Source organism: Mesoplodon densirostris, chromosome 9, assembly GCF_025265405.1.
Source record: "Mesoplodon densirostris isolate mMesDen1 chromosome 9, mMesDen1 primary haplotype, whole genome shotgun sequence".
NCBI lineage: Eukaryota > Metazoa > Chordata > Mammalia > Artiodactyla > Ziphiidae > Mesoplodon > Mesoplodon densirostris.
In genome coordinates this window covers 79378147-79450235 of record NC_082669.1, presented here as the reverse complement: position 1 = coordinate 79450235, position 72089 = coordinate 79378147, and positions in this window count along the sequence as shown.

The following is a 72089-nucleotide window of genomic DNA, read 5'->3' as shown; positions in this document are numbered from 1 at the left end:
AGAGAAATGGAAATAAAAACAAAAATATACAAATGGGGGCCTCCCTGGTGGCGCAGTGGTTAAGAGTCCGCCTGCCGATGCAGGGGATACGGGTTCGTGCCCCGGTCTGGGAGGATCCCATATGCTGTGGAGCGGCTGGGCCCGTGAGCCATGGCCGCTGGGCCTGCGCATCCGGAGCCTGTGCTCCGCAACGGGAGAGGCCACAACAGTGAGAGGCCCGCATACCGCAAAAAGAAAAAAAAAAAAAATATATATATATATATACAAATGGGACCTAATGAAACTTGAAAGCTTTTGCACAGCAAAGGAAACCATAAACAAGACAAAAAGAGAACATTCACAGTGGGAGAAAATCTTTGTAAATGAAGCAACTGACAAAGGATTAATCTCCAAAATATACAAGTGGCTCATGCACCTCAATATCAAAAAAACAAAGAGCCCAATCCAAAAATGGGCAGAAAACCTAAATAAACATTTCTCCAAAGAAGACATACAGACTGCCAACAAACACATAAAAGGATGATCAACATCACTAATCATTAGAGAAATGCAAATCAAAACTACAATGAGGTATCACCTCACACCAGTCAGAATGGCCATCATCAAAAAATCTACCAACAATAAATGCTGGAGAGGGTGTGGAGAAAGAGGAACCTTCTTGCACTGTTGGTGGGAATGTAAATTGATACAGCCACTATGGAGAACAGTATGGAGGTTCCTTAAAAAACTAAAAATAGAACTACCATATGACCCAGCAATCCCACTACTGGGCATATACCCTGAGAAAACCATAATTCAAAAAGAGTCGTGTACCACAATTTTCATTGCAGCACTGCTTACAATAGCCAGCACATGGAAGCCAGCTAATTGTCCATTGACAGATGAATGGATAAAGAAGATGTGGCACATATATACAATGGAATATTACTCAGCCATAAAAAGAAATGAAATTGAGTTATTTGTAGTGAGGTGGATGGACCTAGAGACTGTCATACAGAGTGAAGTAAGTCAGAAAGAGAAAAACAAATACCGTATGCTAACACGTATATATGGAATCTAAAAAAAAAAAAAGTGGTTCTGAAGAACCTAGGGGCAGGACAGGAATAAAGATGCAGGCGTAGAGAATGGACTTGACACAGGGAGGGGGAAGGGTAAGCTGGGACGAAGTTAGAGAGTGGCATTGACATATATACACTACCAAATGTAAAATAGCTAGTTAGTGGGAAGCAGCCACATAGCACAGGGAGATCTGCTAGGTGCTTTGTGACCACCTAGAGGGGTGGGATAGGGAGGGTGGGAGGGAGGTGGAAGAGGGAGGTGATATGGGGATATAGGTATACGTATAGCTGATTCACTTTGTTATGCAGCAGCAACTAACACAACAGTGTAAAGCAATTATACTCCAATAAAGATGTTAAAAAATAAAATAAAATACTGTGATTCTAGAAGATAATTATTAAAACTTTTAAACTATACTATTTATTAAATGAAAAAGCAGAATATGAAATTATTTATGAAGTCTGATTGCAGCTGTATAAGAAATATATAAAAAATAATGTTCCAAGTTTTGGCAGTAATTATCTTTAATATAACTATTAATATAATTATGGCTATTAAGGGCAATACCTTTTCCTTGTTTTCCTTTTTCTACTCTCTACAATGTCTGATATATTTCTGAAACTTTAAAATTTATTTTTAATGAGTGAAGGACCATAACAAGGTAGATGATTTTAATATATTTTTATTAATACAATATAGAACATGAAATAAACTATATGTTTTAATTACTCAAGAAAATATCACATTCTGAAAATCTGTAACAATGTTTGCCTCATTCTGTGTTGATGCACATTAGTAAAATGCCTCTGGGTTCCATAATCAACTGTATGTTTCTATAATTTTTCCCAGAGATGATAACAACCATACCTAAAAAAAACAGACAGAACCACATGAACTTTGATGCTAATCCCAGTTAGCATATACTCTGTACTTATTCATGAAGTATGAGTCATAAAGGAAACACATATATCACATATATACATATTTTCATATAAAAATGTGCTATTAAAATAGAAATCCACTAATGAAAATTCAGTGAAGCTGTTCTAGTACAGGAAGTAGTCATTGTAGTGGTAATATAAATTGGTTTGATCTTTTTGGAAAAAAATTGGATGGTTTATAACAATAACTATAAGAACGTACTTCTGAACTTTTGCTTCCAGCCCTGAGAAAGTAACAGAATTCTGACTTATCTTCTCATCATAAAAAAAAAAACTAGAACACTGGAAAAATATGTGAGACAACTATTTCAGACAATAAGCAGGCAGTGCAGGACTAAGATTTCTGGAAAAGGGTATCCATGAGGTAAGCTCTGTGATCATCCTAGTTTTCTGCCTAGCGGCAGTGTTCAGATTCAATCACAGGGGAGAGAAAATCAAAGTCCGGTGGTCCCTCTGAATTGAGAAGACAGAGTGGATTTCAGGAAGGATAAGGTAGCTACAAATGGTGAAACCGAGTATCCTAGAGAATAGAGGTAAGGAGAGAAAGAGTTACAGGAATAGGAAAATGGGTCCCTTTGAGTCTTTGTCTGTATACTGATCTGTACATGCATTGGGAGAAATTTTAAAAGGCTAAGCAAAAGAACAAAATCTGGGAGAAGAACAATTTCTGGGGATCTAGAAGCCAAACAGTTCCTAGAGGTTACACAAAGGAATCATTTGAGTTCCAATCCAACAAAGTGAATGTATGGGACATTAAGTAGAGATTTAAGAAGAATATAAACTAAATATAGAGAAAAGTTACTGTAAAGCTGTCTTCAGAAGGCTTCAAACAAAGCTTAGAAAGAATCAAATTAATCTTCAAGCATGTTAGTGTCCAGCCAGAACAATGACATTACTCTTTAAAATCTAGTACCTTCAACATAAAATTTACAACATCCAGCATACAATTAAAAATTACTTCACATGCAAAGAAGCAGGAAAATATTGCCCAAATTCGGAGTAAACGCAATCATTAGAAACAAATCGAGAAAAGACTGAGAGGACTAAATTAAAGAGATGTTGAAAGATCTATGATAAATATACCCATTATGCCCAAGAATTGAGGCAAACAGGAACATAATGAGAAGAGAAATATGAAGCATAAAAGAGAAACAAGTGGAAGTTCTATGAATGAAAAATGAAATATCTGAAATGAAAAATTTGTTTAGAGTAGAACAGATCTTGCAGCAGTAATGACCACTGAACTTGAAAGTATAGCAAGACAACTAACAAACCAGAAACAGAAAGCAGACTGAAAACAAAAAAATGTGTAATGGATTAGTGATCCCTGAGATAACACCAAGTGGTCTAACATGTACTGGGAGTCCCACGAAGGGGACAGAATAAAGAATAAATATTTGAAGGATTAATGGCTGAAATTTTTCCAAATTTGATTAAAATAATAAACATATAGATCCAGGAAGCTCAGTGAACTCCAAGCAGAGTTAGAGACAAAGAAAATTACATCACAATCAAAGTGCTTTTAAAACAGTGAAGAGAAATTATTTAAATTATCCAGGTGAAAGGCACATACATACAATGGAACCCAGATAGCATTATAGCAGACTTCTTGGCTGAAACTATACAATACGTAATGCAATGATATAACATCTTTAAAATGACAATAAATCTGTCAACCTAGGATTTTAATCCCATCAAAAATATTTCAAAAGTAAAGGCAAAATGAAGACTTTTAGACTTTTTCAGACAAAAAAAGGAAAGAAATTTCAACACCATCACTTCTGTACTACAAAAAAATATTAAAGAAAATTTTTCAAGCAGAAAGAATGTTATACCAGATGGAAATTAGTATTTGGATTTACACAAAAGAATGAAGAGCAACAGACATAGTAAGAATATGGATAAATTGTACAGCAGATCTTTAGAATTTACCATTCTTGCATACTTGAGACTTCATACCTGTTGATTAGCAACCCTCCATTTCCCCTTTCCCTCAGCCCCTGGCATCCTTCACTCTCTCTGATTCTGAGTTACTGTTTAAGATACCTAATATAAGTGGAATCTTGCAGTGTGTGTTCTTTTATGGCTGGCTCATTTAACTTAACATAGTGTCCTTAAGGTTCATCCATGCTGTCACATATGTGGCAGGAGTATAGGAAAACATGTCCATGTTGCTGAATATGGCAGGAAATTATAGGATTTCCTTATATATTTGGATATTAATGCCTTATCTGATATATAGTTTTTAAATATTTTCTCCAATTCCATAAGATGTTTTTTTTTAACTCTGTTGATTGTTAACTTTGCTGTGCAGAAGCTTTTTAGTTTGATGTATTCCCACTTGTCTATTTTGCTTTTCTTGCCCATGTCATGTTTAAGAAATCAGTTCCAAGACCAATATGATGAAGTTTTTCCCTATGTTTTCATCTAGGAATTTTACAGTTGCAAATTTGCGTTTAAATCTTTTTGACTTTTTGAGTTGATTTTTGTGTATGGTATAAAATAAGGGTCCAATTTTATTCTTTTGCGTGTGGGCATACAGTTTTCCCAATATCATTTGTTGAAGAGACTGTCCTTTCCTCATTGTGTATTCTTGACACCCTTGTTGAAGATCAGTTGACCATATATTCATGGATTGATTTCTGGGCTCTTTTATCTATTCCATTGGTTTATATGTGGGTCTTTATGACAGTACCATACTGTTGCAATTACTGTATCTTTGTAATATATTTTGAAATCAGAAAGTGTGATGCCTCCAGCTTTGTTCTTCTTTTTCAAAATCATTTTTGGTATCTGGGGTCTTTTTTGGTTCCATATTAAATGTATAATTGTTTGTTCTATTTCTGTAAAAAATGTCAATAGGATTTTGATAGGGATTGCACTGAATCTGTAGATCACCTTGACTAGTATGGACATTTTAACAGTATTAAGTCTGCTAATTCACGAACATGGGATATCTTTCCATTTGTTTCTATCTTCTTTAATTTATTTCATCAACATTTTGTAGTTTTCAGTGTGCAAATCTTTCACCTCTTCAGTTGTTTTCTTTATAAATATTTTACTCTTTTTGGTGCTATTGTAAGTTTGTTTTCCTAATTTCCTTTTCAGGTAGTTCATTATTTCAGGTAGTTCAAAAATCAAACAAAATTGATTTTTCATATGTTGATTTTTTATCCTGCAACTTCACTGAATTCATTTATTAGTTCCAACAGTTTTTTTGTGAAGTCTTCAGTTTTCTGTGTATAAGATCATGTGATCTACAAACAGTAACAATTTTATTTCTTCCTTTCCAATTTGGATACCTTGTATTTCTTTTCTTTTCTTTTTCTGCCTAATAGCTCTGGCTAGGACTTGCAGTAAATATGTTGAATAGAAGTAGCAAGAGTGAGCCTCCTCACCTTTTTCTTGATCTTAGAGGAAAAGCTTTCTGTTTTTAGCCATTGAATATACTAGCTGTGGACTTTTACAGATGGCATTCATTATGTTGAGGAAGTTTCTTCTATTCCTAGTTTGTTGGAGCTTTTATCATGAAAAGGTGTTGAATTTTGTCAAATGTTTTTTCTGCATCTATTGAGATGATCATTTGGTTTTTCTATCCTTCATTCTGATATATACATTAATAGATTTTCATATGTTGAGCCATATTTGCACCCCAGGTAAATCCCACTTGGTCATGCTGCATGATCCTTTTCATGTGTTATTGAATTTGGATTGTCAGCATTTTGTTGAGAGTTTTTGCATCTATATTCATCAAACATATTGGCCTATAATTTTCCCTTCTTGTGGTGTCTTTGTCTGAGTTATGCTGGCCTCATAAAAAAAAAAAAGCTAAGTGTTTCCTCCTCTTTTATTTTTTGGCAGAGTTTAAGAAAGATTGGCATTAATTTTTCCTTAAATGTTTGGTAAAATTCACAAGTGAAGCTATCTGGTCCTGAGATTTTTTGTTGTTGTTGGGAGCTTTTTATTATTGATTAAATCTTTTTACCATATGTAGATCTGTTCAGACTTCCTATTTCTTTGGGATTCAGTCTTGGTGGGCTGTAAGTTTCTAGGAATTTATCAAATTTTTTCTAGATCATCCATAAGAGACAAAGGATATTATATAGTAACAAAAGGGTCAATTTAACAGGAAGATATAACAATTCTAAATATATATGTGTCCAACTTTATAATAACTATGTATATAAAACATTGATAGAACTGAAGGGAAATATAGGTATAGCTCATTTTATTGTGCTTCACTTTATTGCACTTCATTGATATTTCATATTTTAAAAATTGCTGGTTTATTACATCAGGCAAGTCTATCAAGCTAGTCTGCCATTTTCCCAACATTTGCTCACTTTGTGCCTCTGTCACATTTTGGTAAATGTCACAGGTGACAGGTGACATTTGAACTACATGGGTTTGAACAGCACAGGTCCACTCATACCTGGATTTTTTCCAATAGTAAATACTATAGTACCACACAATTTGCAATTGGTTGAATCCAAAGATATAGAACCAGGGATAAGGTGGAACCACGTATATGGAAGTTTGCTAGTGACAATGTCTCTATTTTGTTTCTCAGAGTGTTTCTTATTTTTGTATCAGATAGGTTTAATGTAAGAAAAATGCCTGCATTTTATTGTGTGAATTTAGATCATCTTGTAAACATATCTATGTCTAGTATCCAAAAAGTCATTTTATATGATGGATTTGGAGCTTTCTAGCTCAAAAGTTTTCAATTCCTAATTGTATAAGACCCAGTGTAAGTGTAAAAGAAAATAATTGACCATGGAATGATAAATCAGTATTAGAGGATTGTGAAGTAATCACTATTATTAAGATATTAACCCTGAAGTTAGGGTTAGGGTTAATGCTGATTAGTGACATAATATTAAAAGATTTTTAGATCCAATATAAAATTCAACAATATTTGGCCAGTCTAGTAGAGCAATGACCTATCTCCATGCTTGTGGATAAAAATTAGACTTCTCACTAAACAGTTTGCCATCTGAAATTTGGTTTCTGAGTTCTGTGCAAGATAATCCTGGAAGAGAATAAAACAGCAAGAGTCTACAGTAGCACTATCATATGTGTCATATGAAATCATAGAAGTCATCACTCCAAAGGCTTCTAAGTCAAAGACAGATGCTAATGGGCTTAATATTGAGATCACAAGCCTGTCATGATTTCCTCAATACAAACTGATTAAAGCAAACATTATGAATATATCAATTAATACATAATTAACATATTTTCTGTCTTCATCTTCTACCTTTATTCCTGAAAAAATATAGTATTTATGTATTTGGCATTTTATATCATTTAGACATCTTTATGAAAAGCATGAACCACTCATTACCCTGGGACCCTTGAAATGTCTTTTGCCATTCTCTATACTGAATGAAATATATAAAGCATAGAAACATCATATAGATAAGAGTTATACATTAAATTAACCTAACCAAGTATTTCTTGGTAAATGCTTGAACTCACTTCCTTGCACTAAAGCAGTTTTCTTCCTTTAGCATTTTAGTAGTCAGAAAGAGTACCCATAAAAATATGACACCTTACAAAGGAGAAAAATAATAGGCCGAAAACTGAGGAAAATATTAAGGTAAAGGGTGCCCAAAAAAATAGTACCTGAAATTTAAGTTAGAAGTGAATGTCTACCATGATCTGACAAGATTGGAAGATTGACAGCATATATCTGGGGGAGATTCATGTGAAAAACCTTGCACAGTAAGCAGAGTGAAGAATTTTGACTGACCAAATATTCAGCAGAAGCCATCCACGGTAGAGGAGGCTCTTAATAATCAGATATAGACTTACATGACCCAACCTTTGCATGTAAGTCAACTCTTTTCCCATCCACCCTGAAGCTTCATCAGTGGGCCATATGCTGTCCATCTCAGCGGGGATGGGAACTAGGTATCATACCAACGACATAGGCTTTTCCTCACAAAGGCTGATCTAGCACACCTGGAATCCACCCAAAACAAAGGGCAGCACTAATTAAATCCCTGATTGAACAGATTTATACCATTCTTGGGCATAAGGAGGACAGTTTGGCCACCCAGTGGCTGGTTGAATTGAACCTCTTCTTTCAGATGCGGATGGTAATTTGTCGTGTTTTATGTGCAATTATACATTCCCTGATTGCAGTATGTCCACCGACACAACCTCCAGCTCTCTCTAGGCCTCAGTATCATTATTCTTTCTCTTGCACCTGCAGGCCTAAGGATGGTAATATTTTCTGATTGCAACCTGTTCACTGTCTTTCATTGGTTCCTTTAACTCTTGATGAAGCTCTGGAAATCGTCCCTTTATTTAACTCTGTCTGGTTAAAGCCTTTTGAATATGCCTATTGTTTCTCAATCATGCTCTGATCATGTGCATGAATGCACTTGTTTAGGCAGAGGATGTATCATAAAATGAGAAACAAGCTGAGAAAAAAATCCAGGAAGCAGGAAGAAGATATATTCACACATGGATGGAGAAAAGTCAAATTGGTAGAAAGAAAAATGGCGATAGAACAAAATATAACAATATCACAGTCAGGATACTGACATTGATACAGTCAAGATACAGAACAATTCCATCACCACAAGGATATCTCACGTTGCCCTTTTATAAATACAAACACTTCCATCCCATCCCCATGCCCTCCTTAACTCATGATAACCATATATTCTCTATTTCTAGAAATTTGTCATTTCAAGGTTATATAAGTGGAATAATATAGGATGTATAACATTTATATAAATATAAGCCTTTCAGGATTGGCTTTTATCACTCATATAATTCTCTCAAGATTTATCCAAGTTGTTGCATGTACAAATAATTTGTTCCTTTTTATTGTTGAGTAGTACTCCATGGTATGAGTGTACTACAGTTTTGTTTTTTTTGTTTTTTTTAACCATTCACCCTAGAAGGATATCTGGGTTGATTTTAGTTTAGGGCTATTAAAAATACACCTTTTATAAACATAGATTTTTGTGTGAACATAAGTATTTGTTTTTCTGGGATTAATGCCTAGGAGAGTATTTTATGGGACTGGGTCATTTGGTTGTAGCATTCTTCATTCTTTAAGAAGCTGCCAAACTGTTTTCAAAATGCCTGTGTCATTTTACATTCCAGCCAGGACCATATGAATAATTAACCTTCTCTACATTTCTCATATTTTGTGTTATTACTATTTTATATTTTATCTATTCTGATAGGTATGTAGTATATCTCATTATGGTTTTAATTTGAATTTCCTTAATGGCGAATGATGTTGAATATTTTCTCAGGTGCTTATTTCCCATCTGCATACCTGCTTCAGTGAAATGTCTGTCAATGCCTTTTGGTCATTGGTTGTCTTTTACTGTTGAGTTTAGAGTGTTCTTTATATATTCTACATACTAGCCCTTAACTGGATAAGTAGTTTGCCAATATTTTCTTTGTCTATAGCTTGTTTTTTCATCCTCTTAAAAGGGTCTTTCACAGAGCAAAGGCTTTAAGTGTTAATGAAATCTAATTTATCAGTTTTTCCTTTTATGGATTGTGCTTTTGGTGTCAAGTCTAAGAACTCTTTGCCTGGCCCTAGATATTAAAGATTTTCCCCAATTTTTTCTAAAAGTTTTATAATTTACGTTTAAGCCTGTGATATATTTTCAGTTAATTTTTTTAAAATAAATTTATTTGTTTTATTTATTTATTTTTGGCTGTGTTGGGTCTTTGTTGCTGTTGCTGTGTGCAGGCTTTCTCTAGTTGTGGTGAGCAGGGGCTACTCTTCATTGTGGTGCATGGGCTTCTCATCGCAGTGGCTTCTCTTGTTGTGGAGCACGGGCTCTAGGAGCACCGGCTTCAGTAGTTGTGGCACAGAGGCTCAGTAGTGGCTCACGGGCTCTAGAACACAGTGGCACACAGGCTTAGTTACTCCATGGCATGTGGGATCTTCCCAGACCAGGGGTCGAACCCGTGTCCCCTGCATTGGCAGGTGGATTCTCAACCACTGCGCCACCAGGGAAGCACTATTTTCAGTTAATTTTTGCAGGAGGTGTGAGGTTTAGGTCAAGGTTCATTTTGTTTTGCCTAGGATGTCCAATTGCTCCATCACCATCTGTTGAAAGACTGTCCTTCCTACATTGATTTGTTTTTGTACTTTTGTCAAAAAATCAGTTGGCCAAATGTGTGTAGGTCTACTTCTGAGATTTTTATTCTGTCCCATTGATCTATGTGTCTATCCCTCCACCAATACCACATAGTGCTGATTACTGTAGATATATGTCTTAAAAATTGGGTAATTGGATTCCTCCCAACCTCTTCTTATTTTGGCTATTCTAGTTCCTTTGTTTTTCCCCATAAATATTAGAATAACTTTTTCTATATCTACAAAAAGTCTTGCTTGGATGTTGATAGGAATAATGTTAAATGTGCCCATTGGCTTAGGAAGATTTGGCATCTTTACTATGTTTAAAAACCTACCCGGTGTATAATACTCTGGAATATCCTGTGAGGCTGCATAATCATTCACAATGTGACGTTATTTTATCATAAGGTAAACTCAAAGTCTAATCAAGTCAGTGACACATCCAAATAAAAAGGCAACAAGAGTTCAGTAGTAGCATGCCAGAATATTTCAAGAGTTCAGGGTAAGTTCCAGACACCTGACACAGAAAATTAAGAGTTCTCTGAAGTTCAGTTCATTCCTCTTGGGTTTCACTGCTTTCTCTTCTTTCCATGCACATTCCAGATTATTCTCTGTTTTAGGACATTTGTCATTCCCTGAAAAACTCTGCTTCCAGGCTCTGTGTGGCTGGCTGTTCTTGCAATCAGTTCTCAGTTCAAATGTCACTTCTTCAGTAAGGATCTCCCTGATCACCCAGTCTAAGTAACTCTACTGGTCACCATACATGAATCTGTCTTATTTCTTTCACAGCACTTGTCACAATCACTTTTTGAAGAGTAGCAGGGTATCTTCTGCCCCTTTAAATTACTCACGAGAACGTGATTCTTTGAGACTAGGCACTGTGTTGGTCTTGTTCACTACTGTCTCCTCTCTGCTTCACGAAGGGCTTGACACACAGTGTGTGTATTGTTCTTCGTTGAAAGAATGAATAAGTACTGTTTGTTTAGGCAGAGAAGACGGAAGGCAGTTTGAAGAGACTATGGCTAAATCAAAAACTAGAAAGCAAGAAAAATGCTTTAAGCTCCAGTGATCAAAGCAGTATCAGGAGGAAAAGAGATTTTGTGATGGGAACTTTACGCTTGATTGTGGAGGGCTTTGACCTTTAGACGAGGTGATTTTACTTTTGCCTGGAGGTAATAGGAATGTTTTTAACAAGGTTGATGTAATAATACACTCTTTTAAGAAAATTAAGAGGGAAGAATACAACATAATGGGGTAAGAGTTGGTGAGCTCAAATAAAGCAGGATACTATTTGGGATTAAAGACTGATAATACTGCCATGAGATGAGAAGACCCACAAGATGGTCGAGTCAGTAATCATAGAAAGACTCAGTTTAAGGAAAACCTGAGAAGTTTTCTTCAGCTGAGCCTGTTTAACTGCCTCATCAGTTAAAAACAATAGTCCTGAGGGATTCGGGAGATACTGTGCTAAGTCTTCAGTGTCATCTTTCTTTCATTTTTGTTTGCAAATATGTTCCTTCTGTGTCAAGATATTTTTACAGGTAAAATCATTCTACCTAACTGTTAATGAACCTGGTTCCTTCCAGCTTAGTTATATACAAAGTTATTTTCATGACTTTTAGTAAAACTGTTTCCCCACTTTAAAACTAGGGCGATTAGTGGCTGAATCAATCTAGAAAAGGCAATTTATTTGAAATAGAAACAAACCATGTGAATTTTATTTACTTTTAAGCACTCCACTGTGTCATATTGAGGATGTTTTGTACATTTAGCCCTTACTCTATTTTAGTACATCATTTGATTTTAAATGGGGAATAATGCTCACTGGGGCCCTTGATCTTCTTTCCCTGGAGGTTTTGTGGTTCATTGATCATTTTGCTCAATTCGTGTTCCCGCAGTTGTCTATGGCGGTCTTACAAAGTGGGGTCAGCCTAGGATAGCAACAAAGAAATTTTCTTGTGAAGAGCTGCTCCTAGCTCATCCGTTTTACTCACGCCCCAAACAAAAATTCCAAAACCATCTACTGGCAACAGGATTTCTAGGCCAGAGTCTTTTTGCTCAGAATAATTGCCATGATTTTCAAGGACTGTTCTGTATTCTTTTCTGTCAATTCTTAAACCTGGAAGAATACTGCTCTTTGATACTGAGTACCGAGAAGCAGTTGCTGTAGGAAAACCAAATAGTGCTGACATTTCTACTTACCAGGTTTCACTTACAGTTCATTTCAGAGTGTGACAATTAGAAGAAACAAGGAAGGGCTTTGTTTTGTTTTTCCAGACTCATTTCAAGGAACACTACACACAGACTGCCTACACAGTTGTTTGGTTAAAGAAAATGTTTCCGCTCATATTATAGCTGCATTGTAATGGAAAATTGCTCCGGGTGCCAAACCCACCAAGAATGTTAACAGCACCAGAGAAGACCTCTAGACTTGACTACTGTACATTTTTTCTTCCAATATTTCAGCCACAAGTTATAGAGTATAACAAGCTTCTGGAAGTAGAGCTGAAGCAGTCAAAATCAATTTATCCTCACTCTATGCTGATAGGCAACAAGATACTTTCTGAAATGTAAGGTAAATAGTCTCACATGGGAATGAAGCAAGGAAATTCTTTTAGAATTTGGCTCACTGGACTCAGATTCACACCTTTGCTCTAAGGTTTACTCTATAGAGTGTTTGTGCTGGTTATTAAAGTTGACTTGGAAGGTTAAAAAGACCAACAGAGACACTGTGTCTTCTAGGGCTGTTGTGAGGTCTCTTTCTAGAGTTTCTTATAAGGTAGTATTAGAGATATTATTACTTATACATATTATTGTTAAATTACAGTATACCTCTCATTCAATTTCACATCAGAGAAAACTGAAAACTTCTAACAGGAAAGGAAATTATTATGTAAGGACTTGCATGGTACAAACTAATCCAAGAAATGAATGATTCATCTTCAGTATGCATGAAAGACACCATATTATTAGTCTAATACATAAATAACAGAAATGAATTATATCTATATGTGGCTTTATCTGCATAGATCAGCCTCTGGGATCGTATTTATGAATTCACAGACATAATGTAATTATAAAATATTCATTATTGTTTCATTGTACAAAAGTATAGAAATTACCTTCATAGTCAAAGTTTAAGGGAAAAGCCCCAGTTCAATAAAAGGGTTTGGGCTTCTCCTTTTAGAGGGATTTACAGTACTCATCAGTGGTATAGTTCACATTAGCATCCAGTGACATTGGTTTGTCTGTATATATTTCTAGCTGTCAACAGAATGTCCTCAGGCAATTGCATCCTGATTCTATAGCTATCTTCTATTCTTTTATAATACACAAGGGTCTAATTTTCTATCAGCAAAGCATGAAATCATGTAAGAATGCCACATAACCAGCATGTGCAAACAAGTAGCACGTTTTCTACACATAAAAATGCTTCATAAAATAACAGATAAATTAAATCTTCTTGTTAAAGTAAAGAGCTTGGAAATCAAGACCTTTTACACAAAATTAGAATTTTCTGTACAGAGCTGACAGTGTCATGTAATTCAACTAAATTTGTTCACCACCTTACATGTTAATATGTGTGACCGTATCATTTTTCTTTGATTTACAGTGGAACTGTTTTATATCAGGAACGTTTTATGGTTACAGATAACAGGCGCATTAACTTCATTAAGATCAGTATTTAGCAATTATCAAATTAACAAAGTGATGACTGGAGGATATGACTTGTATCGAACTATATTAGCTTTAACACTCATTCAATGCTGTGCAAGAAAAGGACGTAGAAATCAAGTGTTTCTCTTTACTTATTCATATTTTGGGTACAGTGGGACAGGCAGTCAAAGTAAACATGAATCCTCAAAAATGACATTATAAAATATACTAAATGATGAATTCAAGATTTCTCTTCCCTCTCTGGAACATATCTAAGTTTGACAAACTGTTTGAAATTATCAATTCAATGATGCCCTTAAAAGGGTTAGCTTTGGCATATATTTAAAATACATTTAAGACATATGTCTCTTCTGCTGCAAGAACTACAGAAAGCTTGGTTTAACATCAGTGATATGACTGAAACTGCTCAAATTATCATTCTCTATATGCATCTCATATTTCCACAACTTCAGGGTATTTTTAAACACTTTCTACATAATGTACAATTTACTTAGCACGTGGCATTCATATGTCTAGCTGTGAAATAACTTGTTGTAATTTAAGCAAACATGTTTTAAATAAAAGGTAGCTAAGGCTTCTAATCTCTGATGTATTGAGTGCAATGAAACCTTCCATAAAAATGGATTTCCCAGGCAGCCAAAGACCATAGAGGCTCCCCTTAAGAAATATATTCATCTCTGATTTACCCTCCTGCATTTCAATAAATCTAACCGACCAATGTCACCAATGATGTGATTCCATTGACATATTAGACTGAAAACAGAGGCCAGGAAAGAAAACTCCATCAATTTTTTTCCTACAAAATCCTTTTTGTTTATTTCTGATTTTCAAACATTAGCAGTCAATATACAGCAAGGCTCCAACTGCTCTTTTTTAAAAAAATAGATTTAGTGAGTTATAATTGACATAGAATATACTGCATATACTTAAAGGGCACAACTTGATAAGTTTTTGCATATGTAGAGTTTGGTGAATCCATTATCACAATCAAGATGATGAATGTGCTGATCAGCCCCTAAAGTCTCCCTGTGCCCCTTAGAGTTCCTCTCTCTCTCCCACCACTCACTGCAGATGCCACCCTGTTCTCAGGGGTCTAAGGAGCAAAATATTCCTGAAGTGTGTCTCTTAGATGCCACAAATAAAATGCTTTGCACAAACATCTGTCACTACATATTAGTTTGCATTTCTTAGGATTTTATATAAATTTTATATAAATTATATACTATGTGTTCCTTTTTTGTCTGGTTTCTTTCACTTTGTGTAATAATTTGAGACTCATTCATGATGTAGCATATATCACCAATGTATTCTTTTTATTGCTGCGTAGTATTCCATTTTCTGGGTGTACCACATTATCCACTCTCCTGTTGTTAGACATTTGGGTTGTTTCCAGTTTGGGGCAGCTAAATCAAGCTGCCATGTGCATTCATGTATAAGTCTTTGTATAGCCATATGCTTTCATATTCCTTCTGAAAATTGCCTAAACATAGAATAGCTGGACCATACGGTATGTACATGTTTAACTATTTAAGAAATTGCTGAGCTATTTTCCAAAGTGGTTGAGAAAGTTTGTGTTCTCCCCAGAAGCATGTGAAAGATTCAGTTCCTCTACATTCTCACCGATACTCGGTATGGTCAGATTTTTAATTTTAGGTACTCTAATAGGTTGTATAGTGGTATCCCAGTGTGGTGTTAATTTACATTTCCCTAATGACTGTGTTGAGCATTTTTCATCTGCTTTTTTGCTGTCTATATATCTTCTTTGATGAAATGTCTGTTCCAATCTTTTGCCCATTTTTTTAATTGAGTTGTTTGTTTTCTTCTTACTGAGTTTGAAGATTTTTATATATTCTGGAGACTAGTATTTTTATCAGAGGTATGAGTTGTAAATATTTTCACCCAGTATGTTGTAATAAAGACAACTTTAGCCTAAAAAAGTCACTGATGTGACTCGGGAATGCTTTTGACACTTAGTCCTTGGCAGGAGAGTAAACTCAACTTTCAACTCAAGGGACACTATAAGTGAGCCAACAGGCACTTCCTGCCACCTACATATACTGGAAAGAGACCTGAAATGGCAGATAATTATTTCTTCATCTTTAATTTATCAGTTTGTCAGTAGATGGAATAAGTCATAAGATTACCTCTTTTATTTTCCCACCAAATTTTGTATACCTCTCTGTTGAAAGCTTCCAAGTGATTGTAATTGCCTGTTTCCACATCTATATCCCCATTAGACTTATGTTTCTTGAAGAGGGTGTCATACCTTTTGAAAACCCCAAATCTCCATGATCTAACAATGTTTGGCATTGCCATGTACTCAACAAGTATGTAGTGAAAGAATTAAAAGGCCCTCTTCCTGTATTGTCAGTGCACATGGCAAAAATCAAGTGACACTTTCAACTTACAATTTCTCCCTCCAAGCAATAGTTAAGTGGCATCAGTCCCAGCTGCCAAGTGGTAACACAAGAGAAAGTAGTCTCAAAAGTCCAGAAGTGTCTGCTGCCATGATCTTCATCAAATAAAGAACATTCATGTCCAACTCTTAAATAATTACTGAACCAGAATATAAAGTGCTACAAGTTCTTTTGTATTCTGAATACCAGAATTGGACTGGTTTAAGGGAAAAAGAAATAATGAGATTTTTCCCTGTGGAGAAAAGCAAACCTCTGAAGATTGTGAAAATCATCTTCCATAATGTCTAGAAATTCTGGCTACCATCTTCTCCTATAGCCAGATTTTCTCCAAGCCATTGCTTTTAATTTTTTTTTTCTGTGGATTTGTCCAATCAAATGGGCACTAAGAAACTGCCCAGTGGCCTATTCTCTTGACTGAGGTAGGATGGGATGAGTTAACTGCTCTGGTGCTTCCTGAACCTGCAGTGTCCATCCTGCAAGCTACAATCCTCTTGGAGTGAGGGAAAGCTGTGAAATGATCACAAGGGATCCCTTTAGCCAAAAGTCTTCCAAGCATGACCCATGGATAGCATAATAAAGTAATCGTGTGTGTGTGTGTGTGTGTGTGTGTGTGTGTGTGTGTGTATGTGTATGCACAGTTGACCCTTGAACAATGTGGGAGTTAGGGATGCCCACCCATTGTGCAAGCAAAAATCCACCTCTAACTTTACAGTTCATCCTCCATACCCACTGTTCCGCATCCACCAATTCAACCAACTGAAGAGGGTGTAACACTGCAGCATTTATTGAAAAAAAATCCACTTATAAGTGGACCCACGTAGTTCAAACCCATGTTGTTTAAGGATCCACTATGTGTGTGTGTATGTATATATGTATATACATATATATGTGCATGTACATATATATATGTACATATACATATATACATACATGCATACATAAATACATGTATATAAATATTGTTACATACTAACATTTTACAAATATATGTAAATGCTGTTGTGATAATAAAGTTAGAAGTATCATTGAATTAAAGTCACTTTGTCAGCATGTGTTTTTTTTCAAATAATTCACATGGAAGTTACAACTACTGTCTAATATAAACCTTTGATTTTTTTCCCTTTAAGAGTAGTCCTTGTCCTGAAAAGCATTGGTAATGTATATGGAAACATTTAAGAACACATTTTTCAGTTCTTATCACAAGGAAACTTGTCTCAAGAGTTTAGATAATGCCAAATAAATAGCAGTGTAGTAAAGCAACTGTTGGTTGGATATATATACTGAGCATTGTTAACTGAGTCCTGACTAATTTGGTATAAACACTATGAGATACAGACATTTTATCTCTAGGAAAAGAACATGACATTTAAAGGAGTAGATTAGGGAAAAGGGTTTAGGCATTTTAAAGAGGTAATTGATTCATCAACTGATGAAATAATCAAAAGATGCATTGGTTAAAAATGTTAGTTTAGAAAATATAATAAGCCCCAGACACTAATAAATAAAATAAATAAAATAAATAAATATAACCTTGCATGTTTGCAGTTAAGCTTTCTCATCATTTATTACCGCCCTATTTTCCCTCCATATGGAGAAAAGTGTCAAGGAGAAAATATACTCAGGAATGATTGTGAAGCCATGGATTTTAAAGTTGTCAAGAATTTTAAGTTATTCTAAAAAGGGCAGAACCTTTCATGAATAGGAAAAAGCTGAAACCCTTGATAATATCCAAGAAAATTTTCCTCATGAATTTTGAGACAATTCCATCAAAAAGTTAGAGGAAGAACATAAATAATAAACCCATAGAATAAAAATAAAAGCTTAAACAATGGTGGAAACTATGGAAGTATCAGGAAAAGAATCAAAGCCAGGTAGTGTCTTTCAAATGTAGACATCTCAGATATGTCAAATCCAATTTCAAAAGAATATACTCAAAGATGTTTATAGTATATAAAGGCAACATTTCAGCAGAATAAGTTGTTTACATCTCACTAGGTTTTTCATGGAATTCTATTAGTCAAGATAAATGTAAAATAATATTTTAAGAAGATTAAATCATATGAAAAAATTACTTCAACCTGGATAACAGTAGAAATGGGATGAGAAAGAGAGGAAGACAGAAAGGATTGAAAGTGATAATGAAGCAGGGAGAAAAGCATAAACTCGAAGTTAGATTTATTAAAAAGGGCTTAAAATAAATGAGTTTGTTAATTTTTGGTCTCTATGTAATAGCACTTTCATGAATTCCAAACTTTTTCTTCATGTCAAGATGCATAGAACAAGAGACTGCCTACTTGTAGCCTCAGGGAGAAGGAAGGTCATCAAGATGCTAGATAACCACATCCTGATGGGAAGCCAGTACTGTCAGCAGGTACACTCCACCATTTCATTTGGAGAAAGGAGAAAAAGGTGATCAGTCCCTTCTGAACGCCCCTTCCTCTCTATATCAGCAGTACAATACCTGCCAGTGTTCCAGGATGAAAGGAAGAAGGCAACCACAGAAAAACCATCTGGCTTCTGACCACCTGAGAGGACTTTCCATCCAGGAGATTGGATGGCTGTAGGATCATGAGAAGAAGTCCTTAAATCCATGTGTACACCAAGTTCTTTCTGTAGCTTAATAAACAAAAATACAACTTCTATCCTTGAAAGAGGGCACTCAGCCTCCAAAAGATCAGGAACCCTGACCAACTGATGTTTACTTTGTTCATTCATCCACAAGTGTTGATGAAAGGACAGATATACTACAGGCCCTGTGCAGGCTTTGGGAGCAAAAAGTTGAGTTGGACATCATCTCTACCCAATAGGGACTCTAGTCTGCTCTGGTGGACCATCAGGCCCCAGAGCATAAGTCTTTGCCAGCCAATCCTATAATTTAAGAATTAAAATCTCCCAGCATATTTCACTCCTTTCTCTCTCTACTTTCTCTCTATGTTACAGTCAAAAACAGTGGCTTCATTCCCCAGATCCGTGCATTCTTTTTCTTTTGACTAAAGAAGAGTGATCAAATGATGGCATTCAATGAAAATAGTCCAACCGTCCTTATAAACTTGCTATTGGGTGAGAGACAAATCTTTCTTCTTCTTGTCATAATTGTTATTTTTGCTTTCACACAACATCTTGGTCTACATAATTATTACTTTACAGAAGATATAACTTGAGCTCCAGAACACTGAGTTCCTGTAACATGAAATTTCTTGCTTGAAAGTCCCCTGACACACTGTTAAATATTAGTCCGTTCTTCTCCCTCCAGATAGGGTGTCATTGGCAAAGGAGAACCAATTGTACTTTCAAAAATTTCAGTTTAAGAAATTCCAAAATGACCCTGAGTAACTTCGCTAATTCTAAGCTAGACAGGAAATTTCCGGCTAACCTCAACTCCTTGTGTTTCAGTTAAGCCTTCTTCCTTCTGACCATATGGCTTCGAACAGCAAATCATTCTCTGTAATGTATTGTGTCCTTAAAAACAATAATACTTATGTGACTGCATAAAATCAAATAATATTTACTGTGCCCATGCCAAATGCGATGATAATTAATATCTCTAAAATACTGAATAACGAGATTACCTCAGAATTCGAGTATATTCCTTTACTAGTTGAATATTTCAGTTTCATAGAAAGGGGGTTTAGCTTTTTCATAATGTAAAAAAATATAGAGAGAGAACAGAGTATTTCAAATGTCTAGGTAGCTTCTACAGTTTCTAGAAGAGATTTTCCAAAATTCTGTGTATAATGTCAGGATTAGGGAACAGAATTTAATACTTCTTATTTGTGAATTTGATGTTAACTGTAATGAAAAAAAGGTTCAGTTTCACTCTGTAAATTCAAAAAGAATATTGCAAAATGAGTTTTTTTTAAACCACCTGATACATTTACAGAAATTATCAAAATAACCAGGGTCCTAAAGTTCAAAGAATTTACTCCAAAAATAATTTATATGCCTGAAAAATACATTCTTTAAAATAATCTGGGGAGGAGATGAGTATGGTGAGAAAATCCTGTATTTATATGTGAATTCTTCTTTTTGAAAAACAAAAGTACTATTATAATGTAAGTGCAAGTAATTCCCAGGAAAACCATTTGCTCCTATAGCTATCTTTTAAAGCTGCCTTAATGATTGCTTTGCAAAGTTGATTGTTATCATCATTCCCAAGAAAGAGTCTGACATTTTATCAATATCGCAGTATTTTCAAGGAACACAAGAATTAGCAGTGAGCCACTTCCAAGGATCTTTATTAGGCAGAGATTTAAACTGACAATTAACCCATCATCAACGTAAGTAGATGCTCATATCAGATTCAGTCCAGTCAAACTATTCTGAGTATTTATAAACTGTAGATTCAGAGCAGATGTATACATATCTTCCTAATTTACCATCTTAGAGACGTTATGCACTTTTTCTCAGAACATTCTAAAATCTCGTGGCAAGGTTTTTATTATATGCAAATTAACAACATTTGATTAGGTCCTGAGGCAGCTTCACCTGTTCAGAGGAATAGCAATGGGAAGTAAGGAAGAATATTTCATCACTGAAGTGTGTGTTCCCTTGGGGGACACCACCATTTGATTTTGACATTTATTTGTCCTGTGCTTTAAAGGACGAAACTACAGTTACACTTTTTTTTTCCTACTGTGCAGTGGGCATGGTGTCAGAAAAAATTAAATCAAAGATAGTATGTTTGTACACAAAACAAGCTCTAAAACCAAAATTATTAAACAAATCCCCAGTTAAAATCATAGTGCATTAAAAACAATACTGTTTGACTAATACACAACATTGAGTGTGTATAGAAGACATCCATGAGAACCCAACCCTAAAAAACAGGATGGCATCCATTGCAGTGTTGCCTTGGCTCTTTGTAGCCAAAACAGTGTGTTCAATACTTGATTACTAAGTTCCTGTTTGCCTTATTCCATTTTTAGAATCCTGAAACAAGTGTGTTCCCTGATAGTTAATTTGGTTACTACAACAATAAATAAATGTTTGCCAAAATATGTTTGGTTGCATTTAAAATTTTTGCAATCTATTTAACATTTGAAACCTGTAGCACTTTATTGTTCTCTATCATAAAATCATTTACAACCACGTGAATAGTTATATTCACCTTTTTCACAATTGACTTGGTCATGTTAAAAGGAAAATATTGGAAAATATATTTCATTTGTCCATTTATCAAAATACAAATACCTTTGCAAATGATTATCCTGAGCAAGAAATACAAGGGAAGAGACTGATAGCCAATGACAGCTATAATTTTTCTTAAGGATGGAGTTAGTACTTATTGCCTAATTAGCCTTATGTCTAACAATTGTAAACAATTCACTAAAGAGCTACAAATTTAAAATTTCCTGGAAATATTCTGAAATATATCTCTTCCCAAATCAATGATTTTGTGTGTCTCTTAAAGAGAATAGTTGCAAAGCACATTCTTCTTCTTTAGATAGCCAAATAAAAACCTAAATTACAACCCCCCCAATATTCTAGAATTGATGCATTTCTGTGGATTTCAGGAAAAAATACCATTTTTATATTTTATTTTATTTTTTTATTGAAGTGTAGTTGATTTACAATGTTGTGTTAGTTTCTGCTGTATAGCAGTGACTCAGTTTTACACATATATACACTTTTTAATATTCTTTTATATTATGGTTTATCCCAGGATATTGAATATAATTCCCTGTGCTATACAGTAGGACCTTGTTGTTTATCCATTCTGTATATAATAGTTTGCATCTACTAACCCCAAACTTGCTGTCTATCTCTCCCCCACCCTCCCTTCCCCTTGGCAACCACCAGTCTTCTCTATGTCTGTGAGTCTGTTTCTGTTTTGTAGTAAGTTCTTTTGTGCCCTATTTTAAATTCCACATATACGTGATATCATGCTGTATTTGTCTTTCTCTTTCTGACTTACTTCACGTAGTATGATAATCTCTAGTTGCAACATGTTGCTGCAAATGGCATTATTTTGTTCTTTTTATGGCTGAGTAGTATTCCATTGTAAACATGTACCACATCTTCTTTATCCATTCATCTGTCTATGGACATTTAGGTTGCTTCCATGTCTTAGCTATTGTAAATAGTGCTGCAATGAACATTGGGATGCATGTATCTTTTCTAATTATGGTTTCCTCCAGATATATGCCCAGAAGTGGGATTGCTAGATCATATGGTAGTTCTATTTTTAGTTTTTTAAGGAACCTCCATACTGTTCTCCATAGTGGCTGCACCAATTTACATTCCCACCAATAGTGTAGGAGGGTTTTCTTTTCTTCACACCCTCTCCAGCATTTGTTATTTGTAGACTTTTTAATGATGTCCATTCTGACCATTGTGAGGTGGTATCTCATTGTAGTTTTGATTTGGATTTCTCTAATAATTAGGAATGTGGAGCATCTTTTCCTGTGTCTGTGGGCCACCTGTATGTCTTCTTTGGAGAAATGTCTGTTTAGGTCTTCTGCCTATTTTTCAATTGGGTTGTTTGTTTTTTTTGTTGTTGAGTTGCATGAGCTATTTGTATATTTTGGAAATTAAGCCCTTGTTGGTTGCATTGTTTGCATATATTTTCTGCCATTCGATATGTTGTCTTTTCATTTTGTTTATGGTTTCCTTTAATGTGCAAAAGCTTGTAAGTTTGATTAGGTCCCATTTGTTTATTTTTGTTTTCATTTCTATTGCCTTCTTTTAGATTTTATATGTTTGCATTGTGTGTTTTTTCTAAACCTCATAAATCTAAATATAAATGAGTTATGTATCTGACACATGAAAAGCTGGTTATGATGTCAATAGTGTCAAAGAGAAAACTGTGACCCAGTAGTATGTGCTCAAACTAAAAAGTAAGATAGATAAAATCCTCTCTAACTAAGACAATCTTAAATCATGAATGATGTAGCTGTTATGAATTATTAAGGATGGTCCCAGTAATTTAACCAAAAATAATCTTCTTACTATATTCCCAAAAGCCAAGTATTCTAATAATTTAAAGCTTTGAAATCTTTCCTGTAAAGGGAAACAAATTACCTTTTTAAAAGACCAAATGTTTGGCTTCCCTGGTGGTGCAGTGGTTGAGAGTCTGCCTGCTGATGCAGGGCACACGGGTTCATGCCCCATTCCGGGAGGATCCCACATGCCATGGAGTGGCTGGGCCCATGAGCCATGGCCGCTGAGGCTGCGCATCCGGAGCCTGTGCTCCGCAACGGTAGAGGCCACAGCAGTGAGAGGCCCGTGTACCGCAAAAATAAAAGGCCAATGTTGAACCATAAGCTTCTTTTTCTATCCCTAAAATGATCCCTTGTTTAGTTTTAATTAGAAATATTTGTAGCAAAATTTGAAATCATTAATATGGAAGGAATGTTTTAAGGAATGAATTAAGCAGTAAGCCTGGCAAATCTTTATTTTATTCATTTGATATTTTTTCCCCTTCAGAGGGAGTAAGCCACTCCATGATGCATTTTCTAGAATGGCCCTGAAAAGTGAAATCCAAAGAAGTAAGAATTAAAATAAAGGGTCTAGTTCTTTACAAATCAACTTATGAATGGACGATCAAAACTTTCTTAGATCAACTCACATAGTCAAAATGCAATAATCACACAACTGCCACTCCAGGACAGCAGCAGTCCTCTTTTTGTCTACAAAAGCATGGCGTTTTTGTTGTTTTTAGTATGAGCTTGGTTCATCTTACTTCTAGGGGGATGTATTTAATGGGTTTAGAAATTAGCTTCTGCTAATGAGGCAAAAGAAAAAGTAGCCAGTGAGATAGCTGTGCTACAAAAGGATCAAGTGAGATTATGAGCATGACAAAGCTTTATGAACAGGCAAATACAATACCAATGCAGGATGTTGTTTTTATGAAAATTTGAAATCTAAAAGATGTTGAGGAGAGGTTGGAAGAGGAAACTAAATACATGCCACACAAGCTGGTAAATATGAATCATTTGAACTTGATCTCCCCGGTGAGGCTGTAAACTTCCTGTGAGCTGAGAAACATCTCACACCCTCTGTAGTGCTTTAGAGTGGGCATGGCAGTGATAACCCTTGCAAGGCCTGGGGCCACTCAGAGCTCTTCAGAACATCGTACTTATGAGACCCTTGAAACAAGCTTAAAGAAACAAACTAATTGCCATTAAAATTTGTATTGATATTATGATTAGAATCCTGGTAATATCCCTTGGAAAGTGGAGAAACATTATGATGTAGGGAAACACATGCCTGCATTGTAGCAAACCAGTGTGATGGGCAAAAAGGAAGTGAATCTGGCTTTCACATCTTAAAGAAAACATGATTGTGGCCTTTCCTCAATGCTGCCTTTCCTCACTTGGACATTTTACCTTGGATCAGATTCACCTCCGTTGACATGGGAAGCACTCACTAAATTCTGGCTGAAGAGAATTGATCAAGCATACAAATACCCTTTATTCCTGACCAGGTGCTATTTTAATGTGTTTACATAAGAGTCAGACAATTTCCTTAAGGAAATCATGCACATTCTATACTAATCCTGATTCTAGCCCAGGTGAAGCCTGGTGACGTGGCCCAGACTTGCAGAGGGAAAAGCCACAGCAGCAGTGGCCCTGTGTGAATGTAAGCAGATACCTGCTCCAGCGAGACACATGCCACTGCATCAACCACAGGAGCATCCAGTCAGGTGTGAGTTAGGGAAAGATCTGTACCCAGGTTAGATGTCATTTCTATAGCTCTAACTATCCAGTATGCAATCTGCAAACACAACTGAAGATTTGAAGAAAGAATTAGAAGCACATTCCACTGAAAGTGCAGGACCCACTGAGAGCCAAGTAAATGTCTTTAAAAGCTTTAAATGATTTGCCTTTTCCCCGCAAATCAAAAAAACCTATTCAGTTTTCAAGAAAATCATTCTCTGGTGAATTTCCGAATAGTTTCTCAATTTCACTCATTCTATTCATTAGTTCCAACTGTGTCTTAAGAAAACATAATCCACCAATTATAGCAAAAAATACATTATCCAAGTCGCTGAGAGTTTTTGTAATGATAGAAGGTTTTCTCTTCAGATTAAAAATAAGCAGAGAAATTTAAAAGGTCTTTTCCTCCATATTTTCCTTGAGACATTATATAGCACAGGCATGTATAGAAAAATGAAGAGGATTGGTTAATCAGTTTAAAACATCAAATGTGAATTGTTCTTCCTTCTTTTTTAAGTCTTCAGTAATAAGAACAGACTAAAGATATGTATTGGCTTGCTCTGAGAGGCATTATCATTATAAGAGTGAAACAGTGTTAGATATTGCAAACGAGGATTTTATAAAATAGAACAGAAAAATTTGGTGCAAGTTTATTCAGTGTTGAGCTCCAATAATTTGACAGGCATTGTGAGGCATTTAAATGTGGTTCCTGCCCTTGTTTCCTTATTAACTGCTTTGGTTTTTTGTTAATAGATCTGATTAGCTCCTGCGGCTTTGAAAAAGAATTTAAAGCCCGGAACTTTCACAAATCCTAAGCAAGAAGCATATATTAGCTCTTCAAAGCATATTGATATATTTTTTAACTGTGGATTTTAGCTTTCATGTGATAAAACTTTTAGTGATTTCCTTACCATGTCTGGTTAAGGCTTAACTTCCTCATTTACATATTTGATGTCTCTCAGGAGACAGACAAGCTTCAAGTTAATTATCTATGTAGTTGTAAGAACTCTTGTTTCCTGGTTAAGAACTCTTCAAAAGAAAACTAATAGTTATTAAATGTTACACTGAGTCACCAAAAGTAATCAGGATACACAATGAGAGGCACTAAACAGACACTTAAATCTAATAAAAACCTCATATTTTTGCAAGATAAATGAATATAAATCAATTAAATCTCTTACAGTAATTTTCAGGGAAAACAGCCACCAGAAACCAAACAGCTAAAAGCTCTGCTCTAGAGAGTGATTAGGCTCTGCTGGAAGCTTGCGGAAATCACTGTAACATTCTGGATGTAGACCCATTGAACTCAGATTCGTAATAGAGCTGTAACTAAAGAAATGCCATAACAGAATAAAGTCCAGCGTCTTCTCCAGCTAACGTGTATTTGCATGCATGTGTATGTGTGAGTGCGCTCATATATACATACATGTACACACATACATATACACATATACTAAGTGTTATTCATAGATAAACATAGGCTTTATTTTATATAACAAAAAAAAAGCTGTGGAGAGAAATGATAAATAATCTCTGAATCTGAAAGTCTATTACGAGCAGTTTTATGGAATAACAAGAAAGAGAAGAAAGAAGGGCAAACGTTAGACTAGAGTTGCAATTGGGAAATTGGAACCACAGCTATCAGGTGAGTTAATTAATCTGGGTATCATTCAGTAAATGAAAATGTGCCATCTATTTCACAAGGGCCCATTGTGTCTTGCATGTGAAACAAATTTACCCTGTTTGATTAAGGATTACTGATTGCCTCCAATTTATTATATGTATCCTATAATTAAGTCACAATGAATTCGAATGAAATGGGGATGGTCTCCTCCACAAAGAAGACAACAAGCTCATTCTAGGAAGACCTTGGGGGTCATTCAAGAAGCAATTATATGTTCTCCAGGGTGCATTAAAAGGAAAAGAGCCTGGTGGGCTGAACGGCCCCTTCTTATGTTCCAGCCTTCTCAATATTCTCCTGCTTTTATGGAGACAAATGAAACCATGTCATAAAATAACTCAAGGCATTATCGGCCAGGAAAACAATGCTGTCTGCTCTTATACTAAGGAAAACGTCACCAAGACAATAATCTATGCTCGGCAGAAGGTAAAGAGGTGCATGAACAAAGTGACGTGCTATGTCAGAATCCATTTATAGGAGGGGTTCTAAACAAATCAATGTGCTTTGAAATATTGTATATGATCTTTGAGAATTACTCATTAATTTTGTTTCTGTGTGTAAGTAGGATAAAAGCGTATTGGCACATGAACATAAATGAAATGGTCCAAGATCAGTATCTGTGTTGTATTTGCAGATATATTTTTCCATATTTTTATAAGTGCTGTTAAAAGTGAACACTATAAAAGAAAAACTATATGGAACACTTGTTAAAAGTGGTGAGAAAGACTTTATTCAAGATTATTATATTTGGGGAGAAGATTGACATCTCAAAGGGGCAGAGAAAAGAATTTACAATTGCAATTTTTTTAAGTAAAAGAAAAGAGCAGTCAGGGGCCATTATCAGAAGAAACACGGCAAAAGTTCAGGCAAGCTTTAGACTGTCTTGGTCAGTACAGTGTTCTGAAATTAGGGTGGCCTCACACAGAACTGAAAGCATCCCGGCTGAACAATCCCCTTTATAAATGCATCTCTTTGGGAAACACATGCCCTAAAATATGCCAGCCTGCAAAGACTTAATATGAAAATTTAGATTACTGTAGTAACGAAAATATAATAATTAGAAGATTAGTTTTTCACATTCAACAATAAATTTTGTTTACATATAACTCAAATTGTGAAAATCTTATCAACTAATATGTGACCCCAAAATTATAAAGACTTCACTGTTTTTAGCCGAGTCCCAGAATGAGCACATCTGTACATGTTATAACGGAAAAATAAATTGCAGATGGAATCTTAAGAACTCAGCCCAAATCTCAGCGACATATGTCATTTGTTCCATAGACTTGGGAAGATTGTTTATCCTCTCTGAGTTTTATTTTCCTCATCTTTAAACAAAGACAGAACTTGCCCTGCTTACCTCACTGTAGATGTAAAAATGCCCCCAAAACGTGTAAAATGTGTCATGAAAGGTGTCACCAGAGAGAAAAGCAGAGGTCAGGTCACAATGGACCTGAAAGCTATTTTTAGGAAATTTTCCCTGAAACCTAAAAGCAATAGGAAACTGTTGAAGGGTTTTTAAGCAAGAGGATGGCATGATATGATTTTCATTTGCAAAAAAATCACACTATCGGCAGTGTGGACAATGGGTTCATCCAGAGCAATACCAGAGATGACAAAGCATGTAGGGCCTGGGGGTCAGATCCAAGTGTGGTAAGCACTGAAGCTGAGGCCTTTTGTAGCTTCTCTATAAGACAAAGACTACAGCATTCTAAGATGAGACCATTTGCAAAGACCTGTGGAAGTATAGAACCCTAAAGCTAAAGCTTCAGTTAGCTCAGCAATAAATTGGCCTCTGAGGAGGGTGCTAGAATAGCAATATGGATGTGATAATGGTAAACTGATGCAGAGCATTCACAGTGGGGATGAGGACCATCAAGAGGTGGGGGACAGAATCAGTGGGACATGATGCCTCACAATGTCAGGCGTAAGAGAGGAGTAGTCAAGGAAGATGCCTGGGTTTCTGGCTGAGTGGATTCAGACCTGTAGAAGGCAGGATTAGCCTCCAGCAGGAAGGAAACACCTCTTCTTTTACAACAGGAGGGAGGAAGGAAGCTTGAGCGTGGATGTATGGGTGAGGATTTTGTTGATGAATTGAAGGGTTCCCACATCCAATGGTGAATCTCTTATGAGGGGAATCGCCATACAGGAGGGCACTATGTCAGAAAAGTGGGAGAAGGCAGAAATGTCAGTGTTGCAGAGAAGACCAGGAAGGTGAGGGCTCAGGAATTTTTCCCCAAATTTCTCTGCTAAAAACCCTCTGGATGGACAAACAGTGGGCTAACCCCAAAGGCATTCAGACAGACCATCTCCAGCGGAAGAGTCAGCAGATAGAGACATAAATTGGGTTCCTAGGAAAAGAGGGTAGCCGGGAATCAAGGAGAGATTGATGTGTTCACAGTTTTGCTTGGAGCAGCCCTGGTTGTCATCCATACACAGCTTTGTTAATTCTTTCTGTGGCTCAAATAATAAATAGAATGATTCTCTTTGATTTACATGTATTTTAAAAAAGTGAGGCTTTCATAGGTTAGAGCTAAAATAGATGATGAGAAATGTCCACTTATTTGACCCTGTTACACAGTCTTCAGCAGCATGCTCTCCCTGTCGGGAACCTCTTAGGTGAACTCATCCGTTCCAGTCACCCTGGTCTGTCCTCTGTTTCCAGGGCACATTATTAACTTTTGTACCTCTTCCTTTGTTCCTTGCCTAGAATATCCTTTATCTTCTCTCTCTTTATCCAAGCCCTACCTTCCATCAAGGTCAGGCTCCAGCGCCTAGGCATTCAAAAACCCTTCTCTGAGGACCAGCCCTGGGAGATTTTTCTAAACTCCTATAAATGTGATGATTTACACAGCTGCAATGATTTACACAAATAGATGCAATGATCTACAGAGATGCTCCCTTCCCTTGTTATTTTATCTTCAGTATATGTGCCTTCCTTTCCAGACAGTAAGCATCTCAAGGGCAGGAACCTTACTTAACCCATGGCTCCTTCCCCCTTAGCTCACAGCACGATGCTCTCCCATTACAGGGTTGAGATAAGATAACTAAGTGGTAAGAAAATCCATGCATGTGAATTTTGTTAAGCACACCTTAACTAAAAGAGTGCCTCTGGAAGGAATTTCAGGTTTCATAACAAGCTGGTGAAATATTTATGAACAGAATGGACTTTCTACACCCCTTAACTAATACAAGTTAGTTATAGGACCAGCCCTGGCAGGAGGAAGATGATTAAAACTGAATATTTAAACATAAGAATAGTTTTAAGATATTAATTTTTTTAAGTCTTGTTCACAGTAAGCTTATTGAGAAAATACCCAGGTTAGTAACAAAGGATTTTTTTGAGTGATGCCATAAATATTTACTAGACTAATGAAATCTGAGGAACTGACCCCAATGACTGAAAAAAAGTTGCTTTTCATTCGGAGATGTCCTTTGAGCAGCTGTCTCACATCTGAGCACACATCTGTGCTTACAAAAGGAAAAAGAAAAAAATCAAAGAGCAGACAAGTAAAGAGGCCACCTGCCCGAGCCAGTCTGGACACAGCACTCAGTGCCAAGCAGCTGCTACAGAGCTTCTTCCTCACAGCTGGAAGATAAGGGGTGACTGCACAGCTGGCTTGGAAGGTCGCTGTGTCAGTACCCCTATGCCTCTTCTGGGCTCTGCTCCCTGGGTTCCGGCTCTATCACGAGTGGCAGGTGCATGAAAGAATCAAACTCCCCAGAAGACAAAGGTCAGATGAGCTGTGAAAGTTTTCCATGTATGTATATATTTTCTTTAGTGCGTAGGCTAATACTCCCGAGAAACACTCTTCCCAGACCTCACTTCCAAGGTGAGTTGTAGGATCCAGAAAATAAAATAAATAAATAAGAATCCAAGAAATTTCGTAGTGCATTAACATCTAAAATTGGGAAATAGGTTGTTTCCTCTGGGGCCATATCCTCTGAGTTTTTTGACACAAATTTCAGGCAATAAAAAATAAGTAGAGACAAATAGGACTCAATTTATAAATTAGGTTAATTTAAGAACCAAAAGAGACAACAAATGCACAGAAAATCAAAATGTAGGGCAAAAATATATGCTCAGAGTTTCTGTGAAGCCACAACTTGAATACTGCAACAGCTCTGAAATATTTGCTTGTTTTACTGTTTGAAAGGCACAAAATGAAAAGGGGCTGGGAAAGAATGGAAAGTGTTTGCAAACTATAATGCTCTTCACACAACAGGGAATCTACTTAAACTCGTGCTCCATAATGGGGTTCCTCTGACCCGAGCAAATACAAACATTTACCTTAAGAACTTCTCTCTGAGGCTACCTGTTTGATTGCACTAAAGACCGTCTTCTCTCTACTGGCTCCTGGCACAAAATCAGATCAGGAATTATGAACTTTTTTCACAATTGCTTTCTTGCCTATGTTAAGAAAGAGCAGATATTTTAAAAAATCGCCCTCACATTTCCGTTTCTTAAAGTCTAAATTCAAGTTAAATAAGCAAAATTGGTTCACTCCGGGATGGGCTTTTTACCCAAGGACAGAACTTGGTTTACCTCATCATGGAGGTGCTCACTCTGAGGAAAGATTGTCGCGTCTGCTCAAGTTCAATAAAATAATGTTTTCACATGAAAAATTAGTGGAAATGTAAAGAGAATAAAAGAAATTGTAGGTGGAAATCTTTGTAACTTTGGAATGAGAAAGGACTTTTTAATCAAGATCCAAAAAGCTCAGCAAGGAGAAAACTAAACTAAAATTTGGGATTTCTTTTCATCAGTTACCATAGACTTATGATGGACAGACCAAGAAGGTTGAAGACCTTTTAAAAACAAAAATTAATTAGGGATGAATATCCCCACTCCAAAAGAGACTCCTACAAAAGCGCAAGAAAAGACAGGAAACCTGATAGAAAAAAATTGAGCAAAAGACAGGAAGAGGAATTCACAGATGGGAACATTAATAGCTAAGAAGTGTTTGTAAAGGCTCAACCTAATTACTAGAAAAAATGCAAATTAAAGTGCCACTTCAGATTTATTAGATGTGTAAAAATTAGAAAGTGGAGTAATACCAAGAGTTAGCCAAAATATGGAAATAAAACTAGTACAGTCATTCTGAAGAGCAATCTGGCAGTACTTAGTGAAAATCTGAGTGGTGTAACCAATAGCCCAGCAGTCCCTCTGTGGGATATATCCCTGGAGGATCTCTTACACAATTGCTTAAGGGGACATTTAGAAGAACATATCACATTAGTGGTGGTGGAAGAGTTGGCATCAAATAAGATGTTCATGAGTAACAGAGTAGATAAGTAAAATATGGTGAATGCAAACTGGAAAAAAATTTGCCTTGCTTAGAAGCAATGAACTAGAAATGCAAAGAGCAAACATGGATAGATCTTAAAAATGCAGTGTTAAGAAAGAAAAAAGGAAACAATATAAGATCTAAAGTAACATAGTGTTTATGCAAGTTAAAAATGCATAAATACATAAAATACAGTGTATAAAAGAGAAAAAGTGATACCTATGGGGATGATCAAGTACCTTAAAAATATCAGAACTTAAAAATCATAATTATATTGAGGTTAAGTCCACCTTTAATCTGAAAACAACTTAGTAATATTTACAATGAATGACATCCTTACTTCATAGCTGAATGTAGAAAAGTAAGTTACATCGGTTCATAGAGCACATTCTACCTCAAGGAAGGAGCCTTCGCTCTGCAGACCAGGATTTCCTGGGTCCCACTCTTCTTAATCATGCTGCAGGAAAACAAAGGCTAGACACGATCTGAATCAGGAACAGGATGCTAAGAGTTGGACTGAAGCTTCCACCCAACTTCCTCCCAAAATTTATCACTAAATTATTTTGAATAAAATTAGTAAAACTTACTAAATACTCATCCTAAATAAATCTCTAATATGTCACATCACTTTATTAAAAATAAGTCTTACAGAAAAGCTCTTCACATTGATAGCTAATGCTATAACGAAATTTTTTAAAATTTATTAAACTTGTATAAAAATAAGCCAAAATAATCTATATTGTAAACCAAGCAAGTAGAAAGAGGTTCTGCTCTTGAGAATTTCAATATGCAATAGGAAAATTAAATGTGTAAGAGCATAAGAAGGCACATGGAGAGAAAGCATTTAAATAAGTACAATATAATCCTGAAATGAAAATGATGTTGATTACAATGCAATGAAACTCCTTCTGTAAATCAATCAATTACGTAGAAGTAAAGCTGCTTTTATGATTCTGTCCCATACTTTATGTACTTTATGTAGTCTAAAAAGATTACTTGAGTTTAAGAAAGAAGTCTGAAGCAGTGTTCAAGTTCATTCATACAAAGTGAGGTAAAAGTTGCTATACATTTGGAAAATAAGAGGTACAATAAAATTTAATAAGAAATTTCCCTTGAACATTGGTGCTTAAGTAAATTAAATTAAGATTTTAATTATAAGAGAAAGTAGAAGATGTCATTATAGATTCTGAAGAGGATTCAATATATTTTAAGGTTGATACCATTTCTTCCTGATATTGTCTAATTTCACTACAAAAGGTAAAACTTTCATTTTATTTAATGAAGATATTTCATTAGCTTTATTTTTATATTTGCGTGACTTGACTGGTATCATCTGGGATTCTCAATCAGCAAAAGGAAGAGAGAATAAAAGTAAGAGAGATGAGTTTTTTCCTGAGGCAATAACTTAAAAAATGTCCAAAGGAAAAAATGAAGAGATGGAAAGTGCTTAAGAAGTAATGGAGTGTAGAGTTTTAGCAACTTTCTGAGTTAAAGTTATTGGAGTTAAACACCTACTCACTGTGGTTAGAGCTTGGACAAATTATTTAACTCCAGTGTCTAGTCCTGCAGTGGATGTTTCTAGAAGATGGGACAGGAGTGGGAAGAGGTTTTCCTTTCTTCTTTGTCCTTTCCTATACTGTTATTTTTTATATATGTAGTGTTACTTGATAGTTATTTTGAGAATGGGGCCCATTTTATGTCAAAGACCTTTCTTTAAAATACATCTTTTACTTTAAACCAGAAGAAACAAAAAAGAATAGACAACCAGCAATTAGAATTAGAAAGTAATTAGAACTTAATGATATTATAAAATATTTGATGAGTAGGTAGATTTGACTTGAAGAGTGGTATTTGGGAAACTAAATTGTAATTAGTGTGGTTCTTGGTCACAGTTTTTGCCTAGGGGAGGAAAACATATGGTTGAGCAGTTTGTGCACTGCACAAAGACTCTCAGCCAAAGCAGTAGGGGAGCTGGATCTAGGCTAGATTGCTTTCCCTTTCCCTGATGGAGCTCCATTTTCTAATTCATGCAAAGGTATACAGAATGTAATATACATAATGCAATGTACAGTGCAGTGGTCCTATTTCCCACCTAAATTCCAGAAGAGAGTTTTTCAAATCCTCTCTTTTCCTAAAGAGCCAATAAATGCTTAGTCAGAAAAGATCTGCCCTTGCAAAAGAGAAGGCATTAAATCCGAGTATGTGAACAGAGAAACTTGTTTCTTTCCTACTGTACTTCCTGGGGAAAAAATGACATGAGTTTGCCTGGGCTCACAGATGCCTCAGCGTATTACATCTATACCACCTTAGCCTCAGTTTAGCTGCTAACCTCAGGTCACTGAACTATACATATCTGGGAGTCTTATTCTGTGGACAGGGACAGCTACCTCCTTTGCCTGATGGAAGATGACGCTTTGTTAAGGAGCTGCTATTCTAAAGATAAACCCTACTCCAGCTGCCAGGAGCTTCTCCCAAAATTTTATTAGTAACAATTTTGTTTCATGGGTGATTCAACTTGTCAAATGAATATATAACTTTGTTCTCTCAGTATTCTAAATATCTGTTGGAACTTGGTTCTAAGTAAATTCTGAATTCAGCCTCCTCTTGATCAGAACAATGGCTCCAAGCTCAGCAGTATCCTTTTTGTACCTTTTTATTTTATTGAAGTATAGTTGATTTACAATATTGTGTTAATTTCTGTTGTACAGCAACTTGATTCAGTTGTAGATATATATATATTCTTTTTCATATTCTTTTCCGTTGTGGTTTATCACAGGATACTGAGTAGTTTCCTATGCTGTAAAGTAGGACTTTGTTGTTTATCCATCCTATATATACAAGTTTGCATTTGCTAATCCCAAACTCCCAGTCCTTCCTCCCAACCCTGTCCCCCTTGGCAACCAAGTCTGGTCTCTACATCTTTGAGTCTGTTTCTGTTTTGTAGATAGGTTCATTCGTGTCATATTTTAGATTCCACATATAAGTGATATCACATGGTATTTGTCTTTGTCTGACTTACTTCACTTAGTACAATAATCTCTAGTTGCATCCATGTTGATGCAAATGGCATCATTTCATTCTTTTATATGGCTGAGTAATATTCCACTGTATATATATACCACATCTTCCGTATCCATTCATCTGTTGATGGACATTCAGGTTGTTTCCATGTCTTGGCTATTATAAATAGTGCTGCTATGAGCATAGGGGTGCATGTATCTTTTTGAATTATAGTTTTGTCTGGGTATATGCCCAGGAGTGGGATTTCAGCAGCATCTTTTGACTCAGCTTGCAATAAATAATAAAGGTCCATTCTTTCTCATATAGATGTAGAATTATGTATTTTTATGTTATTATACTTATATATCTCTACAAATGTGGAATACATGTAATTATTTTTAATAGAACATTTAATAAATCCAGATAGGTCATTCCCTCAGAGAGCATTAAATAATAAATTGGTACTTGATTTTTTTTCTCCTGAAAATGACATAATGAAAACCAGCAGTCCTGTCCTAGAATAAGTAAATGATGTAGCGGCAAATGAGCTCTTTTTCAGTAGCAGAACTGACAGAGACTGTATGTAGAATGCAACCAATCAGAGAGCTGCAGAAATGAGAGACTAATAGAAACAAGGTTAGGTTGGGTCTCAGGTTCCAGTCATTATTGAATATTCTTCTATGAAAGTGTGAACTATCCTGTATTGTTCCCAGCTACCTAAACCAATGGATTTTCTCTTTCTTCATCTGGTTGAATTGGGTGTCTGTAAATTGCAATCAAAAGAGACCTAATTAACACATACTACCTTAATCTAAGGAACCAGAGCCTACCCACCCCTTACAAAGTTGGTAGAAACCTGGTCACAGAAATACCCCCATCTACCATGGGGCACAGACTGAAGCAAGCACCCTCCCCAGCAAGGAGAGAAAGTTGGTGCAAAGAACCAACTTCCATGATCTGGATGGACCAGTGTTGATTTTGTTGCATAGCTGTACACGTATTTTGTCAAGATTTTTAGCTAATCAGCCTTTAATGGAAGCCAGTGAAGTTTTTATCCCTTGCTAAGCTAAATCTGTTCCTTCTCTGCCAGAGGAGAGCAAGGAACACACAGGTAGATCTCTGTAGGATAAAAGTGAAAGGTTTTCCTACAGGGGCTAAACTTACAAAACAAGCCCCCTTTTCTGTATATGTACATCTTTTGCATGACTGTGGAGGGGAGGGGTGATGTTATTTATTTATTTACTATACCATCTTTATTGGAGTATAATTGCTTTACAATGGTGTGTTAGTTTCTGCTGTATAACAAAGTGAATCAGCTATACATATACATATACCCCCATATCTCCTCCCTCTTGCATCTCTCTCCCACCCTCCCTATCACACCCCTCTAGGTGGACACAAAGCACTGAGCTGATTTCTCTGCACTATGTGGCTGCTTCCCACTAGGTATCTATTTTACATTTGGTTGTGTATATATGTCCGTGCCACTCTCTCACTTCATCTAACCTTCCCCTTCCCCTTGTCCTCAACTCCATTCTGTGTCTTTATTCCTGTCCTACCCCTAGGTTCTTCAGAAGCATTTTTTTTTTTTAGATTCCATATCTATGTGTTAGCATACAATATTTGTTTTTCTTTTTCTGACTTACTTCACTCTGTATGACAGATTCTTGGTCCATCCACCTCACTACAAATAACTCAATTTCATTTCTTTTTATGGCTGAGTAATATTCCATTGTATATATGTGGCACATCTTCTTTATCCATTCATCTGTCAATGGACAATTAGCTAGCTTCCATATCCTGGCTATTGTAAATAGAACTGCAATGAACATTTTGGTACATGACTCTTTTAGAATTATGGTTTTCTCAGGGTATATGCCCAGTAGTGGGATTGCTGGGTCATATGGTAGTTCTATTTGTAGTTTTTTAAGGAACCTACATACTGTTCTCCATAGTGGCTGTATCAGTTTACATTCCCACCAACAGTGCAAGAGTGTTCCCTTTTCTCCACACCCTCTCCAGCATTTATTGTTTCTAGATTTTTTGATGATGGCCATTCTGACTGGTGTGAGATGATACCTCACTGTAGTATTGATTTGCATTTCTCTAATGATTAGTGATGTTGATCATCCTTTCATGTGTTTGTTGGCAATCTGTATATCTTCTTCGGAGAAATGTCTGTTTAGGTCTTCTGCCCATTTTGGATTGGGTTGCTTGTTTTTTTGATATTGAGCTGCATGAGCTGCCTGTATATTTTGGAAATTAAATCTTCGTCAGTTGTTTCATTTGCAAATATTTTCTCCCATTCTGAAAGTCCTCTTTTCATCTTGTTTATGGTTTCCTTTGATGTGTAAAAGCATTTAAGTTTCATTAGGTCCCATTTGTTTATTTTTGTTTTTATTTCCATTTCTCTAGGAGGTGGGTCCAAAAGGATCTTGCTGTGGTTTATGTCATAGAGTGTTCTGCCTATGTTTTCCTCTGAGAGTTTTAGAGTGTCTGGCCTTACATTTAGGTCTTTAATCCATTTTGAGTTTATTTTTGTGTATGGTGTTAGGGAGTGTTCTAATTTCATGCTTTTACATGTAGCTGTCCAGTTTTCCCAGCACCACTTATTGAAGAGGCTGTCTTTTCTCCATTGTATATTCTTGCCTCCTTTATCAAAGATAAGGTGACCAAGATAAGGTGTGTGGGTTTATCTCTGGGATTTCTATCCTGTTCCATTGATCTATATTTCTGTTTTTGTGCCAGTACCATACTCTCTTGATTACTGTAGCTTTGGAGTATAGTCGAAGTCCAGGAGCCTGAATCCTCCAGCTCCGTTTTTCTTTCTCAAGATTGCTTTGGCTATTCGGGGTCTTTTGTGTTTCCATACAAATTGTGAAATTTTTTGCTCTAGTTCTGTGAAAAATGCCATTGGTAGTTTCATAGGGATTGCACTGAAGCAGTAGATTGCTTTGGGTAGTAGAGTCATTTTCACAATGATGATTGTTCCAATCCAAGAACATAGTATATCTCTCCATCTGTTTGTAAAATGTTTAATTTCTTTCATCACTGTCTTATAGTTTTCTGCATACAGGTCTTTTGTCTCCTTAGGTAGGTTTATTCTTAGGCATTTCATTCTTTTTGTTGCAGTGGTAAATGGTAGTGTTTCCTTAATTTCTCTTTCAGATTTTTCATCCTTTGTGTATAGGAATGCAAGAGATTTCTGTGCATTAATTTTGTATCCTGCTACTTTACCAAATTCATTGCTTAGCACTAGTAGTTTTCTGGTAACATCTTTAGGATTCTCTGTATATAGTATCATGTCATCTGCAGACAGTGACAGTTTTACTTCTTGTTTTCTGATTTGGATTCATTTTACTTCTTTTTCTTCTCTGATTTCTGTGGCTAAAACTTCTAAAACTATGTTGAATAATAGTGGTGAGTGTGGGCAACCTTGTCTTGTTCCTGATCTTAGTGGAAATAGTTTCAGTTTTTCACCATTGAGGATGATGTTGGCTGTGGGTTTGTCATATATGGCCTTTATCATGTTGAGGTAAGTTCCCTCTATACCTACTTTCTGGAGAGTTATTATCAACAATGGGTGCTGAATTTTGTCAAAAGCTTTTTCTGCATCTATTGAGATGACAGCATGGTTTTTCTCCTTCAGTTTTTTAATACGGTGTATCACATTGATTGATTTGCATATTTTGAAGGATCCTTGCATTCCTGGGATAAACCCCAGTTGATCATGGTGTATGATCCTTTTAAAGTGCCGTTAGATTCTGTTTACTAGTATTTTGTTGAGGATTTTTCCATCTATGTTCATCAGTGATATTGGTCTGTAGTTTTCTTTTTTTGTGACAACTTTGTCTGGTTTTGGTATCAGGGTGATGGTGGCCTCATAGAATGCATTTGGGAGTGTTCTTCCCTCTGCTATATTTTTGAAGAGTTTGAGAAGGATAGGCGTTATCTCTTCTCTAATATTTGATAGAATTTGCCTGTGAATCCATCTGTTCCTGGGCTTTAATTTGTTGGAAGGGTTTTAATTACAGTTTCAATTTCAGTGCTTGTGATTGGTCTGTTTATATTTTCTATTTCTTCCTTGTTCAGTCTTGGGAGGTTGTGCTTTTCTCAGAATTTGTCCATTTCTTCCAGGTTGTCAATTGTATTGGCCTATAGTTGCTTGTAGTAATCTCTAATGATCCCTTGTATTTCTGCAATGTCAGTTGTTACTTCTACTTTTTCATTCCTAATTCTGTTGATTTGAGTCTTCTCCCATTTTTCTTGGTGAGTCTGGTTAATGGTTTATCAATTTTGTTTATCTTCTCAAAAAACCAGCTTTTAGTGCTATTGATCTTTGTTATTGTTTTCTTCATTTCTTTTTCATTTATTTCTGATCTGATCTTTATGGTTTCTTTCCTTCTGCTAACTTTGGGGTTTTTTTGTTCTTTCTCTAATTGCTATAGATGTAAGGTTAGGTTGTTTATTTGAGATGTTTCTTGTTTCTTCAGGTAGGATTGTATTGCTATAAACTTCCCTCTTAGAACCACTTTTGCTGCATCCCATAGGTTTTGGGTGGTCCTGTTTTCATTGTCATTTGTTTCTAGGTATTTTTTGATTTCCTCTTTGATTTCTTCAGTGATCTCTTGGTTATTTAGTAGTGTATTGTTTAGCTTCCATGTCTTTGTATTTTTCGCAGGTTTTTTCCTGTAATTGATATCTAGTCTCATAGTGTTGTGGTCAGAAAAGATACTTGATACAATTTCAATTTTCTTAAATTTACCTAGGCTTGATTTGTGACCCAAGAAATGATCTATCCTGGAGAATGTTCCATGAGCACTTGAGAAGAAAGTGTATTCTGTTGATTTTGGATGGAATGTCCTGTAAATATCAATTAAGTCCATCTTGTTTAATGTGTCATTTAAAGCTTGTGTTTCCTTATTTATTTTCATTTTGGATGATCTTTCCATTGGTGAAAGTGGGGTGTTTAAGTCCCCTACTATGTTTGTGTTACTGTTGATTTCCCCTTTTATGGCTTTAAGCACTTGCTTTATGTATTGATGCGCTCCTATGTTGAGTGCATAAATATTTACAATTGTTATATCTTCTTCCTGGATTGATCCCTTGATCATTATGTAGTGTCCTTCTTTGTCTCTTGTAATAGTCTTTGTTTTAAAGTCTACTTTGTCTGGTATGAGAATTGCTACTCCAGCTTTCTTTTGATTTCCATTTGCATGGAATATCTTTTTCCATCCCCTCACTTTCAGTCTGTATGTGTTCCTAGGTCTGAAATGGGTCTCTTGTAGACAGCATCTATATGGTTCTTGTGTTTGTATCCATTCAGCCAGTCTATGTCTTTTGGTTGGACCATTTTATCCATTTACATTTAAGGTAATTATCAATATGTAGGTTCCTATTACCATTTTCTTAATTGTTTTGGGTTTGTTATTGTAGGTCTTTTCCCTCTCCATTGTTTCCTGCCTAGAGAAGTTCCTTTAGCATTTGTTGTAAAGCTGGTTTGGTGGTGCTGAATTCTCATAGCTTTTGCTTGTCTGTAAATGTTTTAATTTCTATGTCTAATCTGAATGAAATCCTTGCTGGGTAGAGTAATCTTGGTGGTAGGTTTTTCTCTTTCATCACTTTAAGTATGTCCTGCCACTCCCTTCTGGCTTGCACAATTTCTGCTGAAAGATCAGCTTTTAACCTTATGGTGATTCCCTTGTATGTTATTTGTTGCTTTTCCCTTGCTGCTTTTAATATTTTTTTCTTTGTATTTAATTTTTGATAGTTTGATTATTATGTGTCTTGGATTGTTTATCATTGGATTTATCCTATATGGGACTCTCTGTTCTTCCTGGACTTCATTGACTATTTCCTTTCCCATATTAGGGAAGTTTTCAACTATCATCTCTTCAAATATTTTCTCAGTCCCTTTCTTTTTCTCTTCTTCTGCTGGGACCCCTACAATTCCAATGTTGGTGCTATTAATGTTCTCTCAGAGGTCTCTGAGACTGTCCTCAATTCTTTTCATTCATTTTTCTTTATTCTGCTCTGTGGTAGTTATTTCCACTCTTTTTTTTTTTTTTTTTTTTTTTTGCGGTACGCGGGCCTCTCACTGCTGTGGCCTCTCCCGCTGCGGAGTACAGGCTCTGGACGCGCAGGCTCAGAGGCCATGGCTCACGGACCCAGCTGCTCCATGGCATGTGGGATCTTCCTGGACCGGGGCATGAATCTGTGTCCCCCGCATCGGCAGGCAGACTCCCAACCACTGCGCCACCAGGGAAGCCCTATTTCCACTCTTTTATCTTCCTGGCCCCTTATCCATTTTTCTCCCTCAGTTATTCTGCTATTGATTCCTTGCAGAGAATTTTTAATTTCATTTATTGTGTTTTTCATCATTATTTGTTTGCTCTTTAGTTGCTCTAGGTCCTTGTTAAACGTTTTCTTCTATTTTCTCCATTGTATTTCCATGATTTTTGATCATCTTTACTATCATTACTCTGAATTCTTTTTCATGTAGACTGCCTATTTCCTCTTCATTTGTTTGGTCTGGTGGGTTTTTACCTTGCTCCTTCATCTGCTGTGTATTTCTCTGTCTTCTCATTTTTCTTAACTTACTGTGTTTGGGGTCTCCTTTTTGCAGGCTGCAGATTCATAGTTCCCGTTGTTTTTGGTGTCTACCCACAGTGGATAAGGTTGGTTCTGTGGGTTGTGTAGGCTTCCTGGTGCAGGGGACTGGTGCCTGTGCTCGGTGGATGAGGCTGGATCTTGTCTTTCTGGTGAGCAGAACCACATCCAGTGGTGTGTTTGGGGGTGTCTGTGAAGTTATTATGATTTTAAGCAGCCTCTATGCTAATGGGTGGCATTGTGTTCCTATCTTGCTAGTTGTTTGGCATAGGGTGTCCAGCACTGTAGCTTGCTGGTCGTTGAGAGGAGCTTGGTCTTTGCGTTGAGATGAAGATCTCTGAGACAGTTTTCTCCATTTGACATTATGTGGGGCAGGGAGGCCTCTGGTGGACCAATGTCCTGATCTCAGCTCTCACACCTCAGAGGCTCAGGCCTGACACCCAGCCAGAGCACCAAGACCCTGTCAGCCACACGGCCACAATAGCTCTGTCAATATGTCTTCATCAACCAAATGAGCAAACCCAATGTGGGACCCAGGACCACTCACTTGGTGGAAGGAATCCCAGGTTCAGGGAGGGGACAGGCAGAGTACAGGTAATATCTGGATATTGCTTGACACTTTACAGACTGTTTTCAATGGATTTCCCTTCTTTGCTGAGCTTTAAAGCTTCCAAGATCTTGGCAGCTGGGAAGTGAAAGGCAGAGGTAGGGAGCACAGGGCAGGAGCAGCTCCTGGGCATGTGCCCACTAAAGTGGTTGCCTGAGGGACCCCGGGGTGATATTATTAAATGTTTCTCCTGTGGAGGCTGCAAGCCAAGGGCCTGCCTCTATTGGTAGATGAAGTCTCTCCTGAGGCCCATCTATCAATCACTCACAAAAGAGTGATTTCTTGTCCTTAGATAAGAGATGTGAAAGAAAGAAAAAAACAACTCTATTTCTCCCTCTAGATCTTCCTATTGACTTTGAGACTTCCAGATGCTTTTGAAGGTGCTTACAAGGGGCAGTGATCAGACATGGCCTCTGTCCTATAAGGACAGGGAAGTGGGGACCCAGAAAAGGACTATGGTATCCTGGTAATAAAATGTTACAAGCTGAAATTAAGTTCTACCCCATAAGCCAAATAGTCTAGTTTATCTATCAATACTTCTCCTAATTTATTTCCATTTTGTTTTCCTTTAATCAGTTCCTGTCTGAATGTCTGACTTTAGCTGCACTGCAGATTACAAAGGTAAAGACTATGATCAGAGTGGAATAGCCAGAAAAGAACTACACCTACATCTTAGAACAAAATTAGGATCAGGGTGAGAGTTACAAATATGGTAGGGATAAATAGGGTAAAACCACCCAAAAAAAGACCATAAAATCTACCTGCTCCTATTCAACAACTGATTCAGTTTCCTTATACCAACCCTGGAAAATTTTCTTCTTCTTTTACATAGAAGGAAAAAATACCTATTACTTCTAGAGCCACAATACCATGTAAGTTTACAATTATAGAAAGTTTCTTAAATAGAAACACCAGGGCGCTGTAATTCAATATACTTCCAGTTTATTTGGACATATACAGTAACATAATGGAAGAAACAACTCCAGTACTATTTGTTAGTCTATAAAGAACTAAGGAAAATAATGGCTAAAATTTTGTTTAAAACAAGGTAATTATTTTAAATATTGTAAAATAACAAATAAAAAGCTTTTTAATGAGTTCATCATGTTTGGGGTATGTTAAATGTTATTTTTCAATTATTTGATTAGAATAAAAAATCAAGTTTCAGTGCAGTTATTCCATTATTATAAATGAGAGGTAGTTACCACTGGCCTTGGCCAAGTTTTCGTAAAAAAATAATCTTCTAATACACTATAAATTACTATAAACTCCTCTATAATTAATACTTGAGGATTCAGGAGAAGATGGCAGAAGAGCAGGATGCGGAGATCACCTTCCTCCCCACAGATACATCAGAAATACATCTACACGTGGAACAACTCCTACAGAACAACTACTGAACGCTGGGAGAAGACCTCAGACCTCCCAAAAGGAGAGGGGATTAAGAGCGCTGCTTAAAGGAGCTCCAGAGATGGACGCAAGCCGCGGCTATCAGCGCGGACCCCAGAGACGGGCATGAGACGCTAAGGCCGCTGCTGCAGCCACCAAGAAGCCTGTGTGCAAGCACAGGTCACTATCCCCACCTCCCCTCCCGGGAGCCTGTGCAACCTGCCACTGCCAGGGTCCCATGATCCAGGGACAACTTCCCCGGGAGAACGCACGGCGCGCCTCAGGCTGCTGCAACGTCACACTGGCCTCTGCAGCCGCAGACTCGCCCCGCATCCGTACACCTCCCTCCCCCCGGCCTGAGTGAGCTAGAGCCCCCGAATCAGCTGCTCCTTTAACCCCGTCCTGTCTGAGTGAAGAACAGATGCCCTCAGGGGACCTACACGCAGAGGCGGGGCCAAATCCAAAGCTGAACCCCTGGAGCTGTGCGAACAAAGAAGAGAAAGGGAAATCTCTCCCAGCAGCCTCAGGAGCAGCGGATTAAAGCTCCACAATCAACTTGACATACCCTGCATCTGTGGAATACCTGAATAGACAACGAATCATCCCAAATTGAGGAGGTGGACTTTGGGAGCAAAATATATTATTTTTTTCCCTTTTCCTCTTTTTGTGAGTGTGTATGTGTATGCTTCTGTGTGAGATTTTGTCTGTATAGCTTTGCTTTCACCATTTGTCCTAGGGTTCTGTCCGTCCATTTTTTGTCTGTTTGTTTTTTTGTTTGTTTGTTTACTTTTAAAATTTTTTTCTTAATTATTTTTTATTTTTTTATTTTAATAACTATTTTATTTTATCTTACTTTATTTTATTTTATCCTTTCTTTCTTTCTTTCTTTCTATTTTTTCTCCCTTTTATTCTGAGCCATGTGGAGGACAGGCTCTTGGTGCTCCAGCCAGGAGTCAGGGCTGTGCCACTGAGGTGGGAGAGCCAAGTTCAGGACACTGGTCCACAAGAGACCTCACAGCTCCAAATAATATCAAACGGTGAAAATCTCCCAGAGATCTCCATCTCAACACCAAGACCCAGCTTCACTCAATGACCAGCAAGCTACAGTGCTGCACACCCTATGCCAAACAACTAGCAAGACAGGAACACAGCCCTATCCATTAGCAGAGAGGCTGCCTAAAATCATAATAAGGCCACAGACACCCCAAAACACACCACCAGACATGGACCTGCCCACCAGAAAGATAAGATCCAGCCTCATCCACCAGAACACAGGCACTAGTCCCCTCCACCAGGAAGCCTACACAACCCACTGAACCAACCTTAGCCACTGGGGACAGACACCAAAAATAATAGGAACTATGAACCTGCAGCCTGCGAAAAGGAGACCCCAAACACAGGAAGATAAGGAAAATGAAAAGACAGAAAAACACACAGCAGATGAAGGAGCAAGATAAAAACCTACTAGACCTAAGAAATGAAGAGGAAATAGGCAGTCTACCTGAAAAAGAATTCAGAATAATGATGGTAAAGATGATCCAAAATCTTGGAAATAGAATAGAGAAAATGCAAGAAACATTTAACAAGGACCTAGAAGAACTAAAGAGGAAAGAAGCAATGATGAACAACACAGTAAATGAAATTAATACTTGAGGATGCAGAATTGTATGCATTCATTATATTCAAGTAAATTACAGCATATTATATATAAATTCCCCTTGTTGTTATTGTTTTTGAAAGGGAAGAGAAAACAGCTAACGTCTTGCTATACTGGGTTTTTAACTCTACCTGCTATGCAAACATGCACAGATTTTTTTTTTAATGAAATGAAAACAAAATAGGTATTTTCTGGTCTAATGAGCTATTTCCATCAAACTAAATTCCCCAAATGGAAGTATTACAAGGCTCATGCTAAGCATAACAATAATGCTTTGTGTATTTTCAGAGGCATGGCAATCCCCCAGTAATATATGAACTTTGAGAGCCAAGCCTACAGCTGCAGCAAATGTTCTAACAAGTGTATTCTTCACTTCTAATCAGAGCAGCACCCAGGGGCCCTCCAAACAAGCAACGTGAATAAAAGCTTGAGGGGAAAGAGAAGTTCGACCACAGTGGAATCTCCCACTGCTTGAAATAACAGGCACTTTCAGTGGGTCGGGTTTTATTATCTGTTACATAACATCTCAAGTTTAGTTATTTCAGCAAGAGAGGAGGATTTACAGGTGGATTTTATTCAGGTTATTCACAAAATATACTGCCCAAAATATGGAATGTCATGATGAAGGCAAACAAAGATGACACAGAATAAACAAAGTAGTATTCTTTATCTGGTCGACTACCCAAACTTACCTCCTATCCAGTGTCGTTGTAAGGATCAAATTAAATAATATATTGAAACACTTCGGAAACATTCTGGAAATATGGTCAAAACCACAGCTGGTTAGACATCAGAGTAATGTTCTTTTTTTTTTTTTTTACATCTTTATTGGAGTATAATTGCTTTACAATGGTGTGTTAGTTTCTGTTTTATAACAAAGTGAATCAGTTATACATATACATGTTCCCATATCTCTTCCCTCTTGCGTCTCCCTCCCTCCCACCCTCCCTATCCCACCCCTCTAGGTGGTCACAAAGTACCAAGCTGATCTCCCTGTGCTATGCAGCTGCTTCCCACTACCTATTTTACGTTTGGTAGTGTATATATGTCCATGCCTCTCTCTTGCTTTGTCACAGCTTACCCTTCCCCCTCCCTATATCCTCAAGTCCATTCTCTAGTAGGTCTGTGTCTTTATTCCTGTCTTACCCCTAGGTTCATCATGACATTTTTCTTTTCTTAAATTCCATATATATGTGTTAGCATACAGTATTTGTCTTTCTCTTTATGACTTACTTCACTCTGTATGACAGACTCTAGGTCCATCCACCTCATTACAAATAGCTCAATTTCACTTCGTTTTATGGCTGAGTAATATTCCATTAAATATGTAAATATGTGCCACATCTTCTTTATCCATTCATCCGATGATGGACACTTAGGTTGTTTCCATCTCCGGGCTATTGTAAACAGAGCTGCAATGAACATTTTGGTACATGACTCTTTTAGAATTATGGTTTTCTCAGGGTATATGCCCAGTAGTGGGATTGCTGGGTCATATGGTAGTTCTATTTGTAGTTTTTTAAGGAACCTCCATACTGTTCTCCATAGTGGCTGTACCAATTCACATTCCCACCAGCAGTGCAAGAGTGTTCCCTTTTCTCCACACCCTCTCCAGCATTTATTGTTTCTAGATTTTTTGATGATGGCCATTCTGATTGTTGTGAGGTGATACCTCATTGTAGTTTTGATTTGCATTTCTCTAATGATTAATGATGTTGAGCATCCTTTCATGTGTTTGTTGGCAATCTGTATATCTTCTTTGGAGAAATGTCTATTTAGGTCTTCTGCCCATTTTTGGATTGGGTTGTTTGTTTTTTTGTTATTGAGCTGCATGAGCTGCTTATAAATTTTGGAGATTAATCCTTTGTCAGTTGCTTCATTTGCAAATATTTTCTCCCATTCTGAGGGTTGTCTTTTGGTCTTGTTTATGGTTTCCTTTGCTGTGCAAAAGCTTTTAAGTTTCATTAGGTCCCATTTGTTTATTTTTATTTTTATTTCCATTTCTCTAGGAGGTGGGTCCAAAAGGATCTTGCTGTGATTTATGTCATAGAGTGTTCTGCCCATGTTTTCCTCTAAGATTTGATAGTTTCTGGTCTTACATTTAGGTCTTTAATCCATTTTGAGTTTATTTTTGTGTATGGTGTTAGGGAGTGATCTAATCTCATACTTTTACATGTCCCTGTCCAGTTTTCCCAGCACCACTTATTGAAGAGGCTGTCCTTTCTCCACTGTACATTCCTGCCTCCTTTATCAAAGATAAGGTGACCATATATACGTGGGTTTATCTCTGGGCTTTCTATCCTGTTCCATTGATCTATCTTTTTGTTTTTGTGCCAGAACCATAATGTCTTGATTACTGTAGCTTTGTAGTATAGTCTGAAGTCAGGGAGTCTGATTCCTCCAGCTCCGTTTTTCATTCTCAAGATTGCCTTGGCTATTCAGGGTCTTTTGTGTTTCCATACAAATGGTGAAATTTTTTGTTCTAGTTCTGTGAAAAATGCCAGTGGTAGTTTGATAGGGATTGCATTGAATCTGTAGATTGCTCTGGGTAGTGGAGTCATTTTCACAATGTTGATTGTTCTAATCCAAGACCATGGTATATCTCTCCATCTATTTGTATCATCTTTAATTTCTTTCATCAGTGTCTTATAATTTTCTGCATACAGGTCTTTTGTCTCCTTAGGTAGGTTTATTCCTAGATATTTTATTCTTTTTGTTGCAGTGGTAAATGAGAGTGTTTCCTTAATTTCTCTTTCAGATTTTTCATCATTAGTGTATAGGAATGCAAGAGATTTCTGTGCATTAATTTTGTATCCTGCTACTTTACCAAATTCATTGCTTAGCACTAGCAGTTTTCTGGTAGCATCTTTAGGATTCTCTAGGTATAGTATCATGTCATCTGCAAACAGTGACAGCTTTACTTCTTCTTTTCCGATTTGGATTCCTTTTATTTCTGTTTCTTTTCTGATTGCTGTGGCTAAAATTTCCAAAACTATGTTGAATAATAGTGGTGAGAGTGGACAACCTTGTCTTTTTTCTGATCTTAGTGGAAATGGTTTCAATTTTTCACCATTGAGAATGATGTTGGCTGTGAATTTGTCATATATTACCTTTATTAGGTTGAGGTAAGTTCCCAAGGTAATATTCTTGGGGGATGAGTAGTCACTGGAAGGGGCATGCAAGAATCTCTAGGTGCTTACAACATTCTTTTTTTTTTTAAATCTTGATGCCAATTTTACGGGTTTATTTAGTTTGTAAAGATTCAGTGCAGTGTACACAAAAGCATGCATATTTTATCTCGATTATTTTTCAGTTATGTTTTTCTTAAAAACATGGTTAATGTCAATTGTGTCAAACTCAAATGCCTACAGTGGCTAGTCCAGACATATACACGAATATGCAGGATGGGTTGGCCTCCTTTGAATGAATAAATGTCCCATCTAAAGGGACATATTATTCAGCCCCATCCTTTGTGGCAGCTGGAACTCAGAGGCCCTGTTGTGCCAGACTTTCAAGAAAACATGCCCATTTAGAATTTGCATTTGGAAAATCACTACTTTTAAATGTAAGCAACCGTTCAAAATGTTTAAAGCTCTCAGGGACAAGGAGCCTAGTTGTTCTTGAACTCAGCACTGTCAGCACTGAGAATCAGTCCTGAGGTACAAGCCATCAAGCGTGATGTAGCAAAAATGGGGAGTCAAGGTAATAGCCCCCACTGATCAGTTATACAACCAATTTCCTGGAGAATATTACCCAATCTCTTTGTCAATGGCTCTGCCAGTATTATGATAAATGGAAAGTCTTTGTACCTAGGCTTGTGGGCTACTGCTGGACAAGAAGACATGACAGGTGACACTAGATGGCACCCCATCCTACCCACAAAGAGCTGTGTTTTTACCTTTTTTTTGTAATTTTTTTGTCATTTGGAAATACTATTCAAAGGGTTGTCATACAAAAGGATATTGTCAAGTGTCATTATTGTCTCAACAGTGCCTGCATTCTAATGGGAAATAAGCTTGACCTTTGAAATGATAAGGATGTAATTTAGAAACTGAAAAGAAAGAAAATAAAAAGCTGATTCTGTAGTATATCCAGGGCTTAATTACGACAAAGGGAATTAGTGGAAGGCTAGACCCTCACGTGGGAAGGCCTCAGGAGCATGTTTGAAGAAACTAGTAGAACAGATCTTTGCCACCCCTTGTGGAGATTAGAAAGAGCTAATTTCTGTAGCTGTGGATATCACAGTTCCACCCTTTCCTGCCCTGTCCCTCCCAGACCCTCCGCGTGCAGTGCTCAAGATGATGGAACTTTCTGTATTTGGTGCCAATTTTTGGTTAGATTTGTTTTCCGTAAAACCATTGTGTACGCATCAGTAATTTCAATGTTTTATTTATTTAAAGTGTGAGAGTTTGAACTTTCACAACTATTAAAACAATCCTTTGAAGATAAGCCTAACTGGAAAAAAAAAAAAAAGTGCATGTAGGCCAAATAAAATAAGCCTACTTTGTTGATCATAATTACTGTAATCTTTGAGAAGATGCAAACATTCCAGGCTCCCTTCTCTAGTTATACATTTTCCCCTTCCACTTCCCTCAATCAAGTGGAGAAGGGCTGAAGAGAACTACAGACAGGTCATTCATGTTACCTACTTTCCCTACTTTTAAGACCAAAGTGACCCTCACTGTGTTTCACAAATATATACCTACTGTGGAATAAAAACATACTGCATATTTATGTCTATAACATACAGAGATGTTTCATTTATTATGATGTAAATTTTTAAAAATAAAGTTGTTTGAATTTATATATTTTTTAAACCATAGTAATGTATGGCAAAGAGTTACACATAGAAGAAATTAGATGTATCACTACACACTTTGGATGTATAGTCATTTTATTTTAGCCAGAGTGTACTGACAAAATAAAGGAAAGGGAAGCATCCAGCAGGCTCAGTTTTGCTGTTTCCTGAGGGCAGCTGACTTTCTGGGGATTCTGCTCAACAGTAGTTTTTTCCAGTTCAAAACTGACAATTTCCAGAGGGAAGGGTGGGTGAGATTCCGTCCCATGCTGTAGAATCAGTAAAAGAAGGTTCTGTCAACCAGTGGAGCTTGTGCAAGTACCAAGTATTTGGCCAGGAGAGAAACAAAGTAGTTAAGCTCACGAAGGAGAAGTATATACCATGAGATCTTGTTTGAAAACAGCAGAAAAAACACAAAAATCGCGGTGGAAAAAAAAAAAAAGACCATTAGAAAATCGTGAAATACGAGGGAGTGAACAGGTTTTCCAGTAGGACAGGAAGCCCTAGTAATAAAAAGGAACAAGCAAACATTGAGTTACCGCTGAAGGAAGTCTGGAAGCCTCTGCAATAAGCAAAGCAACACGGACTGAACTATTCCCCAAAGAAGCAGCAGCTAAGTTAGACCTTGAACATAGACAGCCTGGGGAACTTTAGAAGATGACAGAAAACAGACAAAAGGAGATTAAAGATAGACTGAGACACACACTGACCAAAACTAGTAAAACATTATAAACACTCAGGGAAGAAAGTACTGATAAAAAAATTCATTTTTACTATTTACTAATGTCCTATTTTCAAAAGGATTTGGTGCCACTAAAATTCAACACATATACATTTTACCACAATTATTTGTAGTTTGTTTTAGATTTTAAATTGAGCTGTAAAATCTGGTTAAAATAGTCTGCCCATTGAGGTAGTTAATGATCATTCCTTTCCACTTAAAGCTTCAGGAATTGTTTGAAGGTGACATATCTGCAGGGATCAGGCTCATCGATCACTTATTCTGGTGATCTTATTCTGGTGGAGACGGTATAAATGGAGATAGATACTCACATGCGATGAGTATAGACAATGGCATCAAAAATTGCAACTGGAAATCAAACCTGTTGCTGACCTCATTTGGCAAGAATTAGGTCTGATAGGCAAATTAATAATAACAATGCTGTATAAACATTCATTGAGCATTTACAATATTATAAGCAGAATGTATTTGTGAGTCACTGAGTTGAATCTAGGGCCAGACCAAGTTTGTTTCCTGATTCTGTTATCTATTAGCTATGGTCGAGGTATCTTCTCTGTCTCAGTGTTTCCCTCTTTATCTGGTGAATAGTCATGGCATCCACCTTAGATTGTTTTGAAGAATTTAAATGGGTTAGTACAATACATGTAAGGAGCTTAAAACAGTGTCTGGTAACAATACGTGCCCCAAAAAACCACATAGCATGTAACTGAGTCAGGATGGGGACCCAGGAAAAGTGAGCACTAATTATGTAACATTTGTATCAGTGGTACTAATAACCTTTTTATAGCATTTTATGTTTTTAATGTATATTATCTTATTGATCCTAAAGCACAACTGTGAGAAAGGTAATACAGGCAGCATTGACTTAAATCCTGTTATTTTCAGTCTCGTATCAACAATCTGATCTATAAACCTTAACTTTGTTTTCCTAGTATTATTATTTTATTGTACTCAGCTTTGATCGGAAACATTCATTTTGATAACAGGACAGAAGCAAGACCTGTTTTTGTTTGATGTTGAAGAGTAGTGGAAAGTAGTAAGTTAGGTGCTACTCCAGTAGAAGCGAACTGACTTTTCAGTACTCATCCCAACACTCAGAAGAGTGCTCAGTTAAAAAAAAACCCAGTACCAGCCACTGAAGATAAAAAAATAAGTTACACGTGGCCCCTGTTCTGAAAACTCACAGGCTAGTTGGGTAGAGAGACATGTAAACAAATAATGAGAACACGATGGGACTCTGACCATAACAGAAATGGCCATGGGGACACACAAGGGAAAACAGTATACGCAGCCCAGTGGATGTGGTAAGCAAAGCCTTCACAGAGAAGGCTGCACCTGAGCTGGGCTCTAAAAGAGACGAAACTTGCCAGATGGAGAGAGATGAGAAGGATGGATCAGGAAAAGAGAATCGCATGAACCATAGCACAGAGCATCATGGTAGATGGTGTTTGGGGAAAATAGTAAGTGACAGGCAAAAACTTTCCACGGTTCTCCCTTTTCTGCATGACCTGCAAGCTAATGAGATTTGAGCAGCTTTCACGGATGTGGAGGGAAGTATGACATTGTGAGTGGGCCCACTTGGGCTAATTCAGTATTTCTGTTGCTTCTACATCTGAACATATAGTAGGGATTGATATGATATAAGCTTGTGCTTCTCCATCCCAAAGTGCCCCTGGGGAGTCTTCTGATTAGGAAGAGCTGTAAGTAGAGAAATGCTGTTATCTCTGGAGCCCCGCAGATCTCATGATCTCTTTGAGCTTTAAGTCTCTGTGACTGATGATTTAGCCAATGAGAGCCTCTGGCAAAGTGTGGTAAACTCCCTGACATGACTAGCAGGTATATCCTGTGAAAAATCAGCTATTACTTTCCACTAGGTTCCTATTGAAACTGATCGCCTAACCTGAGGAGGCCTTATAACTCCCTGGTCTGATATTAGCTTTTGAGGGTGGGCCAGCTTAGGTTCAATGACTGACAAGATGGAAAGAACCCAACAGGCCTTCTTTGTCAAATAGAAATGTTGTAGCCAAGAACAGAGCAGTCTGGCTACAGCAGATCAGCTTTAGATGAATCAGTGGCAACTCTCCCTCTCTTGGGGGACACTTCTTTCCCACTCTGCCACCTGAACCACAGCTGCTGACTCAGTGGGTCTCTCGATTCACAGAGATCGTCCTAAATGCCTAAGCCTGCTTCCCTGATGGTTCAGCTAGCCTGGATCTTCATTTGTCCACCGAACTGATGGAGTTGTTCAGCTCAGCACCTGTGATTGCAGAACTGAAATAGATTTGGTCGTTCCGCTCAGCAGGCACGATGCAAAGCTGCTCTCATCGCTACCCCCCTTGATGAATCTTGTTAATATATTTTTACTGATTCTTGGGCTGTTGCCAATATTTGATCTGCCAGTTGGAAACTACAGACTAGCAGATAAAAGATACTCCTCTTTGGGGCTTCCCTGGTGGCACACTGGTTGAGAGTCCGCCTGCCGATGTAGGGGACGCGGGTTCGTGCCCCGGTCCGGGAGGATCCCACATGCCGCCGAGTGGCTGGGCCCGTGAGCCATGGCCGCTGAGCCTGCGCGTCCGGAGCCTGTGCTCCACAGTGGGAGAGGCCACAACAGTGAGAGGCCCGTGTACTGCAAAAAACAAACAAACAAAAAACAAAACAACTCCTCTTTGAGGTTGTGAACTGTGGGAAAAAATCGTGGCTTTTGATCAAACCGTCTGTGCCATTCCTGTAGATGCTTACCAGAAGTACTAGTTCTCTGAGACCGACTGGAATCAAGTTGCTGATAGAACCTGAAAGACCTAGATTATGATGACTGCAGTGGATCCATCATCTTAATGGGAATGGAAACGTCCATAGTCATAGACTAAGCACAAAGTGAAAGATGCTATTTTCAGACACAGGTGCTCCCACAGCATAGCAGACTGTGGCTCTTGCCCAGAGTTGATCCAGTTGTCTCGTGGTGAGAGAGGACACATTGCAAGGGGCATTGCGCGCTCACATTGCTAGCAGATTACTTCATCACAACTCTGATTGCCCTCTTGGGGCTATTGTTGCTACCTCACCATTGTCGACACTTTTTTAGGTATGGTATTGATGTGCTTGTCAGATCACTTGATTCTGCCTCTACCATTATGGTGCTTGAAATCATCTGTGTCATATGTTTTGCTTTTCAAACAATTTACATTTTGACAGTGCTTTACCTTTTATTAGAAAAACTACCCAACAGTGGGCTTATATTCCAGATATTTGAAAGACCTTCCATTCATCCACAGGATCTGATATTACTGAGCATTGGAAAGACTTCCTCACATGTCAAGTCAAAAGAATTTCTAACTCTGCCCCCTTTACTGCCTTTGTCTACACTGTTAGCAAGGCAGTTTGGTCATTGAAGCTGGTTGTCTCAGAACGGGATCTTTTCTGCTCATTTGCTTCATGAGTAATGAGCAGGTCAAAAAAGCTGGTGAGGGGGCTTCCCTGGTGGCCCAGTGGTTAAGAATCCACCTCCCAGTGCAGGGGACACGGGGTCGAGCCGTGGTCTGGGAAGATCCCACATGCCACGGAGCAACTAAACCCACGTGCCACAACTACTGAAGCCTGCTCGCCTAGAGCCCATGCTCCGCAACAAGAGAAGCTGCCACAATGAGAAGCCCAAACACTGCAACAAAGAGCAGCCCCCGCTTGCCACAACTAGAGAAAGCCTGCGCACAGCAATTAATGTCTCCCTCCGGAGCAAAAGCTGTCCATTATAAAATACTAATAACCCTAAGCCCAGAGTTTTTCTCCTGTAGTGTGACATGGAGGAAGAAACTTTCCTCTCCCCTTCTAGGTTTTTGTGGCTGGTCTAAGAATTAAATTGACATGAGACAGATAACCGGAAAAAAAAAACAAGCAAAAGTTTAATAACATGTGTATGTGACAGAGACCCAGGAAAGCTGAGTAACTCGCCAGAATGGCTGAGACCCTCACCTTAAATATCATCTTCAGCTAAAGACAAAAGAGGAGGTTGGGACTTCAAAGGGGAGGGAGGCAATTCACATGGAGATGGAAAAGCAAATGTTTGGTAAACAAAGGTTTGCTGGGCTAAGCAGAGACAATGGGACAGAGGGTGGACTCTGATCTCCACGAGTTAACCCCACCACACCTCGTGCAGATTGACTGCAAATATCTCTGGCGATTGTTATATTCCTGCAATAGGCCCTCTGTCTAAATTCTTCAGGCATTTAGGAGGAAGGTCAAAGTTTCTTCTTAAGTCTTTCAGGCCTTGATTATTTTTAGCTCAAAATAATCTTCATGCCAAAGAGACATTTTAGAGAGGTAAGCTTTGTTTCCCTATAAGTGCAACCCATTGCATGTGCAGGTGTCACCCGGTCACTATGTGGTAATTGGGGCTTTGGGAATCAATGCAAGAAACACACAAACAAAATAAAAACACACTCATATTCTGACTACTGCTCCTCTGTGAGTAATAAACTCCTTTGTCTCTGAACCATGAATCTCTTGTCTTTTGACAAAACTCATGAAACTACTATAGGTAAACTTGTTAGCTTACAAATAGGGTAAAACCTCAAAAGTTCAAAGCTCTTGACAGAAATCCAGGTGGACAGAAGCATTACTGTTTAGGAACAAAGTAGCAAGGCATGAGGCTGGTAAAAAAGATGAGAGCTGGATTGTGAAAAGCCTTATTTTCCATGCTATAGTGTTTGGAATTTTTCTGTAAGAGGGCGTCATGAATATATTGTTCAGTAGACTGGCAGTTAGGAGGAGAGATTGGGTAAAGGAAGATTGGTGCTCAGAAACTTGTTAGCAGGCATCTGACAGTCTAGATAAGAGATGACAATGACATTTCCAAGAATATTAGATATGGGAATGGAAAGGAGCAGAAACTTTCAAGAGCCATTTTAGAAGTAAGCTCATATAACTTGGCTTCCAACTGAATGTGAGAGATGAAGGAGGACTCTAGTATAACTATGAAGTGTTTAGTTATGGGTCTGTCTAGATTTACAGACAAGTTGGACTTATAATGTATGGTGGTCAAAGAACAGAAGTTAAAACTCATGAAAATGATTGATAGGAAGAATGACTTAAAATAGTTGCCTAAAATTTTAAAGGCATGAACATTTTTTTAATTGAAGTATAGTTGATTTACAGTGTTGTGTTAATTTCTGCTGTACAGCAAAGTGATTCAGTTATACATATATATACCTTCTTCCTCATATTGTTTTCCATTCTGGTTTCTCACAGTATATTGAATACAGTTCCCTGTGCTATATGGTAGGAACGTGTTGTTTATCCATTCTGTATATAATCGTTTGCATTCACTAATCCCAAAATCCCAATCATTCCCTCCCCCACTCCTCCTCCCCCTTGACAACCACAAGTCTGTTCTCTATGTCTGTGAATCTATTTCTGTTTCGTAGATAAATTCATCTGTGTCATATTTTATTTTATTTTATTTTTTTGTTGTTGTTGTTGTACGCGGGCCTTCTCACTGCTGTGGCCTCTCCCGTTGCGGAGCACAGGCTCCGGACACACAGGCTCCGCGGCCATGGCTCGCGGGCCCAGCCGCTCCGCGGCATGTGGGATCTTCCGGGATCGGGGCACGAACCCGTGTCCCCTGCATCGGCAGGCGGACTCTCAACCACTGCGCCACCAGGGAAGCCCATGTGTCATATTTTAGATTCTACTTTAAGATCTATGGTTTTACTTTAATTTCACTTAGATATAAGTGATATCATGTGGTATTTATCTTTTTCTTTCTGACTTACTTCACTTAGTATGGTAATCTCTAGGTCCATCCATGTTCCTGCAACTGGCATTATTTCATTTTTTTAATGGCTGAGTAGTATTCCACTGTATATATGTATCACATCTTCTTTGTCCATTCATCTGTTGATGGACATTTAGGTTGTTTCCATGTCTTGGCTATTGTGAATATGAAGTGTTATGAACATAGGGGTGCATGTATCTTTTTAAATTATAGTTTTGTCTGGATATATGCCCAGGAGTGGGATTACCGGATCATATGGCAACTCTCTTTTTAGTTTTTTGAGGAACCTCCATATTGTTTTCCATACTGGCTGCACCAACTTACATTGGTTAGTAGGTTCCTTCTTCTCCACACCGTCTCCAGCATTTATTATTTGTAGACGTCTTAATGATGGCCATTCTGACCAGTGTGAAGTGATACCTCGTTGTAGTTTTGATTTGCATTTCTCTAACAATTAGCAACGTTGAGCATCTTTTCATGTGCCTGCTGGCTATCTGTATGTCTTCTTTGGAGAAATGTCTATTTAGATCTTCTGCCCATTTTTCAATTGAGTTGTTTTTTATGTTTTTGCGTTGTATGAGCTGTTTGTATATTTTGGAAATTAAGCCCTTGTCGGGCACATCATTTGTAAATATTTTCTCCCATTCCATAGGTTGTCTTTTCGTTTCGTTTATGGTTTCCTTCGCTGTACAAAAGCTTGTACGCTTAATTGGGTCTCATTTGTTTATTTTTGCTTTTATTTCTATTAAGGCATGAACATTTTGGACCATTTATTTAACTATATTAATGTTCAGCCCTGCATGTTTCCTTTAAGTAGTCACGTACTTACTTGTTAATTACAGGCACTATATAACTACTGTCTTATGTTCAGGGCAGTGGAAAAGGAATGGGCTGTAGGGTCTTGTCAGTCATTGGCCTAAATATAATACCCCATGCTAGCCATAATGACTTTGTTTCTCTGAGTCCATTCCTTCTTTATAAAAAGGGGATGCTTACTCATACCTAACAAGGTTATTGTGTGACTCACACAGGACACACATATAAAGTTCCTAGGACATTGTTGGGCCTGGTCATGTTCATTACTCTCTGCTCACCTTCATTCCTCGCCACATTTACCACTGCCTCATTAGAACTAAATTGCTCATCCAAGCCCTTTTCCCAGAGCTTTCTTCTAGTCCTGATACTTTTCTTATTTCCCATTCAGACTTGACAGTCAGCTCTGTCTTCATGGCTCTCCACCCAGCACCTTTGAATGTCTCTGTCACACTGTGCTTCCTTGGGCTGCCCTATTTAGTTTACCCTAGGACTCCTCTTTTATCATACTGTGGGTGAATACGTCTGAATCTGACTTCCCTCATTTAGAACCAGAAATAATCCCTAGGGGTGCAAAATCAGTAACATTAACACTGAGAAATGGAAAATTTTCTTTTTAGCACTTTTACTTTCTCTTTGATTGGGTAGTGTTAGAATGGAGATCATGACAAAACCCTGTGGCAAATCTTCTTGCAAAGGCAAGTGATGGTCATAAGAAAGAAACTAAATGTGAAGCTCCCCATGTAGCTTCCCATAAAGTCCACAATGTAGATTTCAGGTAGGCAGGATCATTGACAACAAAGTGTGATTCTGTGGGAACCATGTCCCTAGTCACTGTGGTTAAAGAGATGTAGTCAAGTGTTTCGAGTATAATCAGGGTTGGGATCAGGCAGGCCAGGGTTCCATCACTAGCTTTGTCATTTACAAGCTGTGTAACCTTGGACAAATTACTTAATCTCTTTAAACTTCAATTTCCTAACTTATAAAGAAAAAAACGGTAAAGGTGCCCATGCCAGGGGTCATCATGAGGACTAAATTGAATAAACTATATAAAGCACAATGGCTAGGAGTTGTAAGTGCTCAATAAATGTTATGTATTCTAATATGTCTTCTGTGTAGGTGGAAAGCAAAGACTGTATTTGAATCCAGACATTTGACTCAATGTTTATATGTTTAAAAGCCTATATAAAATGATCCTAACTAAGAAGTGATTTATTTGTATGACTTTTGTAAGCATAGTGTGTCATAATAGATGTGAAAGCACGTTAAAAGTACTATACAAATATAACATTATTATTAAACACATAAATAAACAAATAACAGATGTGGTTATTAATCTTAGATCAAAAGATTCTACTATTCAAAGCACTTTCAGAATGCATAGTTACATAAAAAGAAAAAGTTTGCTTGGAAAGCAAGAAATTAGGCATCTTTAAAAGGTTTCATTCTAACAGCACTACTTAGATGACAAATCATAAAAAGATTTCATAGCTATTACACTCTTATAAAAACATTCTCATTCACAGTGTAATCTTTCACAATATATGTTACTTACCTGATACTTAGATTTTAATCCAATCTGAGAGGATTAATTTTTAAAATGAATATTACAAGGACCCTAAAAAATAACTGTCAAGCACACAGAAACAACCAAGTACCTGTAATAAAAGTCACATAAACTTCTCCAGTACAGATTGGGTTAGTATTTTATATACTCCACAGGCAGTAGATGCTGTATTTCTAGCTGCTCCTTATAAATCAGAGATCTGATATGATATATCCTAACAGTCTGTCCTATAAATACTTTTTGAGTCATGCTTTGTTACACGTGTCATCATATTTGTTTACCAAATGCATTCACAAAGCCTACATTGTAAAATAAATATTTATGTGTTCTTATTGCCAAAATTTAACTAGCTGTGGTTAAAACATTCTAGAGGTGTCAGGATATTCCCACATAATCTATGTCCATATAAAGTCATGAAGTCATAGAATCAAACCTTTCACAAGCAAATGTAAATTCCCTCCGCCTCTTTAACACCTGGTTTCTTCCCAGATGATTTGAAAACTGCCTCAGTCATTCCAGTGTGGTGGTGACTATACCAGAAAACGTCAGTTTAACAGTGTTTACGTGTTGTGGGGACAAAAGAGCAGTGGGATGCTAGAGCAAGTCATTACCACTAGGATGTCTTTTAAAAGTGATATTTTTAAAACATTTGTTCACCATTTATTTAGAGTAGAGGCTGAAAATTTCATGAGGGAAAAGGGAAAGCGACCATCATTCTGGATGGTTAGACTGAGATGGAGCTCAGTTCATCCTCACAGTCCAGGTGAATCAGTTTGGTTCCATAGATGAACATCTCATTCAGCAAAGCCAAAGCCCAAAGAGAGTTATACTCACTGCCTAAGAGAATCCACTATGTTTTATTCCATCCTTCAGTCCATCATAAATATTTCTTTCTGTCTCATAGAATATTCTTCCTGAGAGGAAATATGTAGATATGATTTTAACCATCTTGGTGTGTTTCCATAGATAGTTTGGTGCCCTAATAGGGTTGTGACACTCTTTAAAGATTAGTTCTCCAGCCAGCTTCCTGACCCACCCCTCCTTTAGGTACTAAGCATTCAGTGATGAAAACCTGATGTCTACTAGTCATTGAGATAAGATGCCACTAGTTTCTTGAAGGCAAGTACATTATATGGAATTTAGCAGAAATTTTTTTTTTACTTTTACTTCTGAAGTTTTTAACTTCTTATTTCAGAAGAGGTTTTTTCTTGTTTTTTGTTTGTTTTGTTTGTTTTTTAGTTAGCAGTATTATTTTTACTTTTACTAAGTCTAGTATTTTTTTTCTGTTTTCAAAATTTTTTGAGTTATGAGTTAACTTCTTCTAATTCTCATCAGTTTTAATCTCTACATGCTTGCCATCATTTTCCCTTTCAAAATTAATAAAATAAAAGCTACATAACTGTTCAATAATAAAAATTTCACCTACCCCCAAACTTGCCTCATTTCTAGGCAAAATTATAGCATACTCTAATGAACTCTATCTAACTGAGAAATGCAACAATTTTGAAGTCCTCATCCTAATTTTTCCATCAGTTAAAGGATAGACTAGTTTACCTCGTGTTCACTGCTGCAGCCAGAACTTATTTACTAAAACCGTTGGGAAAGTTATTTATCACATAAGATAAGGAAAGGATTTTTTCCCCAAAAATGTTGATCTTTTTTGGTGACTCTCATGATGACCAGTTTGTGGACAATTAAGTAGCTAATCACTTTCAGTATACTTTACAATCAGATAGTGTTTTGCAGTGTAGAAAATATTGCTACCAATCCAGTGAATTATACAGAGTTTGAATCTTTTTATTTCAGAATAATTGGCTGAAAGCAAATTGGCTGAAAACAAGAAAGTCCACACCACCTTTAAGTGGAGTAGCTAGTTTATTTTTTTAAATTAATAATAATATATGTAGGGAAAGTATTGATTATAATGGTATAACATGAAAACATTTTATAATCTTTCAAGAATCTTTAAGTAATTTTCTCAAAGTTTTAGATTTTTAAATTTTTGCTTCACTTTTTGCTTTCTTTTTTATTTACTGACATACAATTGACATACAATATTACATTAGTTTCAGGAGTATAGCATAATGATTTGATATTTATATATATGGCAAAGTAATCACCACAATAACTTTAGTTAACCTCTGTCACCGTATATAGTTACAAAAAATTTTTTTTCTTGTGATGAGAATGTTTAAGATCTACTCTTTTAGCAGCTTTCAAATACACAATATAGTATTATTAACTCTAGTTACCATGATGTACATTACATCCCCAGAACTTACTTATTCTATAAATGGAGGTTTGTACCTTTTGAACCCCTTCACACATTTTGTCCAACCCCAGCTCTTGCCTCTGTCAACCACCAATCTGTATCAATGAGCGTGGTTTTGTTTTCTGTTTGTTTTTTAGATTTCACATGTAAGTCAAATCACACAGTATTTGTTTTCCTTTGTCTGATTTATTTCACTTAGCATAATGCCCTCAAGGTCTGTCCCTGTTGTTGAAATGACAATATTTTATTCTTTTTAATGGCTGAATAATATTCTGTTATATAGATAAAGATACAGATATAGATCACATTTCCTTTGTCTGTTCATCCATCGATAGATGCTTTGGCTGTTTCTAGATCTTGGTGACTGTAAATAATACTGCAATAAACATGGGAGTGCATATTTTTTCAGGTAGTGTTGTTTGTTTTCTTTGGATAAACACTCAGAAATGGAGTTGCTGGATCATATGGTAGTTCTCTTTTTAATTTTTTGAGAAACTTCCATACTGTTTTCCATAGTGACTGAACCAATTTACATTCTCACCAACAGTGCATAATTTACATTCCCTTTTCTCCATAACCTTGCCAACACTTCCTATTTTTGATAATAGCCATTTTAACAGATATGAGGTGGTATCTCATTGTGGTTTTTATTTGCATTTCACTGATGATTAGTGATACTGAGCACTTTTCACATACCTATTGACCATCTATGTCTTCTTTGGAAAAATGTCTGTTCAGGTCCTCTACCCATTTTTTAATTAGATTGTTTCTTTTCTATCATGTTATATGAGGTTTTTTAATGTATGTTAGATATTAACTCCTTATCAGATGTATGGTTTGTAAATATCTTCTCCTATTCCATAGGTTACCTCTTCATTTTGTACATGGTTTTCTTTGCTGTGAGAAGCTTTTTCATTTATGTAGTCTCACTTATTTATTTTTGCTTTTGTTGCTTTTTCTTTTCGTGTCACATCCAAAAAATTACTGCCAAGACTGATGTTAAGGAGTTTACTGCCTGTACTTCCTAATTCATTTTTAGATTTTTAGTGTTCCTCTCATTTCAAAGATATTACTTACTATGTGCCAAGCACACTGCCAGGCTCTAAACATAAAAGGTGACCAAATTACATGGGTACCTATCTTCACTAAAATTATAGGCACTATGAAAATGAACATTAAGCATTTTAATAAATACATAATTATAAACTGTTAAGTGCTGTGAAGGTAAAGAGCATATGAAAAAATAACAAGTATAAATGATGTAGATATTTATATTAGTAAAAAAGTGGGACAATTTAACTGTCCAGAAAGGGATATTAATTAGAAAAAAAAACTAAATTCAGCATAAATGGTATGTGGGTAATTTGCACAATACTAAAGAGCCTACTTCCAACAATAGACAACCAGATGATAAATAAACTGAAATGACATTAATTGAATGCTTATTGTGTTACACACTTCGTGCTAACCACTTTGCATCCCTTATGTAAGTTGATCTTTATGACAACCCCAGTAAGGCAAGTATTATTTCTCTCATTTTACAGATTTAGCAGGACTTAAATATCTTTTCTCCCTGAGTGTGTACACACACACACACACACACACACACACACAACCAAACAACCAGAGTCAGCATATTTGACGAAAAATGTATTTATTCATTCAGAAAAAAATATTTATTAAACATCTACTATGTGCCACATACTATTCTAGACTTTTGGGATACATCAGTGAACAAAACAAACAAATATCCTTGCCCTCATGGAGTTTACATTCTTGTAAACATAAATAGATAATAAACAAAGGTAATGAAGAGTAAATTGTGTAGCATGGTAACATTATAGTAAGGAAAAATATATGGTTTGTTAGGGGAAAAAAATCAGGGCAGGTTAAGGAGATGAGGTTGCAGTCGGTGGGAGATGCTTCAATTTTATATATAGGAGAAGGGTGGGCCCAACTGAGGTGACATTTAATTGAGGTGACATGGAAGTGGTAAGGTAGTTGGCAAGAGTTTGCCTGGAGACAGAGAACTCTAGGCAGAGAGAACAGCAAGTGTAAAGGCCTCAGTGTTTGATCTTGAGCGGTGTGTACCATGAAAGAGCAGGGATAGTTTGGCTGGGAACAAGTGAGCAGCGGAGGAAGTAGAAATAAATTCAGTAGGAAAAATTCTATATGTTCTTATAGTATTCCTTTTTGTTTAAATAATATTTAGGCCTTATAATACAAAGCAAGTTCATTACAGAAAACCAAGGAGTCAGTCACACACTGACTCCTAGATTTATGTGCTCTGTGAAAATTTTCTATGTATATGTATGGTATTCTTCAACCAAAAAAAAAAAAATTTTTTTTTCCAAGGAAGACATACAGATGGCCAACAGGAACATAAAAAGGATGCTCAACATTGCTAATCGTCAGAGAAATGCAAGTCAAAACCACAATGAGATATCATCTCACACCAGTCAGAATGGCCATCATTAAAAAGTCTACAAACAAATGCTGGAGAGGATGTGGAGAAAAGGGAGCCCTCCTATACTGCTGGAATGTAAATTTGTGCAGCCACTGTGGAAAACAGTACGGAGGTTCCTCAAAAAACTAAAAATAGAGCTATCATATTATCCAGCAATCTCACTCCTGAGTATATATCCAGAAAACAAAACTCTAATCCCAAAAGATACATGCACCCCAATGTTCATAGCAGCACTATTTATGATAGCCAGGACATGGAAACAACCCAAGTGCCCATTGACAGACGATTGGCTTAAGAAGATGTGGAGATATGTTATACACACATAGCCACCCACCCACACATGTGCGCACGCACGTGCGCACACACACACACAAAATGGAATACTAGCCATAAAAATCACCAAAATATTGCTATTTGCAGCAACATAGATGGACCTAGAGAATATTAGCTTAGTGAAATAAATCAGCCAGAGAAAGACAAATCCTATATGGTATCACTCATATGTGGAATCTAAAAAATAATATGAATGAATTTATATACAAAATAGAAACAGACTCACAAACATAGAAAACAAACTTATGGTTACCAAAGCGGGGGTGGGGGGAACAAATTAGGAGTATGGGATTAACAGATACAAACTACTATACACTAAATAGAGAAGCAGCAAGAATTTACTGTAGAGCACAGGGAATTATAGCCAATATCTTGTAATAACCTGTAATAGAATATAATCTGCAAAAAAATAAATCACTATGATGTACACCTGAAACTAACAGAATATTATAAATCAACTATACCTCAATTTAAAAAAACCCCAACCAACAAACAAAAAATGAAAGGAATAATAGTCTACATAATATTTTTTAATAAACATAATTTATTTATGCATTTAGATTGTTCCAAATGTTATTCTATATCATGGTCCGCTCAGGCTGCCAAAACAAAATACTATAGACTGGGTGGCTTCAACAACAACAATTTATTTATCTCAGTTCTGGAGACTAGAAACCTGAGATCAGGGTACCAGCATGGTTGGGTTCTGGTGAAAGCTGTCTTCCTGGCTTGCAGATACCTACATTTTCACTGTGTTCTCACATGGTGGAGAGAGAAAGAGCACAAGTATGCTCTCTATTGTCTCTTATATTCTTATAAGGACACTAATTGCATCATGAAAGCCCCACCCTCGTGACCTCATCTAAACCTAATCACCTCCCAAAGGCCCCATCTCCAAATATCATCACTTTGGTGGTTAGGGCTTCAACATTCAAATTTGAGAAGGACATAATTCAGTCTGTAGCATCCTACCACTGAACACTGAGATTTAACTGACTTTTTAAATGCTATGAATAATCCAGAGAAATAAATATTGGAAATTAATTAGAAATTAAACTGGCAAAAATTTTTGAAAAAAGTCATAAAGGGTTATAGAGCTGTTATCTACCAGGGCACAAAAATCATCAACCCTTTGAAAACCAGACATTGCAGATATGCATTTTTATAATAATTTTTTGAGCCAAGCAAATTGCATTAGATTACATTTGTCTTGAACATACTGCTTTTCACAAATTTATTTTCAGTCAAATCAGGTGTTGCATTTTTTTATTGTTAATAATGTAACCTATATAGACTAGTGGTATATAAATTGGGGAATTGATATGTATTTCCAGGAAATTGTGGCTTTGTTAGCCTCACTTATTTCTCTGGCTCAAATGAGGTATATGAGGCATGTATATATAATCAAATAAAATTTTAAAATGACTGAACTCAGCCCAAACTATATACTTACTAAACACTTGTTGACTTGTTGTTTGGCATAGACAAGAAGACATGGAATTAAAAAGAAATGACACTGCTACCAGCCATTGACAAAAGCTTTGATGCTTCTTGCAGAGAAATATTGGCATGATAGTCAGCAAAGGACAGCATGTCACAGCCCCATCACACACAGAGTCAACAGGTTCAAGAAGTTCTAAGTTTTCTCATTCTGGTCAGACTTATCAATAGGAGGCTGACAATATTACTGCTATTTACATATTGGTACCACACTGGCATGGATTTGCATAATGTATTGAGGCTCTATGCTCTAGAGAGTTGCATTGTAACATATTGGTGCTTAATGAACTCTGAAAAAATTGATTTTCCACAGAGTAAATTAAGGAATGCATTATAGCTGTTAAAGCAATCTTAAGGGAAATCCGAAGCTTCCACTGCAGCACCATGCTTAGTAAGTAATAAATTACATGTTATACTTATTTGCCTTAATTCATGCTAATTTTGTCCAATTAATGTATCACAGTAATTCAGAAGCCTGTCACAGGAGAGCTAATTATTTATTGGATTTTTGTGTTCAGCTCCCTAGGAGTCTACTAGCAAACAAACTTGTGACTGTCTTTCTCTTAGGTCCGCGGTGACATTCTTATGTCTTACTGTGGAGAAGTGAGATTCTTCCTTCTGTTTCGAGTTTTAAAAATGATCTATGGGGTACCTGAGTCAGATTCTTATTTTTTGATTGGTGAAATAGTTTGACAACTTGTCACTCTGTGCTCTCTTCCCTACCAAAGTAGTTCTACCTATGAGTCTGTATATTTCAGAGCTCTCTCTAAGAAAAAAGACATTTTTATTTGTCCACATTAAAAAGTTCTACTTATTATGGGAGTGTCTACCTATACACCCAAAGTGAATTGGAAAAGTGAGGCAGTTATCTGGACAATTTCACCAGAAATTCCCCTTTTTTGCCACAATTCTCTATCTTCTAGGGCATTCCCCTGGATTTTCTGGATACTTGTATTCTTCTCCTCATTCTGCAGAATCTTGGTTCTAAACCTTAAGAGGCCACATGCAGTGTTCTAAAAGTATTGTTTGGGGAAAAAAGTCATATCTAACTCAAAATAGCAATCAATAACTGCTTTGCAAAAATAGATTTTTATTTTACTGTGCTACATTGTTAATTCACACCCCCAAATGAATTATTTATGAGATTAATTTGTGCAATTTATACCTATAAATAATGTGGCAGTTGCTAAATAATTTGCACGCTGTGGTAAGAGGCAGACATCAGAGTCAAAGGAGCAGTGCCTTACCAGCTGGGAAATGTTCACTATTTTCTGGAATTCTGACAGACCCACACATTTGCAGACAGTTATTTGTAGAGGGTGAGAAGCATTTGATCTCCTATTTTGCTCCCTCCTATAAGCATCAGGAGAGCACTTGTCTGCTGATTACCATCTTCTAGCCAAATGAAAAAAAAGAAGTGATATCCATTTAAATACATAATATAGCATGATGTTAACCTGCAAGTTCTACCACAATGATCCAACTCGACAGCAGGTGAGACACGCTTGCCAAGATGTTTTTTTAAAAGTTTACTTTTACAACCCTCTTTAATTTGATGAGGAAAAACGATGACATCTTTTGTTCAGTCGGTTTATAATAACCTGTTTGCCCATAACCAATCGAGTATCTGAGAATCAGCAGACTTCTCCAAACTGTGTACAGTTTTACACCTTAGTATATGACTAGTTTGAAAGAAATTGCCACCTACCATATAATGTTATTTTTCTCCTCCTCTCAGTCTTATTACCCATTCAAAATGGGAAATAAATTTCTCTTTCTTGTTTGCTCTGTTTTGCACGTGGCATTAATGTTTCAGCCACTTTTTCTTTCTGGATTTTTTTTTTAAACTGTAATTTAGAAAGTTAAAATTAACGTTCACTTCCTGGTTCCTATCCTTATAGGAAAGTCTTTCTGCTAATGACATTACTCTTGGAAAAATGAATTTTCAACTGCAGCTTCACCATTTGTAAACTTTGACCAAATCTAGAATAGAATAGAAAAGCAATACCTGGTTTTTTACTGAGTAGAAGTCTTCCAAAGAAAATGCAGATGTGAGAAGTCTTGGGTTGGTTATTTCATATGTATTCCTATTCCCTCTAAGGTCTAAATTCTCCCAACATACACTACCCTACTGCCCAGTATTGAGGACTTGCACTGTTTAAAGTGTCTTTGTTTTTTAATGAAAGATTTAAACTTTTGTCTTCCTGCCTCAGTCTTTGCAAACACTTGCTTTCCATCAGTTGGGACTATGACACTAAAATTTTGAGTCCTGACCAAACGCTAATGGAGATAATTAAAATCCAACCTCATCGGCTCTGTACGGTTTAGATTAGTTTAGATTAGATTAGGATTTTTTCTGGATTCCTAAAAATCTTAGGACATTAGTAAGCTAGGCTGGGCCAGGCCTAGGGTCAGTGTGTATTCAACCTTGAGGGAGCAAAGCCTGGCACCCAGGACCTTCTCACTACAGGTCTCTAGAACTCACATGACAGAGTTTGTCCTCTGTTCATAGGTTCCCTCCCTTAGTGTTTTGACTTGGCCCCTCTTGACTTGGCTTGGTTGGGAGACAATTACTCTGAGACATGTCTGAGGTGAGGACGCAGTACATGGTGGTGATGATGAGCTCATCTGGAACCGTATCAGATTCTATTTGGTCCCAGAATCTCCCAGGGCCTGAACTACTTCACCTTTAAAATATGGTCAGTCAGAGCAAATCTTTACTAAATTGCCAGGGGTGATGTTTTGTTTTTCTCTGAATTCAGTCTAAAAACACAAGTGATGACAGACCTTAATAGGCAACAGCAGAACTCCTCCTGTCCTGTGGAATCAGACCCAAGCCCAAGAAAGAATGACAAAAGACCGAGGGCTTCTCTCTCCCTGTACCCTCTTAAATATGGGAAGAAAGAATCTCTTCAGTTTTATTTGACAAATTTAATTACTCCTTGTTCTTCCTTGGATCAAGGTGCCTGAGGTGCTGGATTATCATCTGTTCCATTTTTAGTAGCATTTGAGGTTTTAGAACTTAAAAACTTTTGTACCCCAGAGTTTAAGATAATGGTGACATATGCCCATTGTCCACTTCCTCTCCAGTCAGTGGGTCTGTGTTCCAAAAGCTCTGCACCTCAAGAAAGCTGGCTAAGGTGAGCTTCCTCCAAATTCAGCATCCAAATCCATCCTAAGAGGAATCCCAGACAATGATACTTGTCTTGACAACTTTCTCTCTCTCTCTCTTTTGTATTATGGTTCACATGCAGTCCATAAACTAAAACCAATTAAGAATCACAGAGAAGTCAAATTCTGCTAACTTTATTTTTGAGTGAAAAGTAAAGAACATGCTATGGAAACTTTAAAAATAATACATCTATTTTAACTTTTGCTTTTTGTTCTTTAATGTGAACCTAAGCTTTTCACACTATATGTCATCAACATTTTTTATATCATTAAATCTGCTGTGACAACATTTTAAAGATATTTATATAATTTTCAATCTCTCCCTATCATAAACAATAATTATTGTTTCTAAAAGTTAGCTATGTCAAGAATTTAAGGCTCTGTGTAAAGGCCTTGGCTTCACCCAGATCAGTTCAATCTGTGAGCCTGAGATGGCATCTGAAATATGCAAAAGTGCCCCCAGGTGATTGTAGTGGAGAATCTCAGGGTTAGGGTGGAGAATTTGTAAATAGGTAAAGCAGAGGCTACAAAAGAGTTTACTACTAATTTTGACTTTAGGTTTAGATTCTTTAAATGGTCAGGTACACATACATTTTTTAAAAGATTTTAATCCTTTTTATTTAGAAATAAAATTAAATCTCTTCTGTGTATGAGAATCCTACCTAACATTTCTTTCTTTGGTATTCTTCATATCAACCACTTAAATATCAGATACAGGATGAAGGAGATGCTTTCCCAAGACCATCCAGTTGTCTGCTTTCCCCTTTCTTAGAAGAATCTTAAAGTTATATAATGCTGGAGGGTTAGAATAAATAAGAAGAGTTAGGAGTGGTCTTTCATGTAGCTTTTTACTACTAAGAAATGCATGACTAACACAACTTATTTCCTATGATATAAAATACAGATACCTTTAAGGGACAACTGACAATTTGGCAGAATATTAATATTGGTCCATTCTCCTAGGATAGGGCAGCAGGATCCTTTGGTAGCTCCTTTTTATGGTATGCAAAAAACTTAAGCAAATTTAAGGAAGATTAGTTAGTCTAGCAATAATCCATTCATGTATGCTTTGATTAAAATCTTTATTGAGGAATATTAAGAATCACATACTCTTCTTTTTTTTCATTGAAGTATAGTTAATTTACAATGTTATGTTAATTTCTGCTGTACAGCAAAGACACTCAGTTATACATATATGTGTGTATATCTTTTTAATATTCTTTTCCATTATGGTTTATCTCAGGATATTGAATATAGTTCCTCGTGCTATACAATAGGACCTTGTTGTTATCCATTCTACATGTAATAGTTTGCATCTACTAACCCCAAATTCCCAACACATTCCTCCTCTAACCCCTCTCCCCCTTGGCAACCACAAGTCTGTTCTCTATGTCTGTGAGTCTGTTCCTATTTTGTAGATATGTTCATTTGTGTAATATTTTAGATTCCACAGATAAGTGATATCTTTCTCTTTCTGTTTTACTTCATGTAGTATGATAATCTCTAGTTGCATCCATATTGCTGCATTATTTCATTCTTTTATTTTTATGGCTGATTAGTATTCCATGGTATATGTGTACCACATCTTCTTTACCCATTCATCTGTTGATGGACATTTAGGTTTTTTCCGTGTTTGGCTATTGTGAATAGTGCTGCTATGAACATAGGTGTGAATGTAAATTTTTGAATTATAATTTTGTCTAGTATATGCTCAGGAGAGACATTGGTGGATCATACGGTAATTCTATTTTTAGTTTTCTGAGGAACCTCCATACTGTTTTCCATACTGGCTACATGAATTTACATTCCCACCAACAGTACAGGAGGTTTCCCTTTTCTCCACACCCTCTCCAGTATTTGTTTTTTGTAGACTTCTTAATGATGGCCATTCTGACCAGTGTGAGGTTGTACCTCATTGTAGTTCTGATTTGCATTTCTCTAACAATTAGCAACATTGAACATCTTTTCATGTGCCTGCTGGCCATCTGTATGTCTTCTTTGGAGTAATGTCTATTTAGGTCTTCTGCCCATTTTTCGATTGGCTTGTTTGTTTTTTGTTGTTAAGTTGTATAAGCTGTTTGTGTATTTTGGAAATTAAACCCTTGTCAGTTGCCTCGTTTGCAAATATTTTCTCCCATTCCATAGGTTGACTTTGCGTTTTATTATAGTTTCCTTTGATGTGCAAAAGCTTGTTAGTTTGATTAGGTCCCATTCATTTATTTTTGTTTTTATTTCTATTGCCTTGGGAGACTGACCTAAGACAACATTGGTATGATTTATGTCAGAGAATGTTTTGCCTATGATCTTTTCCAGGAGTTTTATGCTGTAATGTCTATGTTTAAGTCTTTAAGCCATTTGAGTTTATTTTTGTGCATGGTATGAGGGTATGTTCTAACTTCACTGATTTACATGCAGCTGTCCAACTTTCCCACCACGACTTGCTGAAGAGACTGTCTTTTTCCCATTTTATATTCTTGCCTCCTTTGTCAAAGATTAATTGACCTTAGGTGTGTGGGTTTATTTCTGAGCTGTCTGTTCTGTTGCATTGATCCATATGTCTGTTTTTGTGCATATGCCACACTGTTTTGATTACTGTAGCTTTGTAGTATTGTCTGAAGTCCAGGAGGATTATGCCTCTTGCTTTGTTCTTTTTCCTCAGGATTGCTTTGGCAATTCTAGGTCTTTTATGGTTCCATATATATTTTAGGATTATTTGCTCTAGTTCTGTGAAAAATGTCATGGGTAATTTGATAGGGATCACATTAAATGTGGAGATTGCTTTGGGTAGTATGGCCACTTTAGCAGTATTAATTCTTTCAATCCAAGAGCATGGGATATCTTTTCATTTTTTGAATCATCCTTAATTTCTTCTATTAATGTTTTATAGTTCTCAGCCTAGAAGTCTTTCACCTCCTTGGTCAGGTTTATTTCAGAGGTTTGGTTTTTGGGGGGGGTTTTTTGGTGCAATTTTAAAAGGAATTTTTTTTTTTACATTCCCTTTCTGATATTTCTTTGTTAGTGTTAAAAAATGTAACTAATTTCTGTATGTTAATTTTGTATTATGTTACCTTGCTGAATTCATTTATCAGTTCTAGAAGTTTTTGTGCAGAGTCTTTAGGGTTTTCTATATATAGTATCATGTCCTCTGCATATAATGACAATTTTACCTCTTCCCTTCCAATTTGAATACCTTTTATTTCCTTTTCTTGTTTGATTGTTGTGGCTAGGACTTCCAGTTCTATGTTGAATAGAAGTGGTGAGAGTGGACATCCTTGTCTTTTTTCAGAATTTAGCTAAAATCACATACTCTTCTGTGTGCTGAAGCTACCATAGTAAATGAGTCAGCCAGGGTCCACACTCTCATGGAACTTGCAGTCTACTGTGAGGAAGTGGACAAAGGAAGGAAATGAAGAAGAGATTAATAGAAAAAGGAAAAGGCAACTAGTGTTGGTAGATCCTATAAAGAGATGTTACACAGGAGGTTCTAGATGGCTTTTTTAGACTGTGTAGTCTAGCTTCTCAAGGTGATATTTTAGGTGAGGTTTGAATGG